The 68,229-nt window shown below is 56.7% G+C and overlaps 5 protein-coding genes across 5 annotated transcripts in view; 1 reads left to right on the top strand and 4 right to left on the bottom strand.

The window, feature by feature from the left end:
• Nucleotides 1-211, bottom strand: part of LOC136663245 (glycine receptor subunit alpha-4) — a 9,948-nt gene extending 9,737 nt beyond the window's left edge. Inside the window, exon 1 of the mRNA XM_066640236.1 lies at nucleotides 133-211. Coding sequence (XP_066496333.1) covers nucleotides 133-211 — 79 coding nt within the window. The remainder of the gene's footprint in view (nucleotides 1-132) is intronic.
• A 33,399-nt stretch (nucleotides 212-33,610) lies between these two features.
• Nucleotides 33,611-49,763, top strand: PLP1 (proteolipid protein 1). Its single transcript, XM_066640247.1, has 7 exons — nucleotides 33,611-33,685; nucleotides 41,069-41,255; nucleotides 42,033-42,189; nucleotides 44,497-44,665; nucleotides 45,249-45,322; nucleotides 47,317-47,382; nucleotides 47,980-49,763. The coding sequence occupies exons 1-7, from the start codon at nucleotides 33,682-33,684 to the stop codon at nucleotides 48,049-48,051; spliced, it is 729 nt and encodes a 242-aa protein (XP_066496344.1). The 5' UTR covers nucleotides 33,611-33,681; the 3' UTR covers nucleotides 48,052-49,763.
• Nucleotides 49,764-53,979: 4,216 nt separating this feature from the next.
• On the bottom strand, nucleotides 53,980-55,200 carry RAB9B (RAB9B, member RAS oncogene family). The gene has a single exon (XM_066640253.1). The coding sequence runs from the start codon at nucleotides 55,175-55,177 to the stop codon at nucleotides 54,572-54,574; it is 606 nt and encodes a 201-aa protein (XP_066496350.1). The 5' UTR covers nucleotides 55,178-55,200; the 3' UTR covers nucleotides 53,980-54,571.
• An 8,189-nt stretch (nucleotides 55,201-63,389) lies between these two features.
• LOC136663257 (thymosin beta-15A homolog) lies at nucleotides 63,390-64,517 on the bottom strand. Its single transcript, XM_066640256.1, has 2 exons — nucleotides 64,359-64,517; nucleotides 63,390-63,830 (listed from the first exon to the last, which is right to left on the bottom strand). The coding sequence occupies exons 1-2, from the start codon at nucleotides 64,456-64,458 to the stop codon at nucleotides 63,793-63,795; spliced, it is 138 nt and encodes a 45-aa protein (XP_066496353.1). The 5' UTR covers nucleotides 64,459-64,517; the 3' UTR covers nucleotides 63,390-63,792.
• Nucleotides 64,518-67,094: 2,577 nt separating this feature from the next.
• Nucleotides 67,095-67,958, bottom strand: SLC25A53 (solute carrier family 25 member 53). Its single transcript, XM_066640167.1, has one exon. It carries the CDS (start codon nucleotides 67,956-67,958, stop codon nucleotides 67,095-67,097), a length of 864 nt encoding a protein of 287 aa, XP_066496264.1.
• Nucleotides 67,959-68,229: the final 271 nt, after the last annotated feature.

Below are 68,229 nucleotides of genomic sequence, written 5' to 3'. Positions count from 1 at the left end.
GAAGGAACTGGGCCCCTCCCCAGTGGCCCCCTCATATGCTGCCACGCAAGTGACCAAGGCTCTGGGAGGAATCCAGCAGAGGGAGGTGCTGTGAGAGGACACAGAGGCTCTTCAGCAGCCCTGGCTTGTTACCTTTGAAATTGGGCCTGATGCGTGCATCGTACCCTGACGTCCGGCCCATGAGCTTGTCCAGGAAATCAGAGGGAGACATCAGCTGTGGGACATTCCGTGGGGCAGACCTGGCTTCTCCGGTCCCTGACGTCAGCCTGGAAAGGGGTGGGTGGAGGAGATTTCAGCAAACCTGCTGGCATCCCACCAACACACACAGCGCCTTCGCTACTGGAGTCGATCTTCTGCAGGGAAAGAAAGTAGCCCCACAGCAAGCAGGGAGCTGCCTGTTGGGCCAATCAGTGCTCGCTTCAAGTGTTGGGACATCCTGGGACAAGAAGCAAGACTCTCCTCCCCCACTTCCCCCCCCCTTGCAGAGGGACCCAAGAACCTTGGTGCAGAGGAGGCCCTGACACCCCCTCCTCCTCCTCCTCTCCAGGACATAAAACCATCTGATGGCCCACCACAGGGTGGGCAGCACAGAAAAAACACTCGCAGGGCTCCTGAGGGACAGAAGACTGGGAGGTTCATTCAAGGGAGATTCCCCACCCTGAGAAACCCGGAGTGGCTGCTGTAGGACATTCATCCAGGAAGGAGGAGCTGAGGACAGGCTGCGGGATTCGCCACCCCACCTGGCCTGCCCAGGTGACTCAGCCAGTGGTATCCTTCGCACATGCAGCCTTTCCCCTGACACTGGGTGCCTGCAGCAGCACCTCGCGCATGCTGCGTGTGTGCAGCACACTTTCAAGCGGGGCTGTCAGAAGCCTGAGCATTGCAGGGGTCCTGGAGCATCCTCTCCCCTCTTCACCAAGGGCCCAACATCGTCTGTGCAAGTGATCCCTGCAAGGCTTCAGAGGGAGGGGTGCCCACAGTGTTTCTGGCCCTCTTCTTCCTGCAGACAGGCTGTAATGCTCCCTGCTCTCCTCCTCCTCCTCACTTGTCTGTTTGTCTCTCAGGGGCTTGATATCAGCCCCCTGTGGGCCCCTCGAGCTGGAAGGGCAGCCTGATGGCTCCAGGCAGGCATCATCTCTTGGACTGCAGCAGCAGAGCTGTAGGGCAGGGGGTGCTGGGGTGGACCAAGCAGAAGCACTGCCCTCTGGGGACCCAGCTCCGTGGCACACTTGGTGCTTCAGGGGGGTGGGAAGCAGCTGAAGAAAGCTTCGCTGAGCTTCTGGGAGGGGACCATGGCCAGAGGAGCAGGCCGCAGTCTCCGTTCCTGCTGTGGGCCTGGAGGGGCCTCTGTTCTTGCAATGCAGGAGGAAAGGCTTCCCTGGAGCTCTGCTTGGAATTGGGGCTGTCAGCTCCTTCAGCCTCCCTGCTTCAGCCAAGCAGCCAATCAATAGGCAGATTAGAGAAATCAGAGCTGAAGACACCCCACAGCTGCAGGTGCTCTTTCCCTGGCCCCTGAGCTCTCTTCCTCTGCCAGGCCTCTTCCCCTCCCCAAGAGAGTTTACTCTTGCTCCAGAATTGGGGGGGGGTTGCTACTCTCTTGGCCCCCCCCCCACATCCTGCCAGCAAAAGAACAGCCAGAGAGTCTGTCTGCAGCCTGCCTGCTTTCATTCTGTTGTGCTGAGCCTTACTCTGAGATCCAGTGCAAGGCCCCACATGAAACACAGGGCTCTTCCTAGCAACACTGGGAAGGGGCACACAGGGGACCACCACCTTCCCATGCGGACTTGCCAACTCTGGGGAGTCCCAAAGCCAATCTGCCTCCACCTCTTGTAAAGTGACCCCCATATTTACATGGGTGACTCCATCCCAAGGGCTGCAAAGGATGTGATGCTGCAGTCACTGTGCACCTTCCAGACAAAGACCATGCCAATTATTACCACAACACTTGCAAGTCTTGCAGGTGTCACAAAACCACTTGCGAGACAAAAATCAAGCACTGAATCCTGACCAGGGATGAATGACAAGCTCTGCAAATCCAGAGAGTTCAAAGAAGTCCGCCAGCACAGCAGCTCTTTCGCAAGTGAGGCAAGACAAGCTTTGTAAGAGGCTGGCGGGGTTATATTCAGGTCTGAACTTACAGCGTCCCTCCCTGGCCTTGGGCAGGCACAAAGGAGCCCATCCCTGGTAGACTGTGTTTCACAGCATAAAGATCTGCTAGAACTGAAGGCCAAGCTGGTCCTCAGCCTTGAAGGACAATGACTGTAATGAGGAATGCACATATGCAGTAGCATAGCTAAAGGGGGTGCAAAGCACTAAGTTCTGCATGGTGCCTCGCCAGGCCGTGCAAATTCCCCATACCCTTCAGGGTCATTCCAGGCCCCTAGAGCAAAATGGAGGCATGTGCACCCCATCTAGCTACGCTGCTGCTTGTATGCCTGTTCCTTAAGCAAGTGTTTATAAATAATATCTGAATCAATGCAACAGATGAGATACCTGAGCTAGGAGACCCAAGCCAGGCGCAGGGGCTTCGCTTCCAGGCTGAAAAGAATGGGCAGCAGCAAGAACTGGGCAGCTGCAGTCAAGAAAGGGTCATGGCCCACTCACGTTCACCCTGACAGCTTCACTTCCATAGGTCTGCAACAGCCTTTGCTTTTCTCCCAGAAACCTGCCTCGGTTTCACCTTCCATGGGGCTGTAAGCAGAAAACCAGCTTCCTCCAGGAGACAGGCTGAGTTAACGCAGGTAAGGACTAAGCCCCTGCTGAAGGAGAGGGTGCCAGATTCCCACCAGGATGCTGAGATTTGCCAGCATTCAGGGATGTGGCTCCCACTCACATCTTCAGCCCCCAAAAGGTGTCTCTCCCCCCCCCAGACTGCACAGGAGGGTCTGTGCAAGAGAGAGAGAGAGAGAGAGAGAGAGAGAGAGAGAGAGAGAGAGGCTCACTGTGCTGTGCCGAGGCTGTGAGGTGCCACCAGGACAGCTTCGTGCTGCCTGACTGCACAGCCTGCCTCTGTAGCACAGAGCCCAGTGCCTCTGAGTCCTTCAGGGCATCCTGCCTGGACCCTCTCAGCCAGTCCCTCCCTCTGCCCCAGCCCTGGGATGGATGCCCCTTGCCCCCAGCTCAGGGCGTGGCTCCATCCTTCCTGGCCAAGGCACGGAGTACTGTCCTGGCACTCACAGGATATGGAGCAGGGTGTGGGCTCTGCTTCCCCATCCCAGCCATATCCTACCAAACTTCACCTAACCACTTGGACTGGCCCCAGAATAGCCATGGCAAAGAGAGGGCCTGAGCTGCCCAGAGAGGAGGGGGCTCTGTGGGAGCAGCAGAGGACGGGTGCAAGGAGATTGCTTCCTTCCCTGGAGGCGGGACCCTCAAGGACCTGATTCCTGGACTTGAAGCTTGGAGTCCATCCATGCAGCAAAGGGAGTGGATGCACCAAAGAGGAGGCCTCGCAAGTGGAAGGGGTTCCGGACCCCAGAAACTGCTTCTCTTGAATCTGCCTGCACAGGAGCTGGCAGGGACTAGGAGGCCACCTGAGTTTGCTGTCCCCTCTGGAGGCGGAGGCCGGATCTTTCACTCAACCCCACACGTCAATGAATGTGGCTGATGCATCATATAGTGCAATATTTCTTCCTCCACACTCACAGCTGTACAGACAACACTCAGGTCTGGAGAGTGTGAACACACAAGGCGTCTCCTGACATTGTGCTTTGCTAAAGCCCTCCAGATAGCTCAAACAAGTGAGCCCAGCCACGCTGAGTGAGGGGTGGCAAAAAAGAAACTGTAGCTGGAGTTCCCTTCCAGTTCTTTGCCTGCTGACAGCCAGACCCTGAAGGTACAACAAAGTCCTCCTCCTGGACCCTTTGCCCTACCAGCCCCCCTATCTTGGGAGAAGCCCCAGTCACTATCTGCACAGTACCCCCCACCCACTGCCTCTTGTGAGGCGTCAGAGACACTGCTGTGTGGCTGAGCAGGGGGTTCTGACCTCGAAGTGACCTGGTTGTGGGGAGTAGCCTCAGGGCACAACAGCAGACAGGAAGAGATGTCAGAATGGCAGAGGATGCCAGCACAAGGACAGCCCTGCCAGCTCAGGCCACAGGCCTGCCTGGCTGGCAGCCATCCACGCACAGGAGTTGAAGCAGGCTCTCTTCTCACAGTGTCTCCCCTGAAGCTGGTGTTCAGAGGTCCAGGGCCGTCAAGAGGCCTCTGGCCCCTGCCCTTTTCCAAGCCATCCAGGTGAGTGGCCATTCCCGCAACTTGTGCCACGAGTGCCACAGACTGCTGGTTGATTCTGGCACACGTGGTGGGGTGGAGGTGGACACAGGGCAGCTGCTGCCACTACAGCACACATTGCTGAACCCCTTCTGCTGAACCCTGAGAAGGAACTGCAGGATCCTCCAGTCCGCACCCCGGGCAAGTCAGCCATACCAGCCAGGCTGCAGAGGCCTGGTGCACCACAAAACAAGGCTCCTGCAGAGCACAGAGCCGGAGGTGCGTCACAGCAGAGCCCTGCCATGTACTGCAAGGGAAGGCCTCTGGAGCCCTTTCCCCACAGACCCACTGCTGGGTCTGTGCTGCTCAGCCAGGCTCTGGAGTGGGGGGGGGGACCAGGCTGACTGCTTGTTCTGCCACCAAGCAACACAGCTGACTGAGACCACTTCCTAGTGCTTGCCCCCCAGGCAGGGGGCCCCAGCCCAGGAGATCTGCAGGAGATGGGGGCTGCCTCCAGGCAGGGTCTGTTCTGAAGGCCCATGTTCCTGAAGTGCTCGGGGTGTGGGGCTGGGTGTGCACCTGTGCAGAACACTCAGCGGATCACTGCCCCAAGGTTGGCTGGAGGGCCTGGTGTGCCGCACAAGCCATGCATCAGTGGACCAGGCAGAGCCTCAGCACCTGGCAGGGCAGAGCCCCCCCCCCCCCCGCCTGGTCACCTCCAGGTCTGAGGCTGACTTGCAGCACGAAGGGCATCCAAAGCGCAATGGAATCTCTCCCCCCCCCCCACACACACACACACCATACCCTGAAGTTTTCCCCAGCTGGCCCACCCTGCTCTCTCCCACTGTCACCCTGTGGGGCAGTGGTGCAGCTGATGCATATGCTTCTGCACATAACTCCCACCCCCACACTCACATGTGGGTCTGGCAAGGGTGACTCTGGGGAGTTCCTTCCCACCCTTATTTCTGCCCCAGGAGACGCGCACCCAGCAGCCCACCTCCCCAGACCTCACCATGGCTCTGGACCCACCCCAGGCCTGTCAGCGGCGCCTCATTCTGCCGCCTCCCCCGCCCCCCCGGTGCCTGCTGGGAATGGCGAGCAGCTTCACCTTGCCGAAGGAAGCACCGCGGAGAGGCGGCGGGAGGGGCGAGCGCTGTGCGAGGCGACAATTTGGTGCACACTTTCCTGGGAACAAACCCCGTGGAACACAAAGGGACTTGCTTTTGAGTAGACCTCTGAGGATTCCTAGCCAGCCTCCCGTCTGGGCAGCCACGGGGGAGTTCAGCGCCAGGTGGGAGCGAGCCGCGGCCAGGCAGCCCTGGCACAAGATGCCCACACCTGGGGGGGGCAGATGACGCCCCGGACTGATTTGCCGGAAGCAGCCGCCCGCCCCCCCCCCCCCCGCATGCACCGGCAGCTCGGAGAAAAGCGGTCGCGGCTGAAGTTCTCCCCCCGGAAAGTGCAGGAGGCGAGGGGGGTCCGCTTCCTCCCCACGCCCACCCCCCCGCCCTCCGGACTCCTGGCAGGGCTTGGAGCGGACGGGTCCAGGCGGGCATCGAGTGGACCGGGAAGGGCTCGCAGAGCGGGGGGGCGTGGGCCGGAGTCCCCTTCCGGACTTCCCTCAAGGGGCTCCACTCCCCTCCCCTCCGGCGGCGGTGACTGAGGAGGCGCGGGAGGGGGGCGACTCGGGAGCACCGGCCGCTCCCTGCGCTCCACTGGAGTCCGCCCGCTCCGGGAAACCCCGCGTGCCTCTGAGCGCGTGCAGAGTGCCCCCGCCCCGCAGGTGCAGCTCACTCACCTGAGCAGGGCGCCGAGGAGCAGCAGGAGCGGGAGGTGCGCTCGCATCCCGCGGCCGCGCGGCGTCCCCCGCCGGCGAGGGGTGCGGAGGCGGGCGGACTGCGAGAGCAGCGGCGGCGGCGCCCCAGCCCGAGGAGGCGCGCAGGCATGACCCGCCGCTCCTCCCCGGCGCCGCCCGGCAGCAGCAGCGCCGCATGGAGGCGCCCCGACGGCCGAGCGGCGCTCCCCGAGTGGGCCCTGCCGCCCGCGCCTTCCCTCCGTCCGCTGCCCAGCCCGAGGCGGAGGCGCTCCCTCGGCTCTCCCGCGCGCTGCAACCCGCCCTCTGCCGCGTCAAGGACAGCCCCGACGGCGCGGCGCTCGGTTCTGCTCCGCCGCCGGCAGCCTCGAAGCGCAGCCGGGAGCGCCTCGCCGCCCCCCTTTCGGTCGCAGCCCCGCCGGCCCCGGCTCGGTCAAGGGACGGCGAAGGAAGAAAGGGGGGGCCGAGCGAGCGCCCAGGAAGCGCAGCCAGCCCCGCCCTCCAAGGTGGGCTTGGGGGAGCGTGTGCCCCCGCAAGAACGGAGCCTCTGCTCGGAAACTCAGCTGGCAGGATGTGGTCCGGGGGGTGCCTCGTCTTGTCCCGAGCTGGGGGGCGGCCCTTCCCCCACTGGGGGCACCGCGTCTCTCCCCTTCTCTGGCCCAGTCTTGGACGTCGGGCTGTTGCCCCCAGCGCCCAGTGGGGCGCGAGCAAGTGGTCCTCGCTCCCTCCCGGGACGGCCCGACCCCTCCCTGAGGCTTTCAATTGGTGACCAGCCAGCCACGGGGCTGCCCCCTCCTTTCGGCGTTCTGGGAGGGGGCAGAAGTTGGGGGGCGCTCACGGGCTGGCGCCGACCCGGGCATGGAGCTCCCGCTTAGCTCCGTGTCTGCCCCAGTTAGCACTCCTGCACCCCCCTTGCAGCAGAGCCGCGCCTCCACTGACTCCAGCGCACTGGAAGTCGCCACGCGCAAACATCGGGTCACGCGGGAGCTGCTGCAGGTTCAGGCCAAAGAGGGCCTACAAGACCAGCTTGCTGCGTCAGTAATCAGAGGTAGACTACTCCTGATCATGGAGGCTCCACTTTAGCCTCCTTGCCTGATGAGGAGTGTCCAGTACAACGCCTCCCCCCCCCCAATTCATTTCTAGCCCTTACTCCCTGACCTTTCATGGACTTAAAGGGATGAGAGAGCCTGCCAGCCTGACCCCCACTAGCAGAGGCGCCCCCCAGCCCACTCAGGTCCACTACGCGAGCCAGACCACAGCAAAGGGGGGGGGCACGGCCAGGTGGCTGCCGGAGCAGGGGCAGAGCGAATGGTGCATTCACACACACGCGCGCACACGTGTTCTTCAGTTGCAGTTCCAGTGGGGGAAGCAAGGACTGAGGAGAGGCCGGCCCCCCCTCCCCCCGCGCCTACTTCATGGCGAGGCGGGCGCTAGCCGGGCCGGGCGCTGTCCAGCTGCTGAACAGGGAGCGCGCCGGGGCGGGCCGGCCGGCAGGCAAGGCGCCTCCTTTCGCTGCCCGGAGCGAGGGCCTTCCCGGCTCCCCGGCGGCCTGCGAGGGCGAGGCTGCTGCTGGTTCGTCTTGGTCTTTTTCGTGCGCCTTCAGAGAGCGCCCTGCGAACCCAAGTGCTGCGGGGGGGGGGGATGTGCACCCCCTTCTTGCAGGGGGGGAGCGGCTCACGACAAGGAGAAGCGCTCGGTCTGATCTCCACCGAGGGTTAAAGAAAGACTCGCGAGGCCCCGACCGGCACAGTGCGCAGACCCTGCGGGGACGATCCCCATATAATGCGGGCAGAAACCCCTCCTGTAAAGCTAGCAGTGGCCTGGGAAGACTGGGGGGGGGGGGGACTGGCCTAAGGCCCCCTGAAGAGGACTGCCCAGTCGAGAGGCCTGCCTTGGGGAGGTCCTGGCCGCCTCCTGCACCAGCTCTTGAAAGGCGACCGTTCCACGAAGCTTCCCAGCTGCCCCTCTCTCTTCTTCAGCGAACTGCCCTGGAAAGGCGTCCTGCACATCAGTTCATGAAACACGCAACTGCCACCACCAACTCCATCCTGCAGATTCTTTCTGTGGCAAAGCTGGGCTTGCCAACCCTGACCAGCCAGGCAGAGCCACCCTCAAGGGGGGACAGCAACTGCCCCCTTCACCCCAAAGGAGCATTTTCCCACTGGCTGCTGGCGGATGTCTCTCTCCTCATTCTTTAGAGACTGTGAGCCCTTCAGGGACAGGGAGCCATTTTTCCTCTATGTGAATGTTTTATTGAAAAGCAGTCTAATTTTTTTCGGAGATATCTGTGCTGTGTCCCCCCACAAGCCCACCACCTGTGAAGTGCCAGCAACACTTTCAGAGCAGTGGCCAAGGTGGAGGGGGGGGAGGAATCAATTCTACTGCCCATAGACTGGGACCACTTAGGAAATGGGGCTGGTCAGAGTGAAACCCTTGGGCTGCCTGGCTCAATCTTGTCAACTGTGACTCATAGCAGCTCTCCAGGGTTTCAGGGGGGAGTTTCTTTGCTGTCCTGGTTGCCAGGGAGTGAACAGGGAGCCTTCTGCACGCAGTGTTGTGCTGGGGGCTCCCCTCCACAGGCAGGGCTGGCAATTGATGCACTCTGAACTGGTGAATAGGCCCTTAGAGAAAGGGGAAATGGACTCCTCTTTGAGAGGAGGGAAAAGAGCAGCACTTCTCTGTAGAGACAAGGCTGTTCTCTGTGCAGGAGCTGAAGGGCCAACGGAAGCCACAGAAGGTCTGCATGCATGTGCCAGATCAAGGAAGGCGTTTGCACACAGAAAGACCTCCCTGGCACTAATGGCCGTACAAAGGACATTCTTAAACAGACATTCTTGGCCTGCAGAAGGGAAGCCCCTCCCCCCACCAGCTGTCCTAAAAGTGAAGGTGGAAGATGGATTGTTTGCAGACATGACTGGACAGAGGCAAAGGAGTGACTGGAACAGGGTCAAACGTGTTGGAAGCGCCGCCTGCTTCAAGTGCCTCCCCCAGCTCGGCTTCCACTTGTTAGGTGTTTAATTGTTCGTTCCCTTTAAATTGTGTTTGATGAAAAATTTATCAGCTTGGTTTAAATATAGACACGTAGTAAGTACTCAGTGCCTCTGCCAGCAAGTGCACCGCAGTCCCAAATCCTGGTGTGTTTCCATGGCATTCCCAGCTCAGGCAAGGTGTGCCTTGGAGAGCCAAAGGCGGGCACGTGGCACCCAGGCAGGACCAGGTGGAGGGCCCTGGGGCCACCTAGCCTGCCTCCTGGGGTTCTCTGCTTTTATTCCAGCAGTCTGTCCAGAAAAGGAGAGGCAATTGTGGCTCAGAAATCCAGAAAAATGTAAGGGAGACAGAAAAAATCCTGGGAGTGTCATCAGGAGGGTCTTGACCTCTGGATCAGTTTTGGCCTTTCAGGTCAAGTTCTTCTGCCTGGACTCCTTGGCCAGAGGGCTGAGCCAATAACGTTTCTTACAGCACAATCCCAGGCATGTCTATTACGTCCCATTCAATTCAATGACACCCACTCCCAGATAAGCATGGATGGAGTTGCTTCTGCAAACTGCAAGCCTAAGCACATTTACTTGGGAGTAAAAGCCCAATCCTACGTGTGTCTGCTCAGAAGTCAGTCCCATTTGAGTCGATGGGGCTTACTCCCAGGAACGTGTGGATAGGATTGGGTTGTCAGTCTCTTTACATTCAGCAGACATACCTCTGAGTAGACACAGCAAGGATTGCACTGCTGGTTGCTCCTTTGGGATCTTTATGAGCAGATCATGAAAGTCTTGCTGTTTCCACCCCCAGGCTTTGGACTGGAACACTCAGCAACATTACTTGGGGATGATGCGGTGTGTGCTTCTCCCACCCCCTGGCTCTGGGAACTGAGGACACCTCCTGACTGGACACAATGGAGGCTCAAGCCACTCTGCCAGGTTGTGATCTGTGGCTGATGCCTCCCTTCGTGCAGCCGAGATTTCTGGGGAAAGATGATGAATATCTAATGCAGAGGAAAAGGAAGGAAAAAGTGATGCCTGTCGAGGATCCCTTCAGCAAAAGAAAGAGTGGAGCTGCCATGGATAGGATGACCTGCTGCATGGCTCCAGGACAGGATCCTGCTCAGCCCCAGGCTGGAGGAGCTCAGTTTACACCGCAGAAAAGATATGTGCTCAACAGCCCCCTTTGCTTTGGGATTAGATGTGAGAGCCCAGTCATGGAGAGGTGGGGGGAGGGTGGCACCCCAGCACTGCACATGGCCTTGCATTCCATGGCTCCCATGAGGCTGGTGAGTGGCAGGTCTGAGTCCTCAACTGTCAGGTCTGCTGTCTGCAGTGGAAATATCTTGGTCCACTTTTCTCCCACCACAGCAAGGGCTTCTCCCAGTGGGACCATCCCAGGGTCCCACACTGTGCTGGGACCAGGGGAGCTAGTCTTATTCTGGGAGCTGGTGGGCCTGTTTTTTTGACTTCTGCCTGGAAGAAAGACCTGGTATGCGGGAGCAGTGGTGTAGCTAGAGGGGGACAGGAGGCAGTCCATCCTGGGTGCCACCTTATGAGGTCCATGCCCAGGGTCAGTGTGGGGTGGCAGTCAACCTGCCCCAAAGAGAAAGAAGGTGCTGGTCCTGGAGATCAGTTTGCACAAACGGTTTTGCCTTGTGAGAATCCTGACATTCAGCAGGGCCTTGCTGCGCCACAAGGGCCCTGGTATACAGCCCTCAACAGGAGTTGCAGCTCCCTGCAGATGCAGGTAGGTTGAACAATTCAGAGCACCCCCTGCTGGTCAGTTGCCTGGCTGTTTGGTTGCCCTGAGGGTATGCTCCCTTCCAGGGGCTTGCTGGAAAGGTTGGGCAGGGCTGGTGACCAATAAGGTGACACCCTGGGGTGTGATACCAGGGTTGGATCCACTGTTTGTATTTGGGGGGAATGAGTACTACCTTAACTCCAGAGCCCAGGTCAACCAGGCAGGATTCAGAGGCAATGGGCTCCTGGTTGAATTTTGGCCTCTATGGCCAAGTTTTGCTGGGCAAGCAGACCTGGGCTCCCAACTGGACTTGGAGCTCAGGTCTACCTGAGAAAGCGAGAGGTGGCTGTTGGGTGCACAAATACGTATGTTCAGCATGTCTGTTGGGTGTCAAGTTGATGTTGTAGAAAAAAGAATGCTGGAAGCTCTTTGAAGCCCCTCCCTCCCTCCCTCCCTGCTTGTTCTAGTTGCTTTTTGAACGTGCTCAGCTCAGCCGCTGTGGTTTCCCTGGTATATTCTCCCAGCTGTTGAGAGCAAACAGGTCTCCAGCTCCTCTGGTGTAACCCAAGGCAGCTCATGACAATGTGTGAGGGCCATAAATAATCTGTGCTGGTGATGCAAATAAATAAGTCAGCACTTGGCAGGATCATGTACCTGCTCTGCTTTCCTTGGCACTCATACCCTGCTTTGCACGCATTAAAAAGTGATAGCGAAGCAGGCAGAGGTGCCCACCTGTGTCTCTTGAGCAGGCACCCACAGAGCCACCCCCAGAATCTGGCCCTGCAGGAGGCAGTGAGGCCCAGGCCTTCAGTGACCACATGGCCTGGCTCTTCCCCGCCTCTTCACCATCAGAGCCAGTCCCCTTTCCTCTTCTCGTTCCCTCAGGTGACTCTGACTAGCTGCCCCTCCAGCATGGAAAGGCATGAGAGTGCAAAGCCGTGTGATGCTCTCTTTCACACACACCCCCTTGGAATCCCAATCCACAGCCCACATTTGGCACATTCCCTTCCTCCACCCCCCCCCAGTATGAGAACTACCTGCCCAATCCTTTCCCCTGCCACAGCCATGCTGACAGAGCACAGGCTGCCTGATCGCTGAGTTTCCTTAGGCCTACAACAGTGGGGAAGCCTGGAAAGACAGGGTAGGGTCTGGCCTGTGTCAGTGCTGCTGCAATCCACCCTCTCCCTTCCCCTGCCCTTCCCCAATCTGCCCCGCCCTCCTCAGCACTGCCCATGAGATGCCTCTACTGCCAACTTAGGAAGCCAACGGAGGCTTCGGGAGCCAGTGCTGCCTGCTTTGTGCTGCTGCCCACTTGAGCCAGTGGCTGGAAGTGCACGATGGCAGCCTGGCTTTTGTGCTGCCATCAAGGGCATGACCAGATACAACAGAGGACAGCCTGCTTATACCTTTCTGGCAGGTGCGGCTTCTTAAACCCTTCCGTGTTGCACCTGCCAAAATTCCCTCTTCCACACAACATTTATTGGATTACAAGCTCCTTGGGGCACAACACCTTTGTACAACACCAGACATGCTATGGATGGGGCTGTAAAAACGACAGCAGCCGCTCAGAGTTCCCAAACCTTTTTGACTGGCGGCTCCCTTGACCTACTGGGCCGTTGGCCGCAGCTTCTCGTAGGGCTACAGTCCTATGCACTGTATAGGGGAGCGGGTTTTTTGCAAGGATTCCAAGGCTTCCCTAGCTGGTTTCCACAGCTCCCCAGCAAGCCACGGCTCACAGTTTGGGAACCACTTCCTTAACCCCATTAAATGACTGCTCTTTCTCAAGTGCAGTCCCACTTTCAATACCTGTCCTATCACTGTTACTGGGGCAGGGCAGCAGGGTGTGTGCCACCCTCAGATAGCTTCGATGAACCTGATTCGCCAGCCAGCAGCAATCTGAGGATGTGCCACAGGTCGACTGGGAGAGGAGAGGAGAGCGCAAGGTGAGAGGAGGCGATGATCCCGGCCAACATTCAGTTTCTCGCTCTGACTGAGTGGCTCTTCTCCAGGGCTAAAAATACCCAGCAGCTTAGTTGGGAGCTGGGCAGGAGCTGCCTGCAGGCTCCAGTGAGCCAGAAGCCTAGGAAGAGAACAGAGGCCAGTTGGGCTGGTGCAGAGCCAAGGGAGGGGTCACCAGCTGCACGTGGAGGGCTTGGATTCTGCCCACCTGCGGATGCTTCAGCGAAGCCCTTTCCTGGCTGCCCCTCCCCTGGGCTCTTCTGCTCCCCCCTCAGACTCCCTCCATGCAGGTGAAGAAGTCCTAGTGGCCTGGTGTGTGCCTTGACCCAGGCGCAGAAGGGCTTGGGGTGCTGAAAGGCCAGGCAGAGGACTCGGATCATGCCTGGAAGTGGGCTAGGACGGTCCTCCAACTGTGAATGCCTCCTCCCCTCCTCCCCTCCCTCCTCTGGAGGAGCTGGGCACAGTTTCTACTGGCAGTCCCTTTGGGGTCTGGGTGCTCCTTTCCTTTGGTTGGGGGCAGGTCAGAGAAGGCAGGCAGGAAACTTTCTCTCCAGGGTGTGCAGTGGGGCGAGGGAAGCCTTCACCCTGCAGTCTTTAGGTGTCTTCTCACTGGCCTTATGAACCAGCCCGTGCTCTCTGCCCCACCTCTGCTCAGGCCATGAGACCTGACCATGAGTGGACTCCCAGTTCTCCTATGATACAGATCAAGATGGCCACTCCACACCAGCAGACACTAAAAGTGCAAGAAGCCCCAAGTACTTGCCCATTTGCAAGCCACCCAGCACGCTAGTCCCTAAGAAGGGACACCTCCCATTTCTCTCCAGGGGCGCCATCAGCCCCTCCAGCCTTTCAGGGAGTGTCTCTCAGGGAGTTCCTTCCTTCTCTGCACTTGGGCACTGGCAGCTGTTCTGGACATACCATATATTCAAATGAAACCTCCCCCCCCCCGAGTCCCAGGCCCCAGTGGGTCTCCTCCACCTCTCCCTCTGCTGAAGCTCCAGCAGCCAACTTTTGTTCCTTACCGCCTCTCTCCCTCCCTGGCTTAGGATGTTCCCACCCCAAGTTTTAATGAGAGCAGTTTGTTAAGCCAGGCAGTGAGGATGAATAATTCAGAGTAATGGGAAGCCCACAGCTGAGAAAAGCCCACAGACTGTGGGGGCCGCACCTCATTAGGAGGAGGCAAAGGTGGGGTGCAGAGAGCTGAGCCCTCAGTCCTTGCTGGGACACAGGCAGCCTTTCCACCCAGCTGTGATGCCAGGAACCTTCCCACCCGCCACTGCAAATCCCCAGGAATCGGCCAGGGGTTGCTTTGTCAGGAGGATTGTGATGCCTGTTCTTCTGGATGACCTTGTTTTCATTCTCTGACTGCCAGAGAAGAGGGTTGTTGCTTTTTGGTTCTTACCAGAAATGTGGTGGACTTTTCAAAGTTTACGAGCCCCGGAGGAGAGAGAAGCAGGGCAGGCGGGCTTGGGCAGGGCACGGCCAGTCCATCCTTCTCTGCAACTCAGGGAACTGCCAATGGGGCTGTGGCTGGTGATGGAGCCTGCAGTCCCCAAGCAGTGCTGGAGCCTGGAGAGCTTACAGATCTGGTCCAGGCAGGCATAGATCTCTCCTTGGGGGAGCATGGAAATGCTGCTGGGGCCTCACTGGCCTTGGCATGCCATACGTGTACCTGAATCCACTGGGGGCATAGCAGGGGCCTGTTTAACAGCCAGCCTCCTCCGCAGGAGAGCCACAGACTCTCACACCCCATCGTGCCTGAGCCAGCCAATCAGTGATGCCAGGCAGGCAGGCAGGCTGCTATCCCAGCAGCTCTGCATCCTGCATTTGTATCCTGCGAAGGTGGCCTGTGGGGACACCAGCCTCCCCCCCCATTCATTTTAATCTTCCCAGTTCTGCAAACGATCTAGGCAGGAGCAGCTCAAGTGGCTGCTAGGATAACTGCTTGAGACTGTGGGTGCCTGAAGGCCTCCCAGTTGCCATGGCGATTGGTAGGTTCCCTCCCTCCCAAGGAGGAAGGGACTGGCATGATGGGGGTCCCTGCAGCTCAGTGCCAGTTTCCTTTTTGTTGGGCCTCCCACCAGACCCAGCTCTCCAGCAGTGTCAGGGGAGGCTCCCAGCTGCAGAAAGCGAAGCACTGCTGGGGCCTGGGGAGGCCCTCCTGGGGAGGCCAGTGCTGCAAAAGGAGGCCAGGAGCATATCTGCGGCATCCGCATGCAGGAGGAGGCAGCTGGCTGAGGCTTTTGACCAGCCCCATGCCTCAGGTCCCGGATTCTGCCTCCTGCTCCACTTCCCCCACCCCACTGCTCACCCCCCTGGGCAGTTTTCCTTATTAAAGCCATGGCAGTGATGGATTCCTTTAATTAAATGGCAAACATGTGCTCCCCCCTCCCACAGGGATGCACAGATGGAGGATGCAGGAGGCAGACAATGCTGCTGGGCAAGCCGGCTGTCTCCCCCCACAGCCGAAGAACTGCTTGTGCATACCCCACCCTTCAGGAAAAAAATGATCTTTAAACCGGGAGGGGGGCTTTCAGCATGTAGAACACAGTAATGATGCAGTCACACAAAGCAGGAAAGAGCAGCATAAAAACAGTCCTGTCTGTGTCCGGGAAAATGTCCAACTTTATTCCCGTGGGCCCAGCCCGCGATCCCAGGCCCAGGATGAAGGAGGCAGCAAACCTGCGGAACTCAAGGCAGGTAGACATCTAGCATCTGGTTGAACCATTTTGAAAGCTTCAGTGTGACGTTCAACATTCATCATATGCAATTCGTTATGGATCCCCACAGTAACACACAAACCCCGCACAGGTTCCACCCACACGAACACACCCATTCTAAACCGCAGAACGTTCCCAAGAAGCAGTTCCATTTAAACCCCTCCATTCAGGCTAGGAGTGCAACTCATTACTCCTGTAACCAGAGAACAACTTGATCCAGGGGTGGGGAGTCGGCATCGCTATGGAGAAGTCAAGACCTGCCGCACAAGGGGTTGGTCAGATCTTGCGATTTCACTGTCTGGGCATCCCCAGCAGCCCAAACTGTGCCAGGCGACACAGACACCAGGAGCCCCCCCCCCCCGGCCATCTAGCTGTGCTGTGGGAATGCACCAGACTTTGGATTTTTAAAAAATAATGCAGAGGAGGCCTGCAGAATAATCCAAAGGACCTGAGAAGCCCAGTCACCGCATAGAACTCAATTGGCTTAGGTACTGAACAATGGCTTCTGCATTCTCCAAGGGGGCACAGCCTTCACCACCCCAAGAGGAGGCACTGGAGCAGCAGTTCCCAAACTGTTGGTCCAGGACCCACCAGTAACTGTGAACCAATTTTTGGTGGGTTGTGAAACCGACAAGGCAGATTAGGCAATGTGCATAAAGGGTTAAACAAAGGCCAGGGGGAAGATTGCTGCCCAATCACCATTAGTCACACCCTACAATGCAGTGTTTCTCAAACTGTGGGTTGGGACCCACTACGTGGGTCGCGAGCCAATTTCAGGTGGGTCCCCATTCATTTTAATATTTTATTTTTAATATATTGAACGTAGATGCTGCCATGGCAAGTGACTGCATTTGGGGAAATATTACAGATCTGTACTTTTAACAGACTACTATGTATATGCTTTTAACAATGATAGTCAGTGGGACTTACTCCTGGGTAAGTGTGGGTAGGATTGTGAAAAATTTCCCTACTTGATGATGTCACTTCCGGTCATGACATCACTTTCAGTGGGTCCTGACAGATTCTCATTCTAAAAAAGAGGGTCCCTGTGCTAAAAGTGTGAGAACCACTACTATAATGTGTATAAATCACCCACACATTTATAAATCAGATAGCAGCCTTTGGGGCCCCTAAAAGGTTTGGGGACCTCTGCACTGGAGCAATTACACCAGCTGGAGATTCCCTTCCTGAGTCCACAAGGAACCCTAGTCGCCATCTTCAGACTGCCCCAACTGCAAGTGTGACCTTTCCCATCACTGGCACCAGGAGGAGATGGTTTTCTGCCCCACCCCATGATCTCTTTTCATGTCACGACTGAGGATGTAGTCTGTAGAAGGGGCAGATCCTCCTCAGGGGCTTTCCATGGATCCTGTTTGAGGTGCAAGGACCCCACTCCCCAGATGCAGGGCACACCTGGGAAGCACCACAGGAGGCCAGGAGGCCTGGGAAGGGATGGAGCTGTGTCTGCCTTTTGAATTTGATTGCTTTGAGAAGTTTTTTGTTCTCAGGTCAACTGCCACATTGTGAGGTTGTTGTGGGACATGTCCATTACCTGGAGGGGATTCCAGGTATGGCAGCTGCCCTATCCTGCTCACATCTCCCCCCTTTTGGGGTTTCACTCTGGTTGGAATAGTGCGCTGGTGCAACACTGCACCAACCTCCGCAACCGGTAGACAGGTTGGGGCTGGGCTATGCTAGCTGCACTGCAGTGCACTTCTGCAGTGCACACAGTGGTGGGCCGCTGTGAGATACAGGAAGCTGGACTAGATGGGCCTGTGGCCTGATCCAGTGGGGCTGTTCTTATGTTCTTAACTACAATTCCCAGGAAGCCTTGCAGGTCTCTTGTTATCTGGTGTGCTCCCTGGGGCATTTGGTGGGCCGCTGTGAGATACAGGAAGCTGGACTAGATGGGCCTGTGGCCTGATCCAGTGGGGCTGTTCTTATGTTCTTAACTACAATTCCCAGGAAGCCTTGCAGGTCTCTTGTTATCTGGTGTGCTCCCTGGGGCATTTGGTGGGCCGCTGTGAGATACAGGAAGCTGGACTAGATGGGCCTGTGGCCTGATCCAGTGGGGCTGTTCTTATGTTCTTAACTACAATTCCCAGGAGGCCTTGCAGGTCTCTTGTTACCTGGTGTGCTCCCTGGGCATTTGGTGGCCGCTGTGAGATACAGGAAGCTGGGCTAGATGGGCCTCTGGCCTGATCCAGTGGGGCTGTTCTTCTGCTCTTCTGCTCTCTGCCTGTATCCTACAGCACTCGGCCGATTGTTCCTGAAGTACAGGTTTGATCTCCTCACACTTGCTAACTGGTGCTCCTCTGTGTACAGGTAAACTGCGGGGCTGGTGGGAGAGCCAATGCCCGCCAGCGGAACCCCTCCTCAGTCAGAGACTGCCTGTGCTGCTGGAGCAATGGTCAGCCTGCAGACCCCTGGCCAGTGTGGAGGCAGGCAGGCTGGCTGTGCTTCTGGCTCTCACACCTTTTGGAATCTCTCCACGGCTGCCTTATGACTGGTGATCTGGAAGGAGGAAGGCAGGACACAGCTGGAGCCTGGAGTCCCCCGTGCAGAGCTGAGAGTGTGGAGGAGGAAGATGAAAGTCCTCCCCTGACTTTTAAGCAGAGTCAGTTGGACCTGGAATTGCTGAGAGAGCAGGCAGGAAAGGCCCCCTCCCAGCATGTTACCTTCACTGCCTCTTAAAACTGGCAGATAATTGCTCTTGAAGGGCATTTCTGGGTCACGCAGGTCCCTCTCCCACTGCAGGGCATGTGCTCCAGTCAAGCTATGGGCCTTGCCACTACCACCCCATCCATTCCAGGCCATCTGATGGCTCTGAGTCTGGATGGAGGAGCCTGCAGCCCCCCTGAATTCACTGTTGGTAATCAAACATTTTGATTTAAAATGTCATTTTGAAGGACATGGCTGTGACATTTCCTGGATAAAAAGATTACACATTTACATGTCAGATCCAAAACTTCACCCCTTGATGTTCCAGAGCCTCTATAACTAGGACTGATTTCTGTGGGGTGGGAGGTACAGTCCTGCTACTTTGCTTCTGTAGGAACAAGAAGGCCGCCACATTTGCTGGTCTTCCAGGTGTCACAAGACATTCAGTAGGCATGGCCCAAGTGTTTGGTTCTATGTTTTAAATCAGAGACTGCAGAGTGTTTTGTAGGTGGGTTAGAGTCCTGAGGGCTTGACAGGAGGATGTCCTTTTTCCCAGACTGGTTCTCAGGGGCCCAAGCTTGAGTGCCGCCATCAGTCCCTGTCAGAGTGGATGTGACATCAGCGCGTCACAGAGGAGCCTCAGCACAGCTCCTCAAAGCCCCTGAGTTGTGGCCTCCACCACGCCTCTGCCAGCCCTTGCCTGCTCTTCTGTCGAGGGCCAAAGTGCCCCAGAACTTCTTCATGTCTTCTTTTAGTGTCATGACCTTCATGCCGATTGTGTCAGACCTGGCAAAGCACCTCAACATTGCTCCCAGAACCCACCCTGTATGAAGTGATATGTTCTTGACCCGCAGAGGCAGGGCTTTCCTGCTGGACAAGAAGGGGGTGGCAAAGGAACACCTCAGTCTGAGGAAGAGAGGCCCCTTGGCCTTGTGGAGACCCTGTTCTGGGGGGCGGGGATCAGAGCATCCCACAGGCTCAACAATGTGTCCAAGGCAGCATCCTGCAGTGCAGGACCCAATCAGCCGGGATCCCCTGCTGCGGCCTGTTGGCTCTGCTTGCTGACCCCACAAAGAGAGCAAGGCTTCCTGGGAGATCTGGACCCCGGGCTCCCAAGACTGGTGCTAGCTTTGCTCCCAACGTGGCAGGTCCCAGCTGGAGGAGCGGCTGGCAGCCTGGCTTGGCTCCTGCTCCATGAGCCCTGCCCAGCTGAGCACACATTGCGGCTGTTACGTATGCAAGTTATGCAGGATCAAAATCCAGACTTATGGCTGGCCAATCAGGTGATGGATTGAAATCCTACCATCCGATTGGTCCTCTAGTTAATGTTTCAATTGCACCAATCATAGGGAGTCTGGGCAGAGCAAAAGGGTATAAAAGCCAGAGGTATTTGCCTTGTGTCAGATTCATTCAGATTCATTGCCAGGTCCTGTTCTGAAGATGGAATAAACGTATTGAGCTGTTATCTCCACGCCTCCCTTTATTCGCAAGGACCCACTAGATAACAGTGGCTGAAGAAGAAGGCCTCTCTCTTGGACCTCTGCCTCTCACTCTGCGCTCATGGCATGAACGTTTTGGGAGCCAAGATTGCAGCTTGGCAGCAGAGAAGGAAGTGCTTCCTCCCCATCCAGACTGGTTTGAGGCTAATGGCTTGTGGCACCTGCTTTATCCTGCCTGTGGCTCTGATACTGTGGGCTGGTTCTCAAGTGGCCTCCATATGAACCCCCCTCCATTTCTGCCTAGCGAGGTCAGCAAGAGATATTTGAGGGAAGCTCCAGGGGAAGAGGGGAGCTGACAGGCGGCTGGGGAGTGCATTTTGAGCTGAGCTGGTGCTGTGTAGTGGCCTGAATGTAAGTGGAGCTGATGTTGGCCAAGTCGAGTGTGACTGACTGGCTGTGCCCAGTGCTGGGAAGACCTGCAGCAGGGCTGGACTTCTGTGCAGAGAGGAAACAAGCCTCACCCCCTGCCTGGACTTGGTGTCCATGGAAACAGAGGCACAGCTGAGACCCAGAGGCCAGGCTAGTGGAATAGAAGAGGCTTTTCTCCCGGCATCTCCAGCCACTGAGATTAGGAAGCAGTGGCAGCAACAGCAGCTCTGGTTCACCCTGAACAGTCGCTTGGGCAGAGGACTGGGGCAGGACAGCTCTCTGCAGCAGGGGCTTCTCACACATTTAGCGCCAGGACCCACTTTTTAGAATGAGAACCAACCCTAGAAGAACTTCACGTGGCCCTGGACTCCCTTGCCTTTGGCAAGGCACCTGGAAAAGACAGCATCCCTGCTGAAGTCCTAAAATGCTGCAAAGAGATCATCGTCACTGAGCTGCATGAAATCCTCTGTCTCTGCTGGAGAGAAGGTGGAGTACCTCAAGACATGAGGGATGCAAACATCATCACGCTGTACAAGAACAAAGGTGACAGGGGTGACTGCAACAACTACCGCGGCATCTCTCTCCTTAGCGTTGTAGGAAAGCTGTTTGCCCGAGTTGTACTAAAGAGGCTCCAGGTACTTGCAGAGAGCGTCTATCCAGAATCGCAGTGTGGATTCCGAGCCAACAGGTCCACCACTGATATGGTATTCTCCCTTAGACAACTGCAGGAGAAATGCAGGGAACAACGACAGCCACTCTTTATAGCCTTCATAGATCTCACAAAGGCTTTCGACCTGGTCAGCAGAGACGGCCTCTTCAAGATTCTCCCCAAGATTGGATGTCCACCCAGGCTCCTCAGCATCATCAGATCCTTCCACAAGGACATGAAGGGCACTGTTGTCTTCGATGGCTCCACATCAGACCCTTTTGACATCCGAAGCGGAGTGAAGCAGGGCTGTGTTCTTGCACCAACCTTGTTTGGGATTTTCTTCGCTGTCCTGCTGAAGCAGGCCTTTGGAACTGCAACAGAAGGCATCTATCTCCGGACCAGATCAGACGGAAAGCTCTTCAACCTCTCCAGACTGAGAGCAAAATCTAAAGTCCAGCTGAAATGTCTGCGTGACTTCCTCTTTGCCGACGATGCAGCTGTCACTACCCACTCTGCCAAAGATCTCCAGCAGCTCATGGATCGTTTTAGCAAGGCCTGCCAAGATTTTGGACTGACAATCAGCCTGAAGAAAACACAGGTCATGGTTCAGGATGTGGACTCACCTCCCTGCATTACAATCTCTGAGCATGAACTGGAGGTTGTCCATGACTTTGTGTACCTTGGCTCAACGATCTCCGACACTCATTCTCTCGATGCCGAGCTAAACAGGCGCATCGGTAAAGCAGCTACCACATTTTCCAGACTCACAAAGAGAGTCTGGTCCAACAAGAAGCTGACGGAACATACCAAGATCCAGGTCTACAGAGCTTGCGTCCTGAGTACACTTCTGTACTGCAGCGAGTCATGGACTCTTCGCCCACAACAGGAGAGGAAACTGAGCGCTTTCCACATGCGCTGCCTCCGACGCATCCTCGGCATCACCTGGCAGGACAAAGTTCCAAACAACACAGTCCTGGAACGTGCTGGAATCCCTAGCATGTATTCACTGCTGAAACAGAGACGCCTGCGTTGGCTTGGTCATGTCGTGAGAATGGATGATGGCCGGATCCCAAAGGATCTCCTCTATGGAGAACTCGTGCAAGGAAAGCGCCCTACAGGTAGACCACAGCTGCGATACAAGGACATCTGCAAGAGGGATCTGAAGGCCTTAGGGATGGACCTCAACAAGTGGGAAACCCTGGCCTCTGAGCGGCCCGCTTGGAGGCAGGCTGTGCAGCATGGCCTTTCCCAGTTTGAAGAGACACTTTGCCAACAGTCTGAGGCTAAGAGGCAAAGAAGGAAGGCCCATAGCCAGGGAGACAGACCAGGGACAGACTGCACTTGCTCCCGGTGTGGAAGGGATTGTCACTCCCGGATTGGCCTTTTCAGCCACACTAGACGCTGTGCCAGAACCACCTTTCAGAGCGCGATACCATAGTCTTTCGAGACTGAAGGTTGCCAATATATATACAATATATAATCTGTCAGGACCCACCGGAAGTGATGTCATGACCGGAAGTGTCATCATCAAGCAGGAAAAAATTTTGACAATCCTAGGTTGCAATCCTACCCACACTTACCCGGGAGCAAGTCCCATTGACTATCGTTGTTAAAAGATTATACATAGTAGCTTGTTAAAAGTACAGGTCTGTCACATTTCCCCAAATGCAGCCACATGCCATGGTGGCATCAAGTCTAATAGTTTAAAAATAAAATATTGAAATGAAGGGGGACCCACCTGAAATTTGTTCGTGACCCACCTGGTGGGTCCTGACCCAGTTTGAGAAACACTGCTCTACAGGGAACAAGAGCCAGGCAAGGCTGGGGAGACCTGCCGCTGTCCAGGGGCTTCTGTCTGTCCCCTGAAGACACTCGCCACAACCTGCGAGGTGCAGACACTCCTTCTGGACGGCCCAGGTGCCAGTTGGCTCATGACAGGGGCAGGCTGGCTAATGCCCCATAAGCATTTATTCTCGACACCGGTCCATGCACAAAGCTTCCTTCTACCACACGCCTTCTCCTGTGTGTCCTGCGGGAGGCACTGGCACTGGAGAAGAGCAGGCAGATGAGTGGGGCATGCGCAGGATGTTTCTGTCCCATGCAATCAATGAAAGCCCTGACAGGAGCATGAGTGACAGGCTGCCTGGCCCAATTACCAGGGAGCTGATTCTGTGGCTGGAGACGGGGAGGGCGTTATTTGGCCGCACTTCACCCTCCAGGATTTGACCTGCAACTAATTGGCATGTGGGACACCAGTCACCCCCCCCCCCGCATCCTTCCCTATGTCTGATTCATAGGAAGGAAGGAAGGAAGGAAGGAAGGAAGGGGCATCCCAGGAAGGGACAGAGAAGCTGACCAAGGTGGGAACTGCAGAGCACTGCTGATTTGCAGCCCAGCAGCCAGAGTAGTTTTAGCACAGTCTACCTGCTCATTTACTTTAGGGGGGGTTGCCTCCCCTTTGCTTCCCCACTGGGCCCTCTTCCCTTGAAAGCTGCACCTTCCCAGGTGGAAGATGGAACAGCTGCTTGCAGTGATGTAGCTAACGGTGGGTGCCCCTTTCAGGAGTGGGCTGACACCATTAGTGGCCAAAATTGTGAAAATCATGGTTGTTAAGAATAATGCCATCAAATACCATTCAATGTGTGATCTACAGCAGAATGCAATGAAAACTGCATTCTGTGAAACCCTCAATTCTATTTAAAATTATGGTTTAAAAACCCCAGAAAAAAATACAACTGTCATGTAACAAAAAGTAGATTTCTTTAACTCAAAACAGGCTGATCATTCAAAAGAACCAATGAGATGTTCTTATGACACAGCATGGAACCAATAAGGTGTTAGTAAGGCGACCGCCTGTGGGGGAGCTGACATCGCTAGTGACCTAAATTATGGAAATTGTGGTTTTTAGGAACCATACCATCATGTTATGTATCATTCAACGTGTAATGCAGAATGTAATGAAACAAACTGCATTGAATTATCTGTTTCTATCAAAAGCGATAGCCAAATAACCAGAAAAAGAAAACACAAATGACTTATGTAACAAAGGGTGGAACCCTAACCAACTTCCCAGCACCAAGGAAAGGGCAATGCAAACAAACCGTTCTGGGGGGGATGCTATCTGGGCCTGGTGACTCACTGATTTTTAATTTGTCAGTTAGGTCTTCTCTTTGGACCTCTGTCTGACTCAGGGCACAGTTCAGAGGCAATCCCTTGTGCCAAGCCAGGAGGGTTGCAAATATGCTGGTGCCTCCTCAGGAGTCAACAAGGCCAGTGCACAAAGGCGTGCTGGCCTGCGGAGGCTACCACAAGCCTCCGTGCCGAGGGAGGCACCAAGCCTTGCGTCAGCCCAGCTGGGCCAACGCAAGGCTCTGGGCTGGGCAGGGAGGAGGCAGGAGGGAGGTGTTCCGGAGCAGGGGGAAGGTGGGCAGTGGGTGACCCCAAGGGTGGGCGGGTGGGGAGCAGGAGGCGGGACTGGGACCCAGCAGTTATGCCGGATCCCGACTCCCGTTCGCAGGGAGTTCAGAGCAACTGCAAGCTGCTCCACTCTCCTCGGACTTGTGCCACCTCAGGAAGTGCCACCTTTGAGCCACTTTGGGCTGCTAACCCACACTGGATACAGCACAAGCCTCTTGGCTTGCCTGTTTCAGTGCAGGATAGGATTACGCCCTTAATTCCTTAGTCAAGAGGGGCCGTTCAGGCAGCGGTATCTGCCCAAGGTCTTCTGCCATGAAGAGAGACGCAGTTTCGCCCAGCTGCAGTTTCTGTTGCTGGAGGAGGCTGAAGAGGGTTGTCAGAAGAGGAGGTGTCAGCTCCAGGGAGGGAGAGCCAGCCCTGGCATTCCTTGGAATGTTATGCAGGGTGCTCAGTGCCTGTGGGGTGTGTGTCCATTTACTGGGTGAACGTTTTTCTTAGCTGGTTTCTTCCTGAGTTGAATCTTTTCTGCTGGAAAGAGGTTTGTATCCATCCGGGAAGAGTGAGGCAAGAATGTGCCATTTCCCTGGGGGAGCCCAGAAGCCCCTCCCCGCCACATCAAGGTCTGCAGGATCCTTCCTATTAGCTTCTTCTAGTGACTGCCATTAAGGACAGCTGATTGAGAAGGCAGATGGCTCAGCAAGTCAGGGAGTCATCTCCCAACCCTGCCCTCCTTCTCTCCGATCTGAAGCAGAGACTCAGCCCCCTCCCCCTCCCCCCAAAAAATGAGACTTGGCCTTCGAAGAAGTGGCCCTGGAAGGGTTCAGACACACGGTCCCGCACTCTCTGGGTGCAGGATGATGGCACCCACAAGAGGCCAGATGACATCCCAGAGGGTGACTCTGGCCTGGGAACCACCACATTGCTGGCCCAGCAGTGGCCAAGGAGGGGCTACAGGGCCAGCAATGACTTGTGTGTCCAGGCCTGAGGAGAGGGAGGCAGTGGGGGCAAAGTCCCCTCCGAGTTCCCAGACAGAACAAACCAGCTGGTTCTGAAAAAAAAGGCCTTTGTTTCGTTTCAGTCTTGCTTGTGCCAAGTTAAAACTGTCAATTAAAAGCTTGTTTTAAAAACGTAGGAACACCTGCTTTGTGGGACACTTGAGGAAAGGGGCCCGATTAGGCATCTTGCCCCAGCCCTCAGCAGCCCTGTGTGTGTCCAGGCTTGCCCCTGTGACCCCTCCAGAAGCCCTTGGCTCTCTGGCCTGAATAAAAGGGCACTCTGCAAGTCCCAGAGGAAGCGCAGATGGGCCACTCTCTTGTCTGAGCTGCAAGAGGGATGAGCCACCTCCAGCCCACGAATTTTGAACAGAGACTGCCTCCTGCTGGCTGCGCTGGGGGCTGCATGGGAACAAAGTGAGATTCTCAGGCTCTGGGGAAGGAGGAGCTGGAGGAAGAGGAGGAGGAAGAGAGAGCCCAGACTCAGCAGTGCCAGGTGGCTTGTGGTGGCAGAAGCTTTCCAGGACTTTAGCGCTTTCTCAGCTGTCAGAAAGGATCACAAGAATGATCAGGGGCTGGAAGCCCTATGCAGAAAGCCCTTGGGGTGCTTCATGTATGGACAGCAACTGTGGAGGTGGGGCTGAGACAAGGCCGCATCCTCCAATGCTGCGCATGGCAGGGAAAGAGAATGTGCATCTCACAATCATGCTGGTAGTCCAGCATGACTGGTGACATCAACTGGTGGGAGGCCAGGAGAGGAACCGGAGGATGAGCCCAGTTCATGGAGAGGCTTGAACTTCTAAATGGCTGCTACTCCTGAAGGCTAGATGGAGCCTCCAGGCTCCAAGGCAGTCTGCTGCTGGACAGGAGCCCTTTGTGGGCTTCCCACCAGGACCACAGATTGACCACACAGGACACACTGCTGGACTGGGGGGCCTCCTGTGTTCTGTAGACTCCCGTGGGGCTTTTCTTCTGCCAACTGGGCTTTGCCTCTGGTGAAAGAGGAGGGGCTCAACCTGTGAAAGCATCTGCTGGTTGTGGGGCTGCAAGACATTTTCTGGCATGATCCCCCAGCACCTTTGGACAGCAGGTGCCTGTGGTAGCCTCCTGGGAACTGGGCAGTGGGCAGGTGACCCTTCCCTTCAGTGCCCCTACGGTGATGTCACTCACGCTAATTGCTCCCCACTGCCTCTTGGGCAGCTGCCACCTGGGGCCTGGCCCCAGCCTGCTCCTCAGATGATGGTGGGGTGCAGGGGCTGCCTCAGAGATAGGATGGGCAGGTTGCAGGTCCTCCTGTGAGCAGGGCCCCTTGGCACATGCCTCACCAGGCCACACCTGTAAAATCACCCTGATGAACAAATTGGAGACTGTGGTCCTTTGCACACAGGGGTGCAAGTGCAGTTCCAAACACACCCACATGAAAAGCACCTCCCACTGAATGCCAGACCAGGGGCTTCCTTCTTGGTCTCATGGGATTGGCCTCCATTTCCCTGAAGGAATCTGATGGAATCATTTTCTCATTGGGACATTTGCTGTTGTTGCTCCCCTTCCCCACAGCCGCCAGAGGCCCCTTTTGTTCCCTTCCAAGATCCAGGCAACCCACCTGACAGCACTGGGCATGGCAGCAGGGCATGGCAGCACTGGGCATGGCAGAGCTGCCTCAGGTGGCAGGAGGCCAAATCCCCTTAGGGATGGGAGCAAGAGAACCCTCAGTGGCCAGCCCCACCCCCATCTCAGTTGCCCTGCAAAACAAGGGAGGTTTGCTGGACCAGCAGCACTCCTGCAAAAGAGAAGATCCTCCACTGTTGGTGGGAGGCTGGGGGGAAAGTGGCTGCTCAGCCCTGCTCCTCACTCGCTCCTGCTGCCCTGCAGATACCACTGGGCAGATCACCTGAGGGCAATTCATCAGCAGTCCCCTCCATTCAGGAACAGCGCAAACAATCAGCATGCCCATGTGCGCGCATGCACGCACGCACACACACACACACACACACACACACACACACACACAGTTCTACCCCCTGTGTAGGTCAGGGTAATGATGAGAGCTCAGGAGAGGCCTCTCCAGGATGTTTTTGCTCATATGATCTCCAGGACAAGCTCATAAGAACATAAGAAGAGCCCCACTGGATCAGGCCAAAGACCCACCTAGTCCAGCTTCCTGTCTCTCACAGTGGCCCACCAGATGCCTCAGGGAGCACGCAAGAGACCTGCATCCTGGTGCCCTCCCTCGCACCTGGCATTCTGAGCCCAACCCCAAGAGAACCTCATTTGTCTCTCCTGCAGCTCCTGGGGAAAAAACCGCATCTTGCTCAAAGCCAACCTCATTACAGTACATTCATTTGCAGCAAGGGGGGCTCAGGCCTGCTTGTCACTCTCCACCTAGCATGAAACAAGAGAGAGAGAGAGAGAGAGAGAGAGAGAGAGAGAGAGAGAGAGAGAGGTCCCAGACAAGCTCACCTCCTTGTTCTGGCTGTAGAACTCTTTCCGGGCAGGACAAAGAGCAACTTTGCCACCCTTCCTCTCTTCCTTGCACCCAGCCAGTCACAGCTCAGGCTGCTCAGAGAAGGAAGGAGCTGGTTGTGGTCTACTCAGGACCCAGGACAGAGAGAGGCCCAAGTACAGGACAGAGGAAGCCTGGCTGGGCAGCAGCTTGTGGGTAGTCACAACCCCTGAAGGAGGGCGGAAGGTGAGCACCCACCTCCTGACTTGGCCCCACTCTTTCTGGGTCCCCTTTCTCAGGGACTCCATATCTCTAGTACAGAAAGAGAGGAGGCTCCCTGACCCTGAATGCCATAGGCTGAGGGAGGAGGTGCCAGGTGCAGACCAGCATGGCAAGACTCCTTTCTGCTGAAACCTTCTTTGGGCCACCCCCACCCCTTGTGTGATGAAAGCGATGCCTCGTGGGGCTCGGTGATGGGAGGACCTTGAGGCACCGCTTGTGAGAATGGCCACCCAGGCAGAACAAGGATCCGTCCGGACTAGCAGTTGTACTTGATTAAAATACCCGGGACTTGAGCAAACACACTGGGCTCAGGAATGAAGGCAGCCTAGTGGGCAAGAGTTCGGAGGAGAGCATGGAAAGTGAGTGCAGGCCTCTGGGACATTGCAGTGCTCGTGTTCCAAGACCAGGAGCAAGTGGGGGAGGGCAGAGAGCACACGGGCAAAAGGGTCTTGGGAGTGAGCGGGTGCTGCACTCCATGTGGCAGCTGTCCTCATACCAAGGCCTCATATCGCTCAGCCCCCAGGATCAGGTGCCCACCTGCTACTCCATGGCCTCCTAGCTTTGCCTGTGCAAAGGCTGCCACCACCCCCACCTCTCCCCCTCTCACGCCTCCTCCTGTGGCACATGGGAGGGGTGGGGGAGGGCCGAGTGGAGTGGCCCCCTTCCAGGAAAGGGCAGGCGCAGCCTTTGGAAGTAATTGCTGCACTTTAGAAATCTTGGAGGATTTCAAGGACCATCCAAGGAGCATGAAAACCCTTTTTGGAGACCCCTCGGGGGAATTCTCCCCAGTTTGCTTTATCTCGGGCTTTTGGCCTAATTGTGCTGAAGAAAAGAAACGGCCTCCGATGGCTGCAATGACCTCAGAATACCAAGAAGGGAGAGAGGGAGAGACAGGCGGCCTCTGCAGGAGATCGGAGGCACTCCTTGAGCTTCCTGGGGTTTCAGGAGCAGGCGGGAAGCAAGCAAGACCAGCCTGCCGCTGGGGAGGGGAACTGGGCAGGACGTCATGCCCATGGAGAAGTAGGCCACCTCAGAATGCCAGATGCAGGGGAGGGCACCAAGGCGCAGGTTGTGTCCTGTGTGCTCCCTGGGGCATTTGGTGGGCCACTGTGAGATACAGGAAGCTGGACTAGGTGGGTCTTCCGTCTGAGCCAGTGGGGCTGTTCTTATGAGAGGGGAGGAATTCACCTCCTGACCTGGCCCTGCTCTCTCTGGGCGCCCCCCCCCCCCACACACACACTCAGGTGGCACCACCTTGATCCAGTTTCTGCTGAGTGGCAGGAACTGTTTCTGTGGCCCGGATCCAGCCTGGCCACCACTACAGAGCTCAGCCAAGTTGGGCATCATCTGCATGGCCCCAAAGGCCCCTCTCCTGCATGCTTCCCCTTCAGAATGTGCCACCCTCATATCCCCCCCCCCCAAAGCTGGAGAAGGGGCACTGGGCACAGGCGGCACCTGGATGTCACTGAGGGCAGGAGAGCAGCTGCTAGTGCCGGGGCTCCTCAGAGCCTCTCCTGGAGATGGGGGGCGTGTGGGCTGGTGGCATTTCCTGTCCTCCTCTGCATCCTGGGGGACCAGTGCCTCTGGGGGAGGGACAGCAAGAGGAGGGGTGTGGCCACGCATGGCCCTGTGCCTGCAGGGTGGGAGCGTCCCCTCCTGCCACCCTCCAGCTCCCGCTTGGCCCATTGTTCCCCTGGCCTGCTTCTGTGGGCACCATTGTTGCCTACATAAAGGGGCTGTGTTTGCCTGCCTCTCCGGCACTGCTCTGCCAGCCTGCCCCCTGCAGTGCAAGGCCTCTGGGGACACCTGGGACATAAAGGGGTCCATAGAAAGCCCCAGGGTGTGCTCAAAGCAGCGCTGCAGCACCTGGTGCCAAGAGGCGGGTCAGTGCATTGCCCCCAGCCCACCCCCCTTGCAATCCCTGCAAGATCACCCCTCCCCCCTTTCTGTGGGGCATTTCAGGGAATTCAATCTAGGGCTTTGTGTGGGGGCTCAGGACCTCCCAGCCTCTCCTTCCTGGTGAAAGGTTTTCTGCCTGCAGCCCCTGCCTCCACAGTGCTTTCAGTGGCACTGTAAGGAGACTTCAGGGCTGGGGACCGACAGACAAGGTCTCTCCAGCCAGGGTCTGGACTCCTTTTCCGCCCAGCTCCTTCAGCATGTGGAGACATCCAGATGTTTCAAACTCTGGGAACTAGGAAGGAAGGAAGGAGGATTCTCTGGAGTCTTGTCTACAACTTGGGCTGAGGGAAAGAGCGCACCTGGAAAGGCAGTTCCAGGGCCTCTGTCAGATTTTGTCTCCAACAGTGGGAGTAGAAATGCAGAGTGCAGATTGGTCCAGACACAGACTCTCTTCAGCTGGGAACAGCTTCCAGAGTGGGTGCAGCAGCCCTGCTTGTCCCCTGCAGAAAAACAACAAAGGCTCTTCTTGTGTCTCTAAAGAGACATGTGGTATTGATGAAGAAGCCGGCCTCTGAAGGTGTGACTTACACCCACAAGATGCATTGAAAGAGACAATAACCTGGAAGAAGCCTTGCAGACTTTGCTTGTGGAGGAGCTAAACCCTCTTCTGCTCTGGAGCCTGCATGAGGGATGTTCACGCTGTCACCGCACCGAAAGGCACCTTTTGGTGTTCAGGGCTGTGTGCAGGGTGTCAGCATCAGCCTTCTCACCAGCCTCCCTGGCTCCAGGGTGCCCTCTCCTCCTGCAAACTCTCTTCAGCCAAAGGGTCATGATGCAGAAACTTATCGTTGACCCTGAAGTGTGCAGCGCAGCCCATGCTCTGAAGCTTGTGCGCCCCCCACCCACACCCAGCCCTCACATACACCCCATAGCAGCAGCACTGCTGTTCCCCCATTGCCACTCCCCTGAACAAAATTATTCTGGCATCACTCCTGCCTTAACCGCACAGATAAACAAGATCTCTTCAACCCGCCTGGCATCAGATAAGCGGTGATATGTAACTGCAGGAGACAATACAGGCCCTTGTTCTCTGCCTCTCTCCAACTGGAAGGGACACACCGCCCCCTGGAGGCTGCCTTAAGAGCAGGCTGGCAGAGAAAAGCTGATGGGGGCCAGGGGCTTGGGGTGTGGGGGGAGAGGTGGAGAAAGGTGGGGTGGCCTTTCTGTGTTACGCAGCAGCCCCGTTCCTTGAAGGGCCACTGACACAGCACGAAAAGCATTCGACAGAGTTGGCCAAGAGCAGCACAGACACTGGCCCAGCAAGCGGCTGCTGGCCAATCTCCTCTGCCTGGGACGTCCCATTTCTCCACCGGGACATGGTCAGGCCTGGGCCCTTCGCTGCATCCTCTGCGTCTTCTTTTCTTCCTGCTGGTTTGATTAACATTCCGAGGCTGACCCGGGCAGTGTGACTGGGAGCAGGACTTCTTACCTGCTTCTGGGGCCAGGTGCAGGTGCAGAAGCCCAGGAGTCTGGGATACAGAGGGCTCTCGCTGGCATAGCTAGAGGGGGGATGGAGCAATACGTTTTGCAGGGAGCCTCCCCGCAGCGTGCAAGCACCCTCTCCCCCTCCCCTTGGGAGCCATTCGCCTCTGTTTTGCCCCATCCAATGGTTCCAAATGGAAAGAGAGGAGCTGCTTGCACACTGCAGGGAGGCTCCCTGCAAAACTTAGTGTCCTGCCCCCCTCTAGCTATGCCAATGCTCCCCTTTTCATGCACGTAGCAAGTTTCATGTTCCAAGAGGAGTCAAGTCAGAAGCCCACAACCACCCAAGTGAGCTTGGGCCATGGGGCTGCTTTCCGAAAACCTTTAGAGGTGGCCCGTCTCTGAGTGCCAGAGGCGAGGGGTGGCAACAGGGTGCAGGTCTCTTGTCCTCTTGAGTGCTCCATGGGGCTTCTGGTGAGAGATCCAGGAAGCTGGACCAGATGGGCCCGGGGCCTACCAGATGGGCAGGCTCTTCTCAAAATGGCCACAGTGCAAGAGGATTGGAGGATAGCAAATGTCACATTGATTTTTAAAAAGGGAAGGAGGGGAAACCCGGGAAACTATAGGCCAGTCAGCCTAACATCTATACCGGGTAAGATGGTGGAATGCCTCATCAAAGATAGGATCTCAAAACACATAGACGAACAGGCCTTGCTGAGGGAGAATTAGCATGGCTTCTGTAAGGGTAAGTCTTGCCTCATGAACCTTATAGAATTCTTTGAAAAGGTCAACAGGCATGTGGATGCGGGAGAACCCGTGGACAATATACGTATATCTGGACTTTCAGAAGGCATTCGACACGGTCCCTCACCAAAGGCTACTAAAAAAACTCCACAGTCAGTGAATTAGAGGACAGGTCCTCTCGTGGATTGAGAACTGGTTGAAGACCAGGAAACAGAGAGTGGGTGTCAATGGGCAATTTTCACAATGGAGAGAGATGAAAAGTGGTGTGCCCCAAGGATCTGTCCTGGGACCGGTGCTTTTCAACCTCTTTATAAATGACCTGGAGACAGGGGTGAGCAGTGAGGTGGCTAAGTTTACAGATGACACCAAACTTTTCCGATTGGTGAAGACCAGAAGTGATTGTGAGGAGTTCCAGAAGGATCTCTCCAGACTGGCAGAATGGGCAGCAGATGCGCTTCAATGTCAGTAAGTGTAAAGTCATGCACACTGGGGCAAAAAATCAAAACTTCACATATAGGCTGATGGGTTCTGAGCTGTCTGTGACAGATCAGGAGAGAGATCTTGGGGTGGTGGTGGACAAGTCGATGAAAGTGTCAACCCAATGTGCGGCAGCAGTAAAGAAGGCCAATTCTATACTTGGGATCATTAGAAAAGGTATTGAGAACAAAACGGCTAATGTTATAATGCCGTAGTACAAATCGATGGTAAGGCCACACCTGGAGTATTGTGTCCAGTTCTGGTCGCTGCATCTCAAAAAAGACATAGTGGAAATGGAAAAGGTGCAAAAGAGAGCGACTAAGATTATTACTGGGCTGGGGCACCTTCCTTATGAGGAAAGGCTTTGGCGTTTGGGCCTCTTCAGCCTAGAAAAGAGACGCCTGAGGGGGGACATGATTGAGACATACAAAATTATGCAGGGGAAGGATAAAGTGGATAGAAGGATGCTCTTTACACTCTCACATAACACCAGAACCAGGGGACATCCACTAAAATTGAGTGTTGGGTGGGTTAGGACAGACAAAAGAAAATATTTCTTTACTCAGCGTGTTGTTGGTCTGTGGAACTCCTTGCCACAGGATGTGGTGAGGGCATCTGGCCTGGATGCCTTTAAAAGGGGATTGGACAAGTTTCTGGAGGAAAAATCCATTATGGGGTACAAGCCATGATGTGTATGCGCAACCTCCTGATTTTAGAAATGGGCTATGTCAGAATGCCAATGCAAGGGAGGGCACCAGGATGAGGTCTCTTGTTATCTGGTGTGCTCCCTGGGCATTTGGTGGGCCGCTGTGAGATACAGGAAGCTGGACTAGATGGGCCTCTGGCCTGATCCAGTGGGGCTGTTCTTATGTTCTGAGGTTCTGGGGGAGAGAGCAGGAGCAAGTAGGGCGGGAGGCCAAGGAGCTGCGGCCCCAAAGAGCTGACCCATAAGTGAACCAGGCTACACCCTCCTTCCTCACCTCCGTGCCTTGGGAAGAGGTTCCGAGAGGCGCTGAGCCTGTGAAGAGTCACCTGCAGGCGCCCGAACTCTGGAGGGAGACGAAGGAGGGCAAGAGGGGCCAGGAGCGGAGCGGAGCAGGCAAGGAGCGCCCCCCCCCGCAGTCCAGAGGAGGGTTAAAAGGGCCTGGACGGGGCGAGGAGGAGGAGCGGGAGGCAGGGAGGCTGCTCCTTTAAGGGCCGGCTGTCCACCCGAGAGCCCTTTTCTTTGCCGGAGGGCAGGGCAGGGCAGGGCAGAGATACCCAGAGGGAGGCAGCGCAAGGCAGAGAGGCGGCCGCAGCAGCAGCAGCAGCAGCGCGAGGTCCCCGTCGCCGCCGTCCGGAGCAATGGGTGAGTGTCCAGGACAACTTTCCCGGGAGCGGGAGCCGCGCCAGCAGCCCGCGCGCTTCCTGGGGCGACGTCTCGAGGGGGCGAGACGGCCCCGGCGCTTGGGGGGGGGGGACGGACGGACCTGCGGGGCGCCCGTCGGCCAAGCGGGCCGCGGCGAGTCTGGCGTCGCTGGAGAGCCGGGGGCGGAGGCTGCAGCCGCGTCGAGAAGCCCCCGGCCGCGGGGGAGCTCTCCAAGGCCGGCTGCGCAGCGGGATCGCGGGGGCGTCGGTACCTGGAGGAGGCAGCTCCGGAGTCACGTGCCCGGCGACTGCCCCTCAGCGGAGGCTCGGCCGGACGCGCCCTCGGCGTCGGGGAAGGGGCTGCCTCCCGGCCAAGGCAGGCTGCGCTAGTCGGGACGGGACGGGCGCGCCTTCTTCCGTGCGGACGCGCGTGGCCGCTTCGCAGCCGGCGTCTGGCAGGCGCTGAGAGGGGACCCTCCTGGCCTGGCGGAGCCCGCGTCCCGACTCCCCGTCCGGGGCCTGGGCCGAGCGGCTGCGTGGCGCGGCAGAAGGTCCCGCAGATCCCGCCGCGGTGCCGCCTGCGACCGCGGGGCTGCAGCCCGGGCTCGGCGGGGCGTCGGGAGCCGAGGAGGGGTGGGGGCGGCTCTGGAGGCAGCTTCGGGGCCTGGCGAGAGTGCCGGCGAGGGCGAGGGCTGGTAGGGGCGCGAGGGGGGCTTGCCTGCAGGTCCGGCCTGGCAGCGTCCTCGGGCAGGGCGGGCGACGGGCACACGCGATCCAAGGGGCCCTCCCCGGCCTGGCCTGGCCTGGCCCGGAGGCGTCTCTTGCCCCGGCAGCTCCTGGCTCCGGAGAGAGAGGGCTCCATGCCCTAGTAAGCCCCCCTCCCGCTCAGTTTGCCGACACTGCCTGGCAGCTGCTTTCCAGGGACTCGGGCAGTGGCTGAGGCGGCTCTTCTGCCTGCCCTGCGCAGCAGGGGGCGCTCTCTCTGCCTCTGAGCCGCGCGCCCCCCTCGCCCCTCCCGCTCTGGCTGTTTCCTGCTCTTGGAAGCGAAGCGGGCGGAGAGCGGAGGGAGCAGAGGGGCTCCCGGCTGGCTCAGATCAAAGTCAGGGTAGTGACCAGGTCGTGTGGGGGGTGGATCCCAAAGAAGCTCCACGGGTGCCCTTCCCCCGGGGCCCCCGGGGTCCTGGTCCATTGGCAGCAATGTCTGGGGTCAGCCCAGGCCGAGCTCTTAGAGGCACTCCCTCTGCAGCCCCACTCATGCTCCAAACGGGGTCCGCACGTGCACGTGGCTCTGGAAAGACGCGGCCTTCCTACTCCTGGCCAGGTGGGGGCTCGAGGCCAGTGATGGTCCTGCCTCCTCCCCAGCGGGCCCATCTGCCCCTTTCCAGACACAAAGCTCCATCCTTCCTGCACACGAGCGATTTCCAGCCTTTTTTGTTTTATGTCAAGGCACACCACCAGGTTTTTGACAACGGACAAGGCACACCATGCTGCTAGTGGGGCTCACATCCCCCACTGGCCCCACTAATAAATGACCTTCCCCCAAATTCCTGTGGCACACCTGTGGACCACTCACGGCACACCAATGTGCCATGACACAGTGCTTGAAAATGGCTGCTGTAGGTGTTCCAGGCACGGTTTCTGGAAGAGGAGAAGCACCCTCCAGCTGCCTCCTCTCTCTCACATGCCCTGCCCGGCACACCCTCCGAGCCCTGGCCGTTCCTTGTCCTCCTCCAAGCTTTTCTCTGGAACCACAAAAGTGACCCAAAATGCCTTATTTTCAAATTGCAAATGGAAGAGGCCGTATTTTGCTGCGCCCTCGAAAAGCAGCCAGCTCTGAGGAACATCTCAGCGGCCGGCAGGCAGGCAGGCAGGCAGGCAAGGAATTGCGGGGCAGGTGGGGCCAGAAAGAAATCTCCCTTCCAGATGGAGCAAAGGCCTGTCTATTTATTCACTCCCCCCCCCCCACCTTCCCACTGGTGGAAGTTAAGTCCAGTCTGAGCAGGACAGCAATAGCGGTTTCCTTGGTAACCAGACATGGACCCTCCATCTATCTTGGGGTTTAGAGAAATATGGTCAGTGAGTAGGCTGTATGCGGGGCGGGGGGGGGGGCGGAGAGGCATATGTGCGCACCTGGCCTGGGCAACACCAACAAGCTGACTTGGAGTGTCTGGGGAGAGGCTTCGGATTCCAGGTAGCCGGAACCATTGCATGAACCCCAGCTACACCAGGGGTGGAACTGAAGGCAGACCTCTGGGGTGATTCCCCAGTAGTGGGGGGGGCGGAGCCTGTGGCAGGGAATTCCTGCCGGCTGTTCCTTCTGCTCCTCAGGGAGGGACTGCAGACAGCTCTGAGGAAGGGGTGACAGGCTGGGCTTCCTGACTGACGGACCTATTTATTATGATCACCAAGTTGAGTTTGACCATTAGATGGCCTGCCTCAGCAGTGGAGCAATCCAGCTGCCCCAGCTGGGGGGGGGGGGTTGGAGGTGAGCCAAGGTCAGCTGGAGAGTCGCAGTGCAGAATTTGCCAGAATTTGCCAGGCTTCTGGGGTGGTCTGCAGTTCAGGCGCTTGTACTCCTACCTGCTCCTTCCCTACAGAGATGGTCGACCAGGGAAGGCTGCAGCTCTGAGGCTGCTTGGGGGGGGACAGAGGGGAGCTCAGCCCCTGTGCCCGGAGGCTCCACCCCCACGGCAGCTCCCATCATCCTGACACGGCCCTTCCCAGGGTGTCCCTACTTGTGCCTCACTGGAGGAGCAGCAGGTGTTTCTGCCGCCACATCCCACACGGCCCAGCACCTCACAGTGGAGGTCGTGGAGCCCTGCCCTCTGCCAGGCAGCATCCTGCTCCCAGATACCCCCCTTCTGGGGCACCCAACTGGCACAGGACCCCTCGGGCCTCCATAGCCTCCCTTGAGGGTCACTTCATTGCGCACCTCACAGGAAGGTTCTGAGCAGATGTGGCTCCCGTTCAGAGAACCACAGGGGGGGGAGTTGGTGGCCTGCCAGGAAGATGCCACTGTTGCCAGTTCCAGCAGGCAGGCAGGAAGGCAGGGGCCTGAATCTGGGCCACCTCGGAGGTTACCCCTGCAGGGAAAGGCCCCATGTGCAGTCTCCGTGCCTCAAAAGAAAGGCCCTTGGGGCTCTTCCCCCCCCCCCCCCGCCTGCTGTTAGCCTGGGAGCTCTCAGCTCCCACAAGCCTCCTCAAGGCAAGTACTGTTTCTGTGGGAGAGAGGCAGAGCCAGCAGGGTTTGGGTGGGAGGGCCGGGCTCGAGCCTTGGGGGGAAGGGAGCGAGGCCTGCGGGCTCATCCTGTTGTCTCGTGCCCATTGTCCCATCTCGGCACACAAGGCCAGGGATTGTGCTCAGACAAGGGGCTCTTTCTCGCCTCTCCTTGGCCAAGGATCCTCCCCCTCCCCTCCTCCCCCTGCACCCCGGCTCTTTGTGGACGTGTGTGGAATGTGCATGCGGCCTGAGGCTCAGTGCCAGGTCCTGGTGGCATCAGTAGGGAAGGAGATGCCAAGGCCAGGAGGATCAGGCCTTGTCGGGGGGGGGGGGGAAGGCAGACTTGTATCAAGGTAGATTCCAGGTGTGTGCTCCGAACTGCAGTAACACCCCCTCTGTGCTGGCACCTGCAGTGGAGCTCACACAGCAGGGTCCTTCATGTTTGAGGGGGGGCTCAGCAAGGGCTCCGAAGGCACTGGAGTCCCTCAGGCTGTACCGAGGTGCCAACAGCTTCCTTAGTGGATAGCAGGCTTGTCAACTCTGGAGATGTCAGAGAGACTCAGAGACCTCTTGAGGCTGTGGGAATAGAATTGGCAGGCAGGCAAGGAGGCCAGTGCAAGAGCAAGGAACGGAGGAACAGGACACTGGACAGATGCACTTCCCAAGCGCGGAGAAGACTCCGCCTGGTACTGACAAGTTCCTGTTCTGAAAACCAGATTCAGGTCTGGATCCGAGAACAGGAGACTGGAGAGAAGGGGCCGTGAGGGTGACCAGGAGCCCAAGGGGCAGCTCACCTGAGCTGAGGCTGAAGGAATGGAGCATGGGCAAGTGGACCAAGGGGCCATTCGGCTATGGACAGCAGGCAAAGAAGAACTGATCCTCTGAGAGGCTGGCGGAGAGGAGAGGAGAGGCTGCCAGCCACCGCCTGTGGCATTCAGATGGCACATCCCAGGTGCCTGGGAGACCAGCCTGTCTGAACGGGGAGCAGGAAGCTGCTCACGGGGAGACAGGCCACTGCCTCGTTCCCTGTGGCTGACCACTACCGCATTCTCTCACTCGTCCAGTGTTTAGTGTGGAGGTGGGCTCCCCTCGGAGGAATGCGTCCAGCGGTGGGCAGAGGGTGTGCTGGGGAGGAGACTCGGAGGGCAGCCGGGAGACAAAGCAGAGGGAGGGAGCTGCAGGTGTTGGGCTGAGGAATAAGAAAGACTAGTGTATGAGCCGATTCCCCCCCCCCCAGTGTTTAAAGGGTGTCCAAGGAAGGAGGAGAACTGGGCCTGAGCCAGGGAACCCCGCCAAGTGCTGCCCGTAACAGAGCACCGGGTGGCTCCACAAGCAGAGGGCCCCTGGCCCTTTCCTCAGCATCTCTGGCTCCCAAGATGAGAAGGGGTCCTGGCAACACACTGCCAGTCAGGGGGGTGAGGGGCTGTGACTTGCCTGGGCAGCTTCCTTGGCTCAGAGGCAGCATGTCATGCAGGCCCTCGCAGCACCCTGGAAGGGGAGCTGGGGGTGTTCCCCCACCCACACTGAGGTTGGGGGGCAGAGGTCAAGTTGGGCCTAGCCAGCACAAGGATGACCAAGGAGCCCCCCCCCCGGTCAGGGGCTGCACATGTGCAGGGGAGGGGCAAGAAAACAGCCTCCACTCAGGCCTGTGGCAGCGAGTTTCAGACCCTGCTTGTGGGGCTGGGGCAGAGGGGGTGGAGATGGCTGAGGGAATAGACCTCCCTTTGTTCTCTGTTTGTCTTCTCTTGCCCCGTTCCAGCCCTCCCCAGAGCAGAGAGAATACTGATGAGCTTATCCAAGCCTGGTGGGGAAGAACAAGCCCTCTGTTGTCCTTTGTGTCACTGAGAGATCAGTACAAACCGTGCCCTTGGCCCCCAATTCCTTCAGCCTCTGCTGGGCTCATTCTTTGGGGCCAGAGCAACACCCTGGGGGTGAGGAGGGAAGGAGCAGAGAGGAGGCTCCTGAGAGGGCCAGGCACGGGTGCCAAAGGCAGTGCTCAGGCCATGCCTCAGTGGCCCTGCCAGCCCCAGTCAAGTGGCACCCCCAGCACTCCTGGAAGACCCAACGAGGGCTGGGCCAGGACCGAGGGGACCCCCCCCAGGAGGCCAGCAGTGGAGGGGGAGCCTGGGCTTTCCATGCAGTGCTGAGCATTCTCAGGCTTACTCTTGTGTATCTCTCATAATATAGATAATGTTAGTGATGAGCCTCAACCAAAACCCCAGAGCCAAACAGCTCCACAAACTTCGGGTCCTCAGAATCCAGACCTGGAGCCAGTTCCACAAGCGAGTCTTCCAGGTAGTCCTTATCTCACTCTGAACCTTGCACCCCCAGGGCCAAAGCTCTCGCCTCCCTGGCAGGGTCTGTGGACAAGTCAGGGCAGCTAAGCTCCCTCGCTCCTCACCCCCCCCCCCAGTAAAGCTCCTTGTAGAGAAAAGGACCCTGCTTTGTGGGGGTGGGGGAGCTCAGCCCTCCAAGAATGGGTCTTTGTGTTCCAGGCAGCCTCAATGCCCTCTTTCCCTGGATGCTGAGCAATTCATGAAACTCACCTGGGTGTGCAGACAGCAGCTCTTGGGACGGGAGCGGCCATTTCACAGGGCCTCTTCCTCCAAGGCACAGAAGTGGGTTGCTGTGCTTTGACTCCAGCATGCCAAGTGATTGGGGTAGGGGGGCTTTGCAACCTTGCTACTGAAAAGCATGCATACTTTCTTTGGTCTTTGGTCCCACGAGATGCCAGGGAAGGCCACACCCCGGGCCTCACAGAGCAGCGAGGACAGTGCATTGCCAATCCGCTGGGTATAAAATGTGGTTCAAAAGTGTGGGGCTGGCTGAGGAGGGAGGGGGCTTAGAATGCCACCTGTGTCTTGCCCGCAGTGCTGAGCCCTTTCACCAGCAGTTCCTCTAACACACGAGCAATGCCTGCAAGACTCCTGTACTTGACTGAGGGCACGCTATTCACCAACTTCCAGCACCAAGGTGGGGGCAATGCAACAAACATTCCCTTACCTGGAGGAGGCCTCCGTGACTGCCACCCAACTGCAAGGGTGCAGCACACGCCCCACTGGTACAGCTGCATCCGTGTGGGAAAGTAGGCTAGGGGTTGGGTCTTAGGGCCCTAGCCTGTCCAGCACTGATGCAGCCACGGCAATGGGGCATGCCCTGCATCCTGCAGTGGGGAAGCACTCGCAGAAGCCAGGTCAAAGGACGTTTGTTTCCTCACTTCAGGGCTGCACTGCTGTTGCATCAGCACTGGAAAGTTGGTAAGGATTGGGCCCTGAGTGAGACAGTCATCGGGTATCCACACTTGCAATCTGCACAGACAGAAGAAGTCTTCTGGGTGGCCACACCACACCCCAGTGGCTGCTGCAGGCCTTCTGCTTTTACATTGCTCTAGTTGGGTGGGCGTGAGAGACATTTTGTCTTTTCTGGTTGATTCAAACCCTGCCAAACCACCCTGGAGCCCACTGGGTACCATCCTGTAGCAGCCAGAGTGACTGTTCTGCTTTAAGACTAGGTCTTCTCCCCCCCCCCATCTGTGGCACTTCATCCCCCTCCCCTTCCCCATTTGCTCTAAGACAGACTGGTTTCATCTTCACAAAAGCCTTGAGGTTTAAGCCCAGCTGCCTAGAGACCCTCAGACCCAGTGGCCTAGTAGTCCCAGCCTGGATTTCTGTTAAGATCAGTCCTAAGCAGCCAGGGACAATCATCTTGGACCAGGGCTCTGAGGCCCAGGAGCAACTGCAAAGACACAAGTCTGCCCTCTTCCTCTGGAGTCCAAGGCTGAGAACCTGTCTGTGGTTTCCTTTGCCACTGGGAGTTTGGCTGCCTCCTTTCTCTTCCTTGAAAGGAAAGCCGAGTTCTCCTGGAGGCTCTCATCTCATCACCCTATACCCGCAGATCCAGGGGTCAGCCTTCTCCGTAGGACCTGGGCGCTTCCCTTCGGGTGGGTGGCTAGACGGTGGCTCTGTTTGCTTACCCATTTGGCTTTTTGACATGCCGCTGCTAGTCAGGGCATCAGTGAACACTGTGGGCGGCTGGTGCTTCTCCCCACCGGGTTCCAGTCCTGGCTGTGCCTGTCACACGCCCTTCGAACTGCACCCTGCCCTTGTCTCTGTCCTGACGTGCTGGTTCTCAGCTGTTTACGAACGCCGTTCTCTCCTCCCCCAGGTTTGTTAGAGTGCTGTGCGAGATGTCTGGTTGGGGCCCCCTTTGCTTCCCTTGTGGCCACTGGGCTGTGCTTCTTGGGGGTTGCTCTCTTTTGTGGCTGCGGACACGAGGCGCTTACTGGCACAGAGCACCTGATTGAGACCTACTTCTCCAAAAACTACCAGGATTATGAGTTTCTGATCGATGTGTGAGTATCAACGCTAATAGCCCCAGCCCCTCCCTTTCTGCTCAGCCTCCTTACCCACACATGACACTGCCCAAAGTCTTCACTTCACAGGCTGCTGTGCCCACTGGGAAGCCAGGTCAGATCTGAGTGGCTCCCAGTGGCAGCCCTGCAGAGTTTCTGGCAAAACAAGGCCAGACTGAACCCTGGGGATCAGGACCTTGGCCAGCTACCAGTGGGAGAGTGCAGCAGCCGCAGATGTGGTGGCTTCTGCATGTGTCTGGAGGCCACAGAAAATTCTTGCAGCCCCAGAGGTCTCCTAGCTCTGCTCCCCCCAGCCCAGCAAAGTTGCTGCAACTTAAGAAAAGAGGACACGATCTATTCTTGTGGCACTGGTGGGGAGCAGCTGGGGAGCCTCCACGGAGGCGGACAAGAGGGATCAGTCCCTGGAGGAGGGCATCCTTGGGCAGAGCAGATGCTGGTGGCGCTCGCACCTCCAAATCCCTCCTTATGCGAGTGGCTTCCATAGGCACAGCTGCTGCTCTCCACCTTTCCCAACATCCAAGCCCACAAGGTACACGCCCACAGCAGGACTCTTTTTGTGTCCCCCCGCAAATGATTTTGCTGAGACCCCAAACGGTCCAGGCAAGGCTGGCCAGAGGGCGCAGGCAGCTTTCTGCCTTGCTTTTGCCTCCCCCTCCAGAGTATTCGGCGTGCTCTCTCACCCCTCCCCCGCAGCGAGTTAGGGTGCCCAGGTGTGCCTGAATGGCAGCCTCCTCCTCACTCTGTGTCCTTCCGCAGGATCCACGATTTCCAGTACGCCATTTACGGGATTGCCGGCTTCTTCTTCCTCTTTGGAGCCCTCCTGCTGGCCGAAGGTTTTTACACCACTGGCGCTGTCAGGCAGATCTTTGGCGACTACAAGACCACCATCTGTGGCAAGGGCCTCAGCGCTACGGTAACAGGGGGCCACAAGGGGAGGGGTTCCAGAGGACACCGTCAAGCTCACTCTTTGGAGCTGGTGTGTCACTGTTTGGGAAAATGGCTGGGACATCCCGACAAGGTGATCTATCCGGAGTTTGCTTCTCCTTTGCGCGACTGACGTAGCCATTGACCAAAGGGCATGAGAAGGCGCCAGGCGCTGGCCGGAGCAACTGCACTGAACTGATGGCATCTTGGAGAGAAAGCGGCACCGTGACTGCTCCCCCCACGCGCCCCCTGCACTCCCCGCACACCCCTGCCTTGATGGCAGCTTCTCCCTGTGCTAACTTGCCCCTTTCCTCCCCCTCCACACACACTCCTTTCCTTCCAAATTATACCTGCCAGCCTCCTCCCCCCACTGCTTTGCTGTACCTCTACCTGCTTCTTAATAGAAATGTTTAGGGGAAGAGGGACTGGTAGCCAAGTGCGCCATGCCTGTGGCATGTGTTGTGTTGTGCAAGAGGCCTTTGTGGCCACAGGGGCCTCCTGCTACAGGGTCAAGCCAGCCCCTGCGAGATACAGGAGTCCAGGATTCCATGACCTGGATGCTTTTGGCCTCTCCAGTGGGAAAGTCACTATCGCCTGAGTGGCACATGCAGGATACGGATGTGGCTTTGGGTTGGGCTGGAAGATGCTTGAGGCTAATTCACAATCAGGCTGGTGGGAAGGGACAATGCGGTTGACAAGCGAGTGACTGTGCAGCTGGAAAAGGGAATTTCATATTGTTTGAATGAATATTTCTGAGCCGCTTGCCCCGCTGCACACGGCTGATGCCGACTGAATAATGCCCCAGCAGCCTGGAAGGCGGATTGTTGAATTGACACACTCAGGAACTTTCCATCTCTCAGCAAACCTCTTTCTTGAGGACTGTGCAGTCTGTGGTGGAACAGGGCTGAGTAGCCATCCATGGGGAGCAAATACAAAACTTTCTGCTCAAAGTGGTTGGGGGGGAGAAACCTTATTGGCCTCTCTGCATCTCCTTGCTGAGATGTCTCAGCAGGTGTGGGAAGCAATGGGGAGAGGCAGGTCCCGGCCTGTCCTTGCAAAGACCAAGTTGCCTCAGAAATGCTTGTTTTAGTATGAATACCAAGGTGTGGCTTCCAAACCCAGATAGACACCAAGCAGGGGGGCCAAGCAGAGCAAGTGCTGTTTTCTTTCAAGATCTGTTCCTTTCTGCACCTGTGGGCCAGATGTTCAGCATCCCACGCACAGTTTGTGACCTCATGCACCTAAAGGACACTCACCATTCAGCTCTGGGACCCAGCTCTCCCAGTGACACAAAACACTGGGTGCACGTCGGACACTAAACAGCATACCCTTTGCGGTGGGGGAGGGGGGCTGTGAGTGGATGCCCAACTCCAAAGTGGCATAAAAATGGTCCCCGACACATTTAATGTGCATGCACAACTGAGTGCGTCTCTGCTTGACCATCTGACCCATTCGGAAACTGTCAGGCTTCTGAGGCCTTTCTGCACAACCAGAATGCTCCCCCTTGCAGTTTAGACTTTGCATAATATTCTCACCAACAGCCAAATGTAGTTCTGCTCATGATGGTAAGATAACCCTTGTGGGGGAGGGGGAGAGTCATGCTTTGCTGCTGACCACATTTCCCTCTTTAGAAAGCAAAAGGCCAGACGGATGTGCACATGAGCCCAGGAGGAGACGCATGCCCTGAACATGGCCATGTTCTCTAATGGGAGGCATTGCAGCAGTAAGGCGGGAAGGGCTGGGTGCACACGTCTAGCTAGATTTGTACTCCTGCACCCGGGACACAGTGTAGGACTGCACAGCCTCCAGAGGACTGAGACAGGCTTACAGGACAACAAAAGAGTCAGAGAGAGAGAGAGAGAGAGAGAGCCTCATGTGGAGACTTTATGACCTGGCATCATAGCCCATTCCCATACTCAGCAGCCACACTCCATTCGACAAAATGCAACTGGGCTGTTCCTGACTGTTTCCTCAGGAACAGCATGTGGCCCTTTGAGCCAAGTCACACTACAAGCAATAGTGCACCACTGAGGAAAGATACGTGGAGTAATCTCCTCACTCACTCACTCACTCACAGAGATTTCACAATAAGCTGATTGTGCAGAAAAGCCGCCATTGTGTGTGTTCTTACAAGCTGTATGCACACACCAGGATGGCCAGAGGTGCTGCCCTCCCCTTCCCAGGGGAAGAGGCCTTCATCGGTCATTTCAGTTGGCAGACCTCCATTCTCATGCTCTTGTGTCTGGAGGCTCCTGGCTGCCCACTAAACAGCGCTGGCTTGTCTCCATCGTTTCAGTTTGTGGGCATCACTTATGTCTTGGCCATCATCTGGCTCCTGGTCCTGGCCTGCTCTGCAGTCCCTGTCTACATCTACTTCAACACCTGGACCACATGCAACTCCATTGCTGTTCCCAGCAAGACCTCAGCCAGCATTGGCAACCTGTGCACAGATGCCCGGATGTACGGTGAGTGACTCTTGCCTGCTTCCCAGCAGCTGGAAGTCCTTCCTGAGAGGCCCCAGGAGATGCAGTATCCAGGCCCCCCTCTCCAAGCAGCAGGCTGCACCTCTCCTTGCTGAAAGGGGGGCCATGGGTCCCATCCAAGCAAAATACAAGTGGCTGGGGCAATGGCTGACCCGGCCCACTCAGTACCTGGGAACAAGCCTCTGCTCTTCCCTTCCTGGTGCTGATATCATGATGCCTCCAAGGGAGCAGTGTGTGTGCACCCAAGGAATGGGCTGAGGGCTGTACTGGAAGTGCAATACTGTGGTGGCTTCCTTGCCTCTCCTGACCTATGCATGTGGCTTCCTTGCCCCATGTGGGGCTCTATGCACCTGTGGGCATAGAGCCCCACAGCCCCAGAGCAGCAGCAAATGATCCACCCAATACTCAACATCAGTTTCTCTGTGGACAAAGGGCTCCTTTTGCAGGTGAGGGGCTCACTCATCCTTCCACTGCCTGCCTGTGTATGTTCTAGAGCAGTGCAGCCTCCTGTCCACTTGCAGCCACCTGTGCACTTGCAGTGGGTTAACCCTTGTGCCCCCCACAGGTGTCCTGCCCTGGAATGCCTCTCCGGGAAGGGTGTGTGGACAGAGCCTTCTCTCCATCTGCAAAACAGCTGAGGTGAGTTTCCAGCAAGGCAGGGAAGATGCTGCTTCACATTTCAGGATCACTATGGGGGGCACCGAAACACAGTGGATGGGGGCTGGTAGATAGCCCTACTGTAGGCTAACCTGGCTTAGCATGATTCTGCAATGGAAAACAGAAGCCTGCACAGCTTGGGACTGACAGACTTGAAGGGTCGTCTCTCCTCAGACGTCCCCCCCCCCCGAAACATTGAGGAAACTTATGTTGTGGATCCGTCACCCTTGAAGGGGGGCTGACAGCAACTGCATCCAGCTTGCAGAACTCACTCCTCAGCAGAGCTGCACAGGCCCCACCCTGTTCAGCTGCATCTCTAGGGTTTGTGTCACCCAGTGCAGGAGGCCGGAGGTCACCCCCATGATGGAACGCCTCCCATGCAGTGGGTGGGGAACAACCCAGGTGGTGGGCATGGTGATGTACCAGCACCTCACCCCACTGTTTTTTTGGTCATACTTTTTGATAGAATAGAGATATTTCAAAGTGGTTTCTTTCACTGCATTCTGCTGTAAATTACACATCGAATGCTATAGGACATGGTGGTATTATTCCCCAAAACCGCAATTTTAGTGATTCTTAGTCACTAGTGTTGTCACCCCCACCCGTATCACCCAACTAACACCTTTTTAGTTCCATGCTGTGTCATGATAACATCTCATTGGCTTTATGAACAATCTGTCTCATTGGTCCGTTTTGAATTAAGGAAATGTACTTTTTAGTTACATAAGACAGTTGCATTCTCTGTTTTTTTGGCCATAACTTTTGATAGAATGGAGCTATTTCACTCTGACTTTTTTCATTGCATTCTGCTGTAAATTACACATCAAATGATATATAAAATGATGGTGTTATTCCTACAAACCGCAATTTTAGCATGTCACCCCCCCAGTGCACGTCACCCTCCCAATGCGCATCACCTGGCTCAGGTTGCACCTCCCACACCTCCCTAGTGCCGCCACTGTCCTTGTGGATGTTTTACAAATGTTGTTCTCATTCAGCTTTCATGAGTTTGCTGCTAGATTTATTTATTTATTTACCCTTTTTATTGTAAGTTGCCTTGAATTTTCTCACAAGCACAGGAAAAGCAGGACAGAAGTTGTCAAAATAGTAGGCTTGCATGAGGTGGTCTCTCCTTGCTGGGATTCTCATTCCCACCTGCACCCCCACCTTCTCAGGTCGTTAATTAATCTGGCCAGCCACCAGTTCTCAGTTCAGTCATCTCCTGTCTGTGGGCTGGTGGATGTACATCCTTGTAAGGTCTGTCGCTAAATGAAAGGCACCCTGAGGCTCAAGCCTACTGGGACTGTGCTGACTGCACCCAAATGCCAGTGTGATGCCATCATATCCTAAGTCTGGCAACATCATGCTGTCAGTGCTCCAGTGCCAGCCCAACCACCCCACCCAGTGGTGGCAAGAGATCTGCCCAAGGTTTTCCTCAGCCCTCTCTGGAGGTGCTTCCGTGGCCTGAACATGAAACCTTCCATATGCAACGCAGGGGTGGCTCTACCACCAGGCCACAGCCCCACCCCCAATATCCAGTCATATTCTTTTTAAAAATCTGCTGTTCAGTTAATTGGGGCATCTCCGGCCAATCAACATTTAATCCATTCATCTGATTAACTGATTAAATGCTGTAGCCCTTAAGGTTTGTTGAACCAGCCCTATTCCGCCATCCACCTCTGTTGGCACTCCTTGTCTGGAAGCAAGCAGGACTCTCCGGAGTCCGAGCCCAGCCTCCCCTACTGGGCAGAAGCCCCTGTGGCTGCCCTGTTTTGGCCTCTTGGGCTAAGGCACAGCCTTCCCCAGGGGCCCGGCCAGCTGCTTTGAGCAGAGTGGACACGGCCTCTCCACTGGCACTGGCCAGCTCTGCAGTTGCCAGATGCAGCCCAGCTCATTCCTGACATCTCCAGGAAAAGTCAGAGCCCACCTTCCGAGAAGTCCCAGAACTGATACCTGCTTATGTCACTTCTTTGCAGTTCCAGATGACTTTCCACCTGTTTATTGCTGCATTTGTTGGCGCCGCAATCACGTTAGTGGCACTGGTAAGGTCAGCCTTCCCTCCTCTGTGTTCATCAGGCTGGTATCCAAAGCCTGGCAGCTGCTCTCCAGGGTCCTGGAAGGGGGAGGGGGCTTTCTTGTCACCTGCTGCTCCCTTTTGTACTGGAGATGCTGGCAGGGATTGAAGCTGGGGCAGGACCATCTCCAAGCCGCGGGGGGGGGGGTGCTCTGCAGCCCCTCCCCTCAGTTCATGGAGGATAGTGCTGATGCGTTGCAGGCATCTACGTGTTTACTCAGAGGTAGACCCCACTACGTTACACCCAGGCAAGCGAGCAAACAGTGACATGGACAGGCTTTTTCTCACTTAGAGACCAGGGGAGGGGGGCAGACACTCCAACAAAGAGTCTCCAAGAGGGGGAGGGGCAGAAGCTAAAAGTCCCCAAAGAACAGGCCGAGGAGGAGGAGCTTGCAGGCTGTGGGGTCTGCATATTTGTTGTGCATCTCATTGGCGTCACCACCTCAAGGCTCCAGGTGTCAAGCTACACAAAGAAGAGTGGGGGGGAGGGGTAATCACACCTCCCTTGCTTATCACTCCTCCTGGTCTCGGGCTGCAGCCTTCTCCCCACTCTCTCCCCCTTCAGCTCACGTTCATCATCGCGGCCACCTACAACTTTGCAGTCCTGAAGCTGATGGGCCGAGGGACCAAGTTCTAAGCGGCGCCCCGGGAGAGGCACCTGCGCGCACACGACGCCTTTTCTCCTCTAACCGCAAGGCTCTAACCCACCGCAGCCACCGCACGCCAGGCCTCATTCTTTAACTCTGCCCGACTGCCTGCCTGCTGCTCCCCTTCCTCCTGCCCCAGTGCTAGCTGAAGGAAGGAGAGGCCCCCTGCAGCAGGCAGCTCTTCCTCGCGCCCTGGTCTCAGCTGGGCTCCCCGCCTTGGGCTCACCACGAGAACGTGGGCAGCTGTGGCTCCACCCTTCCTGCTCCAGAGAACGAAGAGTGGCAACACCGTGATGCTTCTAGTGACCAAGGTGGCCAAGACCATCCCTGCTGCACCAAGATAGAGAGAGAGAAGAGAGCTCCTACCAATTGCCGGAGACACTCCTGGCCACCAAGGAGATGGAGACCCTTTTCTCAGTGGACAAGAGAAACATTCTGTGAAAACCTGTCACTGCCCAAGCAAAGAGGGGTTAGAGCAAGGATCTCCCCAAGGTGGGAAGAGAGCACTAACCCCCTGCTGATGACTCTCCCCTTCCCATAAATCCTACTGCAAACATCTGGGGGCCTGGTGCCCCTGTTGTGAAGCGGCCTCTTGTCCTCATTCTTGGACAGAGAAGCACCAGGCCAAATGCCTTCGCACCCCCTCCATGCCTCTAACCTGTTGGGCAGGCATCACTGGCACTAGTCTCCCAAGGGCATCTGTCCGTAACCAGCAGCTTGAGTGCGTAACAGTGGGGGCTGCTCTGCTTCTCGTGGGGCTCTTCATCAGTGCCTGCACCCACGTGCCTTGTGCCTTCTGCCACTAGCTGTGGAGCTGGACTGTCTCCACCCTTCACAATGGTGCTTCCCTCTCCCAGTGACATTAGCTCCCCCCCCCCCCCACATAGCCCGTCCCTGGCAGTCCTGTTTGCAGACCGACTCCGCTGGTGCTCTTCTGGGTTTCTGTTGCTCCCGGCTCTCCTGCAGGCTGCAGGCACTGGCCACCAACCAATAGTGTTCATGGTCCCAGCAGCCTAGATGATCCAGAAGGCATTTAGATGGAGCACTCTGGGCCACTTCTGCCTCCAGGGCGTTTCAAGGGGAAAGGAGGGCCCTGTCCAGCCAGGCCAGGTCTCCTGCAAGTATACACCCAGTAATTGGAACTTGGCTGGAAGGACCAGTGCTGGGCTGGAACTTTAGGATTCAAGAAGCTCAGAGAACCAGTCAGGAAAAACTCCCTCTGGGAGCCCCCAGCCACAACTGCAGGAACATTCCCTGACTGCTGGAGCTTCCTAGTTCCAGCCTTAACCTCCCCCTCCTGAACACATGCAGAGAAATTAGAGGGTTTGGTGTTTCTTTACTGGAGGAAGCATGGCAGAGGGGTGGGTTGCCAGGGCACCTTCATGCTGGCCTGATCAGAAGGCAGGGGCCAGGCTGCAGGACTGGCCCAGGCAGCTGCGACCAAGCAGTTCCGCTGTCAGCACAGCTGGGGCTGGGGAGGAGGGTGGATGAGCCAGGCTGGAGGGGCCAGAAAATAAGAAACCTGTTGAAGCCGGGACAAGTGAAGTCAGCCTTATATATCTCTTTGATTTAAATAACACATAACAGCTCCCCCACCCACCCACCCACCCCTGGAAAGGAATATAGGAAAAACCATTGTTAATAAGCTGAATGTGTCTTCTTCATACCTGATCTCGAATTTCAACTTTTTAACCAAGCATAAAGGACCGTGTTTTTAGAGACTTACTTTCCAAGGTGTATTTTATAAAATTAAAGAAAATAAAGATTCTGAACAAACCTCTTTCATGTGGCTGTTTATCCTGGACTTCCACCAGCTGACACATGGGACAGAATTACCCCTGCTAATTGGGCAAGAGGCACTTTTTCAAGTGGGTGCTCCTCTTTTTAACAGGGGGAGAGTAACTGGCCCATCTCACCCCAGCAGTGTCTGTTCTAGTGGCTGTCTGCTGGTGTTCTTTTTGCATCTTTTTAGATTGTGAGCCCTTTTGGGACAGGGAGCCATTAGTTATTTGATTTTTCTCTGTCAACCACTTTGTGAACTTCTAGTTGAAAAGCGGTATATAAATACTGTTAATAATAATAATAATTGCTTGGGGCGAGGGGGCTTAAAGGTTTGGGAACTCAATGCTGAACAGACTGAGCCAGCAAGAGGCAGAAATGGAGTATGGAGAGGAAAGATCACTCCACAAGGCACAGATCTTCAGGTGCCTTCAAGGAACAAGCATTATTTTTTTCTCTGAAAATGTTACACAATGGCAGGGGACAGATCTGCTGGTGATTTAAAGGGCTCCAGAAGCACTCCAACACTACACAGCAGGAATATTCAGGCTCCAGAGATGTAGGGAAAGGCAATGAAAGCACACCAAATGGCACAGAGACTGACATGGGACCAGAATGAATTGCTGCTCATCAGCCAGGCCACAGGCACAAGCCAATCGGTGCTTATTCAACAAAGCACTCAAAGTAGTAATGCGCCGTAAAGCTTGAGAGGAAGCATCCAAGTTTCCTTTCAACAAAAAAGTTGCTGCCTGCACACCAGGGAAAGGAGTTGGCCTGTCTGCTGAACTTTGCAAGTTCCCTCAAAGCTGTTATGTGAGAAACACTGTCATTCTGACCCCCTCCCCACAGGTAGCCTATCACCACATGACTGCAGGGTCTGAAGGCCCTCTCTCCAAGGGAAAAGGTTTGACCTCCGTCTGTCCCAGTTCCTCTCCCAGCCCGCCTTGCAAGCCATACTTTGCACCCACACGCAGAGGCACACAAGTGGGTCTTCCTCCACAGCATATCAATGGAGGGCATTGTCCAGGGCTCTCCCACGCGCCACAACCATCTTTTGCAGCACTGAAAGGGCCCTGTGGGTGTTCGGCTCAGCCGAGAGTCAGCCATGAGCTCGTAAACAAGGCGAGCCCTCTTACGCCCCTCCTCCGAAGCAGGCTGCCTTCTTCCTCATTCAGTGGCAGTGCCAAGGGACTGTGTGGAGGGGGGAGAGCATTCCACAGCCAAGACTGGCTCCTGGACTTCAGCAGGAGAAGAGGCTGGTGTAGGCCTGAGGAGAAGGGAGAAGAGGGGCAAAATCCTCAGGGTCTCACACTCAAAACACACTGCACAGTACAAAACAAACTTACCACAAAATAAACGTGGGTATTTCAATCCATCTCAGCCTGTGCAGGGCCATGTTTCCACTACAGCTTTAGTCCACCTTCTAATGCAGTTCTATTCCTCCAACGCGTTCTGGAGACTGCAGTTTGTCAAGAGTGGCTCTAACAGCTTTCCAACTCCTTAACAACCGCAGTCCCCCCATATTGCACAGGAGGAACAGAAATGCACTGAAAGTGGATTAAAGCTGTAGTAGAAATGCAGTCTGGATCTTGTCCATAAGCACCATAAGCTGGCAGAGGGCGGAATGAGGCAGCGCGACAAGGCCCTTCAGCTCATATGCTTCAGGCCCCACCCCTGCTGAATCTGTCCTGGGAATGCGGGCTCCCGGCCCAGGGCAGCAAGAAGAACCCTGTTGCCAGGCGGGCAGCGGGGCCTGTGGGCTGCTGCTCAGCAGCTGGGGCACTGGAGCCTGCAGGGCGCTCCACAGGGCTCCTTCTCTCCAGCCTTTAGAAGGGCACTTGAGATGCCCCCCCACAGCCCATTACTAGCCGTGGCAGCCTTTGGACTTCCCAGTGGTGCAGTCTCCAGGGGCCCTGAAGCGTGTTCCCCACGGAGGCTTCCGCTGTCCCGCTGCATCGATTTTGCTGCTGGGGTTCTGGGACGGGAGTTGCAACCAGGCCGCTGACTAGCTCTGCACACAGCGTACAGGCAGCAGAAATTGGGACGTAGAAGACATCAGCAAAGCAGGGCTGGTCTCTGCTTAGAGAATAAGAACAGAAATGAGAAGCTCAGAGGGGAGTTCAGCATCTTTCTTTCACTGCCACCGCTTCCTTCCCCCTCTGCTCAAAGGAAAGAGTGGCAGTGACAGAAAGACGCTGAACTCCCCTCTCTGAGCTTCTCATTTCTGTCAAAAAACAAAACCCCAGAATCTCCCCCCCCCCAAAAAAAAATTATTTGGTTTTTTAAATATTGTTTAATGGGGGTGCCTGGGTAATGACCATGGCTGCATCTGCTGACTCCATTCCACCTCTATCACCCACCTACCACAGTTCCAAAGCTATTATAATTTATAATTATAATTTAGATCTTGAATAAAAACACATAATCCCATTTTCTGAACTTCTCACTTTGGAAAACTTTGGAAAAACACAGAAATCTGTGAAAAAATAAAACTGTTTTTTCCCACTTCCATCTGTAAGCAAAGGCAGACCAAGGCCGGAGATCTGGGAGGCAGGCATCACTTCTGGCGGCTCCCCCACCTGCTGGGTCTTACTGGGGAAGACAGCTGAGCTGGGCCTCCTGCCTTCCTTGCCACTCAAGCACCCCTCCCCTCAGCCACGCCTGCTCCAGCCCTGCATCACCTGTTGCTTTCCGTAGAAACAGAATACCACAGACAGACATCTGTCATCCTTGATCCACATTCACATTTTTATTGGCTTCGATAAATGCCAGTTTGCCTCTGCACCTCTGGCCCCTTTGGGTTGCAGGAACATTAGCAGCAAGGAGAGACTAGTGGGACAGGCAAGGCATGCAATGCTGCAGAGCACTGGAAGGCCAAAGCACATGCCAGAATTCTCCTGTGGGCACTGCTTGCACTTTGAAACCAGTTATTCAACCCATCTAGAGGGTTATTCTTTTGGAAAAGAAAGACTGCAAAGTCCCACAGGCCCAATAAAGCAGCAGCTTGCAGCAGACACATCAGCCTCTCATCACTCAACGGCGTCCCTGCTCCAGCCTGTACAAGAGATTCCTGTGCACAGTTCAGTTCACTGGTCAGCTTATGGACATTTCTCTACTGCTCTCAGACACACTCCAGACCAGTCCCGGCACCCAGGACCAGAGTAAAGGTTTTATGCAGCAGGAAATGACACAGGCCAGGTGAAGCGGGGGAGGGGGGGCTGCAGGTGTCCTGCATGCATAACATGAAAAACATGTGATGGTCCCTCTGGAAACCAGCTCTGTGGGCTTCCAACAGCAATGAGGGGAGGGGATTCCAAGCCATGGGCTTGCAAGGACAGACAGCTCATGACTGCCATGAACAAAGGAAATGGAGGAAGGGAGGAAGCAGACTTGCCCAGAACCAACACCCTGCTCTACCGCTTGCTACTGGTGCCTGTAACCAGCCTACCCCCCCCCCGCCCCCAACAGCTTTGCACTGGGAAACACAGAGCAACAATTGCTCTGAGTCCCTGCAGAGGGCACCCACTTACTGCTCCATATTCTTCTCACAGCCGGGGGCAGTTCGCTGTATAGGTTCTAGCTGCAGACAGCAAAAGAGGAGAGCCAGCCTGCAGGCTCCTGACAGCAGGAGCAGCTGCTACCTAGCGGGGGGGGGGGGCTAGAGCAAGGCCCACAGTGGGTGCAGGCTGAGTGCGGCCTTGGAGCAACACCCCACCCCTGGAGAGGCACAAGGAATAGACAGGCAAGAGCCCTAAGGCAGGAGGCACCTTCTGGGTCTGTGGGAAAAGGGAGCTAACCTGAGCACCTCTTCACCCAGCTGCCAGAGAGCAAAGCCGGCCAGTTTCTTGTACAGAAACCCTTGAGCTTAAGGCCACTCTCAACCCTCCCTGCTGGGTGGAAGGTATACAGTGGTGACTGCTGGGAACGCTCCACTCCTGCCACCACCTGGCCAAGAGGCAGCAGTGCAGGGCCGGCCTGGCCCCTCCCCTCCCCTCCCCACCTTTTTCCCTTTGGGGAAAAAAACAGGCAGTCTGGAAGCCACTCACCCCCCAGGACAAACAAACAAACAAACAAACAGGAAGCCACTCACCCCCCCCCAGGAGATGCCAAGCTACAAGCAGCTGCAGCCACAGCCCCCCCCAACACCTCAAAGGCCCACTCCTTCCAATCTCAGTTCTCTCCTTCCCTGGCCTCCAACTCTCCACATATCTCCCCCTTCGGATACTTGTTCCCATAAAGGCCCAGGAAATCTCCACGGAACATCAACATGGGCAGGGAGTCCAGCAAGAGAGAACAGCTGTGGGGGCAGTGAGGCTGGCGCAGCCCCATGCCTGGGAAAAACAGCATCTCTCCGTCCAGGGAAGAGCACCACCTGTGCGGCCCTCCCCCAGGGCAACCAAGTCACAGGCCTGGTGAAGCCCCTGTGCAGAGAACTTTGCAGCTCCCCCCCCCCACTGCTGGACCTAGCTCCCCCAGAATGCAGAGCAGGGCGCAGGGTGTCCCCCACTCACTCAGTCCCCTTTTTGCTCTCCTGTAGGGCTGGAGCACCCTGAAGACCAGAAAAGCACTGCAGGCTCTGAAGTGTCTGGTCTGGGGTGGCAAGTCAATGGCAAGCCTGCCCGCTCACAGGTGTCCACCTCAAGCTGCCCGGAGTGCCACAAGGGCAGTGCCCTGGGCCAGTCCCTCTCAAGCCCCCAAGAGCCTCCCGCCCCTGCTCTGGGGCAGCCACGCTCAGCAGCAGGAGGCCTCTGCCTTGGAGCTGGCCTGGAGGCTGATGGTGTGGCCGAGCACGCAGCGCTCCGGCTGCTCCTCCAGGGCCAGCGCCTGCCGCACGGCCTCCTCGAAGGCCAGGGCCACGTTGGTGTCGTCCTTGGCGCTGGTCTCCAGGTAGGGGTAGCCGCCATGCTGGGCGCACCAGGCCCGGGCCTCCTCGGAGGCCACCTGCCGCTCGGGCTTGTCCACCTTGTTGCCCAGCACCACGAAGGGGAAGCGCTGCGGGTCGCGCACGCCGGCGTAGCGGACGAACTCCCGCTGCCAGTGCGGCAGGCTCTCGAAGCTGCGCCGCTCGTCCACGCTGAAGGTCAGCAGGCAGCAGTCGGCGCCGCGGTAGAAGGGCGTGCGCAGGCTGCGGAAGCGCTCCTGCCCGGCCGTGTCCCAGACCTGCAGCGTGACCAGGCGCCCGTCCACCTCCAGCTCGCGCGTCAGGAACTCCACGCCGATGGTGTGGAAGGCCTGCGAGTCGAAGCGGTCCGTCACGAAGCGGCTCATCAGCGAGCTCTTGCCCACGCCGCCGTCGCCCAGCAGGATCGCCTTCAGCAGCAGCGCCTTCCCGCTCATGGCGCGCCTGCGCCGGGCCGCGCCGCCCCCCGGAGCCCCTGCGGCAGCGACGCCCCGGCGCGCCTTCTCAGCGGAGCATCGCGGCTGCCGGGGCCGGGCCGGGTCTCGCTGGCGCAGCCCGCCGGCCTCGGCGCTCCGGCTCTGCCGCGGGAGGAGCCGCGGGCCCGGCGCGCGTGCGCCCCTCGCAGGCGGAGAGCCAATGGGAAGGGGAGGGAGGCAGCGCCTGAGCGGTCCTCGAGGGCGCCGGGCGGGGCTTCTGCGGGAGCCTCTGCAGCGCCGCGCCTGGCGGAGCCCGGGAGTCCCGCCCGCGGCTCCCTTTGGCGCGCAGGCGGGGCTGCTGCCCGGGGAGAGGAGCAGCAGGAAGGCGGGGGAACCTCTCGGCCCCCCCTTGCACGGCCGAACTCCCGCAGTGCGCAGCAGCCCGAGGCGGCTGGACGGAGCGGCCGCGTGGCCTGCAGCAGATCCTGCTCCTTGAAGCAGCCCGGAGCTGCAGGCGCTTGGCTCCTGCCTGAGGGGCGGCGCCTGCCGTTCTTCCGCCCGGCGGGGGGGGGGGAGGCAGGTGGTGCGGGGAAGAATCGAAGCAGTGTTTGGCGAGCAGCACACGCCCGCAGAACAAACACCTTCCCTCCTGGCTGGCCCAGCACTGACCTCGCACCTGGCGCCGAGGCACGCCCGAGACAGGGCTCCTTCTGGCCCTCCTCCCCTGGCAGTCTGCAGGGCTGCGAGTGCCGCATGGCTGCTGCCGGCACTGATTGGCCAGGGTCTGTGCTGTCACTGGGACCAGTGATGCAACGGCTCTCTCCTCAGATCTGTGTCGTTTTCAAAATGCTTCGTGTGTTCAAACTGACTCTCCTCCGAAGACCTTAGGAGCAACATGCTCCCCTGCACAGTATGTGCTCAGCCCCCTTTCAACAAAAGATGGGGCTGATCACAAAGAAATCTAGCCCCCCCCCCCCCCCGCAACTGAGTGTCACACCAGCTTCTTGCTTTTGTGTTTTAGGTTTGTGAGTTGGCATTTCCACTGTACAAAGAACACCCTCCCAAGTGTTCCCTTGCTGCTGGATCAGGGCTGGTGCAAATACCCTCCTAAGGGGGACTTAGGAGGAAATCTGGAAATCCCCCAAGACTTTGTCTAAACCCTGGAAGTCCCACAGACAGATATACAACAGGACCCTCTTAGACCATAAGAACAGCCCCACTGGATCAGGCCAGAGGCCCATCTAGTCCAGCTTCCTGTATCTCACAGCGGCCCACCAAATGCCCCAGGGGGCACACCAGATGCAAGAGACCTCATTCTGGCTTCCTCCCTTGCAACTGGCATTCTGACATAGCCCATTTCTAAAATCAGGAGGTTGCACATTCACATCATGGCTTGTAACCCGTAATGGATTTTTCCTCCAGAAACTTGTCCAATCCCCTCTTAAAGGCATCCAGGCCAGACGCCATCACCACATCCTGTGGCAAGGAGTTCCACAGGCCAGCCAGTAAATATTTTCTTTTGTCTGTAACTCTCCCAACACTCAATTTTAGTGGATGTCCCCTGGTTCTGGTGTTATGTGAGAGTGTAAAGAGCATCTCTCTCTCCACTCTGTCTATCCCCTGCATAATTTTGTATGTCTCAATCATGTCCCCCCCCAGGCGCCTCTTTTCTAGGCTGAAGAGGCCCAAACGCCAAAGCCTTTCCTCATAAGGAAGGTGCCCCAGCCCAGTAATCATCCCAGTAATCATCTCTTTTGCACCTTTTCCATTTCCACTATGTCTTTTTTGAGATGCGGCGACCAGAACTGGACACAATACTCCAGGTGTGGCCTTACCATCGATTTGTACATTGTATTGGCAACCTTCAGTCTCGAAAGACTATGGTATCGCGCTCTGAAAGGTGGTTCTGGAACAGCGTCTAGTGTGGCTGAAAAGGCCAATCCGGGAGTGACAATCCCTTCCACACCAGGAGCAAGTGCAGTCTGTCCCTGGTCTGTCTCTCTGGCTATGGGCCTTCCTTCTTTGCCTCTTAGCCTCAGACTGTTGGCCAAGTGTCTCTTCAAACTGGGAAAGGCCATGCTGCAGAGCCTGCCTCCAAGCGGGCCGCTCAGAGGCCAGGGTTTCCCACTTGTTGAGGTCCATCCCTAAGGCCTTCAGATCCCTCTTGCAGATGTCCTTGTATCGCAGCTGTGGTCTACCTGTAGGGCGCTTTCCTTGCACGAGTTCTCCATAGAGGAGATCCTTTGGGATCCAGCCATCATCCATTCTCACGACATGACCAAGCCAACGCAGGCGTCTCTGTTTCAGCAGTGAATACATGCTAGGGATTCCAGCACGTTCCAGGACTGTGTTGTTTGGAATTTTGTCCTGCCAGGTGATGCCGAGGATGCGTCGGAGGCAGCGCATGTGGAAAGCGCTCAGTTTCCTCTCCTGTTGTGAGCGAAGAGTCCATGACTCGCTGCAGTACAGAAGTGTGGAATGTTCTTCGGTGACTACATTTCCTCTGGAATATACATTCCTCTGGAATGTCTACATTCCTCTGGAATGTCGACGCACGCAAAACAGCTGTCATCGACATGGAGCTGAGCAGACTGCAGATGGACATCGTCGCCCTTCAAGAGACTAGGCTGCCAGATTCCGGATCTGTCAAGGAGAGAAATTTCTCATTTTTCTGGCAGGGAAAACCACCAAACGAAACCAGGGAACATGGCGTTGGCTTTGCGGTCAGAAATACCCTGCTGAAATCCATCATCCCACCTACTGTGGGAAGTGAAAGAATTTTGTCCCTGCAGCTCCAGTCATCAGCAGGACCTGTCACTCTCATCAGTGCTTATGCACCGACTCTGTCGTCTCCAGCAGAAGCCAAAGACAAATTCTATGATGACCTGGCCACCACTGTCAAGAAAATCCCTGTAAAAGAGCCATTGTTCATCCTCGGCGATTTCAGTGCTAGAGTTGGTGCTGATAACAGTTCATGGCCCACTTGCTTAGGTCAGTTTGGCACTGGGAGGATGAACGAAAATGGCCAACGCCTGCTAGAGTTTTGCTGTCATCACGGTCTCTGTGTCAGCAACATGTTCTTCAACACAAAGTCTCTTGGAGACATCCAAGATCAAAGCACTGGCACCAGCTCGACCTGATCCTCACCAGACGCTCCAGCCTTCCCAGCATCAAGATCACACGCAGTTATCATGGTGCTGCCTGCGACACTGACCACTCCCTGGTGTGCAGCAGAGTGAAACTGCAAAGAAAGCGACTGTATCACACGAAAAAGGAAGGAAGACCTCGCATTGATACCAGCAAGACCCGGGATCAGAGAAAAGTGGAGGAATTTGCACAAGCGCTTGAGGAATCTCTTCCAGGCCCGGCCGACGCAAACGCATCCAACAGATGGGAACATTTCAAGAATACCGTTTACAACACCGCCTTGTCCATATTCGGCAAGAAGACCAACAAGGCGGCAGACTGGTTTGAAGCCCACTCTGAGGAGTTGACACCAGTCATTGAGGAAAAGAGGAGAGCTCAAGCAGCATACAAGGCCTGTCCCAGTGAGCGCAACCTGCAGGTCCTCCGAACTGCTCGCAGCAAAGTCCAACAGACTGCCAGGAGATGTGCTAACGACTACTGGCTCCAGCTCTGTTCTGAGATACAGATAGCAGCTGACACGGGCAACATCAAGGGGATGTATGACGGTATCAAGCAGGCCCTAGGTCCAACACAGAGGAAAATTGTCCCTCTGAAGTCTGCCACAGGCGAGGTCATCCAGGATCGGGCGCAGCAGATGGAACGCTGGGTGCAGTACTACTCTGAGCTATATTCCAGAGGAAATGTAGTTACCGATTTGTACAACGGCATTATAATATTAGCCGTTTTGTTCTCAATACCTTTTCTAATGATCCCAAGCATAGAATTGGCCTTCTTCACTGCCACCGCACATTGAGTCGACACTTTCATCGACCTGTCCGAAACCACTCCAAGATCTCTCTCCTGATCTGTCACAGACAACACATCAGCCTGTTTGTAAAGTTTTGATGTTTTGCCCCAATGTGCATGACTTTACACTTACTGACATTGAAGCACATCTGCCATTTTGCTGCCCATTCTGCCAGTCTGGAGAGATCCTTCTGGAGCTCCTCACAATCACGTCTGGTCTTCACCACACGGAAAAGTTGGTGTCATCTGCAAACTTAGCCACCTCACTGCTCACCCCTGTCTCCAGGTCATTTATGAAGAGGTTGAAAAGCACCAGTCCCAGGACGGATCCTTGGGGCACACCACTTTTCACTTCTCTCCATTGTGAAAATTGCCCATTGACACCCACTCTCTGTTTCCTGGCCTTCAACCAGTTGTCAATCCAGCTGTCCTCTAATTCCCTGACTGTGGAGTTTTTTCAGCAGCCTTTGGTGAGGGACTGTGTTGAATGCCTTCTGAAAGTCCAGATATATAATGTCTACGGGTTCTCCTGTATCCACATGCCTCTTCTGAAAGAAACCCTCTACAGATCCCATGGACTGCCAGGGTGCCTCTCACCCCTGCCTAAGCCCAGCTGCTTCATCCCACCCCCCTTCCTAGCAGAAGTACACTCCCCAGAGGAGCCTTGGACAAAGAATGCATCCTTGTTGCAGGTCTCCATTTGTCATTGAAGGATCCTGGAATCCCCAGAATGCACAAAATGGGAACAGTTGCTGAGATAAAGCTGAGTTGACACACCCCAGCAGCAAGGTGGATAAGCTTCAGTTTGCACACACACACACCCCACACCTGGTATAAGGATAGAGGCGGGGGGGGGGGAAGCAAGAGAGAGCCTTCAGAGGTGGAGAATGGCCCGGTCCAAATGGTGGTGGAGAAACCACTGAAAAGGGTGGTCTGTCCAGCTTGTCCCCTGGCACCCTGGTATGTTCAGCTCAAGGGCTGAGAGAGGCCTGGCTGATTTCCAAGGGGGGCCCTTATGGGTCAGCATGTTCCTGGGCTTGGAGTGTATCATTCATCGCTGGTGGACTGTGCTGGGGGGTGTGTGTGTCACATTTGTAGTCAGGGCTTTTTCACTTGTAGCACCAATCCTCTGAGTTATCTGCCCCAGAAAGCCCATCTGGCTCCATCATTCAGTGTGCTCTACCACCACTTGGTCAATACATGGCTTTTCCAAGGAGCTTATGTGGAACAAGGAGCACACAGAGGTCTTCCTTTTGAGGGGCGCCATAGAGCAGAGCAGGGCAGAGCTTCCCCACCCCCATCCTGATGCTTTCAGGAGATCCCAGCAGGTCCTGTTGCTGGCAGCATCTCCTGGTGGGGGTGGGAAGTCCGCCCCCACCTCAGGCCCCGGGAGAGACCCTGCTGAGCTGGGGAGACTGGGGGGCTTGGCTGCCTGGCCCAAGGCTGCTTTCTGGCTGCACCCTCTCCCTTGCCCTGCTACTGCTGCTCTGCTTCCCATTCATGTCTTGACTTTCTTCAGCCTTTTCAGCAACTTCAACGTCTGGTGGTGTCATTTGTGGCAGCCTAATTCCTGGCGCAGGGGACAGCTTGGCCTTCCCTGCCTCCCTGCTCAAATACATTTCATTGTTGGCTCAGCAGCACCGCCCTGTTTCAGTCCAATGAGCACAAGAAACACTGACTGCTTGGGGGAAACTCCAGATAAGTGCCAGAAGCCTGTTAGCTGCACCTCGCCCGAGCTGAGCCGTGTGGGGCACAGGCTTCCTTCTCCTCTGCCATGCCAGCTGCATGGTTTGGGCCTCACTTCTGCTCTCACAGGTGCTCAAAGACAGTTACAAGCAGGTAACAAGAAAAGCAGCATTAAGCCCATTTAAACCCCATTTGCAAAAGCACCAAGACAGAAATGGCAGGGCAGCACTATGCTTAATATTAGTATTAAAATATTTGTTACTGCTTTTCAACCAGAAATACTGCACAAAAGTTTACATGCCAAACACACAGTCGAGCAAATGCACAAGGTACTCCTAGGCACATTTGGGCAGAAGGTCAGTCCCACTGGCACCAGTGATTTTACTCTCAGGCAAGGGTGCCTCGGAGCTGCACCTGCACAGCCTCCTCTTCAAAAGGTCCGTTAAAGCCAGTGCACTGCCCCCAGCTCCCCGCACAGCATGAGCAGTCTCCCAAGGGTGGACCTGGGGCTTGGGAGGCTACTTGCTTGATGCTCAGCAGCCAGGATGCGCCAGGCTGCCTTGGCTGTGTCAGCCACCCACTCCCTCAGCCTTTGCTCACAGGTTAGGAGAGCAGAGCAACAGGTGAAGCAACACAGCAACTTCAAGTGTGTAGCTTGAAGTATGTGCTGAGCAGGTGCCCCTGTTTAGCAACCACTGCCCACCCTGCTCTTTTGCAACCTCTTATCTGCAAGCTGGGGGTGATGATTCTGGCCTGCCTAACAGATCGTTGTAAGAACGACTGAGTAGATCTATGAGGGAGCTTGGAGGAGCCCAGAGGACGTGCTCTGCCTGACAGGGTCCATCCTGGGGCCCCAGTTTTCCTTCCTTCTGCACAAGAGGTGACAGCAGCTACGCTGGTGTGCACCAGGTGGGCACATCCAGTCAGTAGCACTGATCATGTGCAAGAGAAAGGTGGCAGGCTGGCTGGGGCATAGGGTTAGAGCGCCCCCCCCCAGGTTCCCCATGGCTGTGGGGAGCAGCATTCCCCAGCCTCTGCGCTCTGGCTGTCTTGCATCATCCTTCCAGTTCAAACAGGCCTTGAGGAATCCAGCAACTCCCTTCCCAACAAGAGTTCACCTTTGGGCTGCCTTGTTTCCGCACCCACACAAGAGGCACCAATTTTCCAAGCCTTCGGAAATGGAACCTGCGGCAGCCTGCCCAGAGCCTGGGGCAGGCCAAGCGTCACATCATGCTTGCTGTGCTGCCAGTGTGGTAGTGGGGGGGCCACCGGAAGATCTGCAGCCACGCAGCTGCTGGGCCTGGTGGCTCATACACTTAGTCAGTGGTCCGGGGCTCTTCAGGCCTGCCTGTGTGTAGGCAGGACAGGCAAGACACTGAGGCTGACTTCTGGTAAGGCACGGGGGCCAAACCTGTCCACCTGCTGCGTAGGGCGATGCCAGGCTCACCTTGCCTGTGGCTGCTGGGCTGTCGTGTCACTGTTTGCCTGCTGAACTATGGACACTGGTCCCTTGTTCTTCCTCCAGAACACAGAAGCAGCTCCTCTGCCCACCTCTGGCATGCATGCCTACTTTCAGGGGACCCTGACTGTGGAAAGGGCTTCTCCTGCTGAGGTGCTCTCTCAGGCAGTGGTGGGCACAGCTGTTACAACAGGAAGGTAACATACTTGCACAGTACAGGCCAAGGGGAAGTCACGGCCCGCAGCAGTTGTTGCTCCTCCACTTGCTTCCCCTTTCGTGCATTTTTAGGTGCCTGTGGAGAACCACCACCATTGGCAAAGCAGGTTTGTGCATCAGACAGCACAACTGTCATTAGTGACAGCAGCGACAGGAAGGGGGCTGGGCTGCTCACCAGACAGCCTTGGCCAAGCACTGTTGCTACTCCTCCCCACACCTACGGACTTGCAAACTGCTGTATGGACAAGCTGCTGATCTGTGCACGTCCCACACAGGTCCTGGGCACCTCTCCCAAGGAGCAGTGGCCACTTCTGCTAGCTGGAACGGACCGGAGGAAGAAAGGGAAGCAGAGCGGGAGGGGCTCTCAAAGCCATTGCGGGGACAAGTCACACACAGGAGACCACCCCGGCTAGGATGAAGGAGTGCAGTGGCCCACAGAAGGAAGCTGCTGCTGACATGCACAGCAGCATCCCAGCACATGGCAGAAGGATCATCAACTGATGATCCAGTATTCTTGCTTTTGTGTAAGGAGGGAGGAGAAATGCATTAAATGAACAGGCAACGAGAGCTCTCAGGCAAGATCATCTTCTTGTTCAAGTTGGGAACACGCCCAGGCTTTTCCAGCTTACGTCACATTACTCTCTTCAGAGGTCCAGCACTTACCCCCGTTGCACTGCAAAGTTATCATCCCACCCACAAAAGAGAGGCTGAAGCCTGCCCCACAACTGCCAGACCCCAAGCACCAGCAAACACTTGGGGCCTGCTGCAAGATGACACACAGTATAACTTCCACACCCCCATCCCACAGCACCAGCCTCACTTGCTAAGGACAGGCACACAACTAGTCCCTTCCCGCTCTGCATTCAGACGAATCCAGACAAGATGGCTGCAGGCTCAGGCCTCTTGCAGCAGCACTTTCACAGACAGGCCAGACCAAGAAGTGGTTCACAAGCTTTATTTAGACAGATTTTTCTCTGTTCCAGCTCAGGAAGTCAAAATCAAGGACAGCTGCAGAAATAGTTAAGGGAGCAAATGCACCAGCAGGAGCCCATTTGGCACAAGGGGAAAGGAGGGAGACGCCCTGCTGGGCCCCATCTGGGCTCTTGCTCGCTTCACCCCTGGCCTCCACCATCATGTTGGGCAGCAGCACTCAACACCAGACAGGGCTGAGCGAAGGAGGGGGCTGTTCTCAAGGGGCACTGGGGGACCACAAGCACGTGAGCGGGGGGGGGGCCTCCGAGGGCAGTTGCAGCATCTCTCATTACACAACAGACATTGTAAAAAAGTTAAATTCCAAAATGAAGGCGAGAAAGGCCAGGATGTTCCAGACAGACGGACACCTCTATGACGGCTTGCTGCACTCCTTCTCCTGTTCGATGGCTGGAAAAGAAAGGGGACTGGCTGAGAACCAGCAGTGGCAGGCTCCAGAGAGTGCTACTAGCCTGCCAGAAGGAGGCCAGGGGACTGCTCCTGCCACCTCCTGGAGGCCCCTTTATCAGGGCCCAACAGGCCAGGCAGCCTGTGAGGGCTCCTCCACAGCCTCAACCGGGGAAGATCACGGCTACCACCTGAAACTCCTGCTGAATCAGAACTGAACCAGAACAAGAAGGGCGCAAGAAAGCCTGGCTGTACAACCACATCTTCTGCCTGCGAAGCAGCTTTCTTGCAGCACCCTGGCTGGTTCCCCTTTCTCCACTGTGGGAGAGCACCTGGCTGGGATCTGGGCCAGAACGGGCAGCATGAAGCAACACCAGCCCCAAACCAGGGCGAGTGGCCAACAGCCCTCTCCCTGAGCACACTTCCTGCCCGCGCACAATCCCCAAGCGGTCAGGAGCCAGAGAACAGGGCGCGCCAGAAATGCTGCGCACAGCCAGAGGGCCCCGCCCCCAAAGTCCTGCTCGCACTCACTCTCCTTGGAGGGCAGCGTGTTCTTCTCTTCCGTGTTGGTCTTCTTCAGCTTCTTCTTATCGAACTTCTCCACTTCGGAGAGATCCGGCTTGTCGCACATCTCGGCCACGGGAAGACTGGGCGCCACGAAGACTGCGGGGAGGCACCGGGCCGGGCGTTAGCGGGGCACTGCCCACCCAGGTGCCCCGCTCAGGCAGAGAAAGCCCCCCCGGACGCGGCCCCCACGCGCCTCCCGAGCACTCTGGCGCACTCTCTGCCGCCCCCCGTCAGGCCGGCCAGCCCGGTCTCCGACGACCCATCCGTCGGGGCGCTGCCCGTCCCGGCCAGCCGCGCGCCTTCCCTCCAGCGGCGCCACGCCCTTCCCGCGGCAGAGGCGTGGAGGGAGGCCCGCCGAGGACAAAGGGGGCCCGCGGGCTGCTCCTCCGCAGCCGAGAAGCGGACAAGCCCGTGCCGGGACGCGGCCCCAGGCCAGGGCGCGCACGCCGGCCCGGCCCGGCCCACCAAAGCACGAGGCGCGCCGCCCCACGCAGTAGCCGCACTCACACCTGCCTGCACAACTCGACGGCTCGCTGGCTGCGCGCGTTCTCCAGGACGGCGCTCCGAGGCGTCCTCTTATAGCCTGCCGTCTGCCGCGCGGCACGCCGGGAAGTGTAGTCCGCCTGTAGCTCCGGGCTGCGGGCGTCGCGTCAGAGGAAACTACGCGCCCCGACAGACTGCGGCTGCTGGACGGGGCGCGGCGCTCGCTGCTTTCCGACGGGGTCCGTGCGCGGCGCCGGACCGAGGCGAGGAGGCGCAGTGGCGCCTGCTCTCGAGGATAGGCGGGCGGGCGGGCCGCAGGGCGTCTGCAGAGCCACTCCCCGGAGGCGGCGCGGGAGGGCCGCAGAGGGCGCCAGGACTGCTCGTGGCGAGCGGGCTCTGCTCGCGTCCCGGCGTCGGCCGCGCCCCCTCCGCCCGCACCGCTGTCCAGCACAGTCGCTCACGAAGCAGCGCCGCCCCGCAAGAAGAGCCCTGCTGGGACGGCTGCTCGCCCTTGCCCGCCCCCCTCGGAAGGCGCTCTCCGCCTGGTGCGCAGGGCACGAGGGGTTCTGGCTGCCCGAAGGAAGCCCCAGTCGCGGACGGGCTTCTTCCTTCGTTCAGCCAGTCCAGTTGCTCCTACCGCCACCGTTCGTGGCGCAATGGCGGCAGCAGACCTTCAGACGGCTGCAGCCAGCACTCAGCCCACAGAGGCAGCCGCCTCACATGAGTGGGGCGGGGCCCCCATCCGCCCCTCACTGAGCTGGAAAAGGAGGGGGGAGCATCGCCACTGCTCTCCCCCTCCTCCACACTTCCTCTTCAGCTCTGCCCCCTTCTTTTGCAGTCCAGGGAGTGGAAGGGGCAGAAGCTGCCAGACCACCAGGTGTGTGTATGTGGGAGGGGCTGACAGCATTTGGCAGGCTGCCTCACAGCCCAATCCTATGCATGTCTACTGTGATGTCCCATTATAGTCAATGGGGCTTACTTAATAATAATAATAATAATAATAATAATACAGGTATTTATATACCGCCTTTCTTGGTCTTTATTCAAGACTTTATTCAAGGCGCTTTACATAGGCAGGCTTATTTAAATCCCCGTAGGGATTTTTACAATTGAAAGAAGGTTCTTTCTTTCAAGAACCACAGCATTCAGGTGTTTCTTTCTGATCTGGTTTCACATTCTGGCCTCCATCCGCCCACGCTCGTAGCAGATGGAATAGCTCAGCTTCAGCTTGTCAGCTGCTTCAAGGTCGCACCGTGCCTGTGAACTGGCGACCTTGTGGATGTTATCTTCAGGCAAATGGAGTCTCTACCCTCTAGACCAGACCTCCTGCCCTTACTTACTTCCAGGTAAGTGTGGATAGGATTGGGCTATCAGGCACCAGCAGTTCTTGGGCCAGCTCTGCCCTACTAATTTAGGGCCCAATCCTATGCCTGTCTACTCAGAAGTCCCATTGTAGTCAATGGAAGCTTACTCACAGGAAAGTGTGGATAGGATTGCAACCTCAAGCTGCTATTGATCACTGAATCCAGCCCACCCACCTTTTGGGATCATGACTTGACACTGAGAGAGGTTTCCATGCAGCTGGCGTGGGTTATGCATCCCCAGGTTGGTGGACAGGAGAGTGCATTGGACTTACAGGGGAGGCACATCAGTTGTGAAGAAACAGACAATCCCCCAGGCCGGAAGGAGAGGGGACAGAAACCTCACTGCCTGCCCTCTGCTCAGGTCTACCTCCCCCCCCCCATTTAGGTCTTCCAGGCAACTTGCAACAATGCCTGGGAGCTGGGAATGGTCTTTGTGGCATCCCAAGCCTCTTGCTGGCTCCCCTTCTGGAAGCTCCCTCCCCCATTCCTTCCTTGATAGTTTGTCTTAGGCCTGCAGCCAGAGACACCCTTGGAGAGGGTGGCCAACCTGGGTGTGGTTGCCTCTGTGGTTTTCTGAGCAGTCGAGCGTTTTGGAGAGGCACTTATCACACCCTGTTCTTTGGGATGCTGGCTCTAATAAATTGTTTGTGAAAAAGATTCTGCTACTTAAGTGCATTTCTCCCTCCTGTGCCCCAATTTTGTTTATATTTGACTGTGGCTCCAGCAGGAAGGAAGCCCCCCTTTTAGGTGGCAAGCGTTCACCTCCAGCCCAGACTGCAAGTAGCTCCACTTCCCCACGCCCAGACTTGTGGTTCCAGCCAGCAGGCCTTGAGATGGGGGGGGGATGTGTCTTCTAGCCCCTGCCCTCTTGCAGGAAGTCGTATATGGCTGTGGTGAGGCCCCACGTGAGACATGACCTGAGGATGAGGAGGGACCCTCCCCTGTAGAGGCGTGTCACTTTCTTGCCATGGCTCCCCCAGACAGCCGCCACTGAGGCCTGCAAGCCAAGGGTTTCCTGTTTCCCAACCTGCGCTTGTACATTGGCAATGAGGACACTGAGGGGATAGAGCAGCAGAGAGATGAGAGTGCCGCTCATACTGCCCGCCAGCAAGGCCTGGAGCCAGTGGGACAGGCCTCCCTGGGAGAGGCAGGCACAAAGGGGGTCCTTAACAGAGAAGTAGAGGGCGCTCCCCAGGCCATTGCGGACCAGGACAAGGCCCAGGCCGCGGTAGTAGCCCAGCGTGAGTTTTGCCATTGCAGCATATGAATTGAACTCCCGCAGAATGCCTGGAGTGGTAGGAAACCTCTGGACCTTCCGGCCGTCCTGGAGAATGTTCTGAACTCTTTCAAAGGGGCTGAGGACAAAGGCTTCAAGAAAGCCAGAGAGGAGTCCTGCTGTGGCTTGGTTCCCCACGGAGTAAGGCCCAGAGGCCTGGTCTGTCAGGAGGCAAAGGAAGCTGTCATAGGAGCCAAACATCACAGTTCCCTGCAGTGTCCTGGACAGCAGTGGTGGGAAGATGCCACGGTAGAAGCGGCGAAGTCCCTCTTGGCTGAGCTGGCGCAGGGCCTCCCCAATGGAAGAGCCATGCAGCTGCTGGCGGAAGACCGTCTTGTAGATGGGGAAGGTAACTAGTGTGGAGAGGAAGCTGGATGTGGCCCCCACACTGTAGCTCCTGGAGTTCCATCGCCTCATGCAGTTCTCCTTGTCCTCCATCATTGTTGCGGAGCTCTGGGGACAATCCCTTCCAAAGGCGCCTGGACCACTAGACTTGGGGGCACACAGAAAACCTGTCACGAGCCTGGGCAGTCCGTGCAGCAGGGGGCAGAAGGGTGTGCTGCTCTCAGTCAGCGCAATGCAGGAGTTGCACTTTCTGGGCGCCTGACCATCTGGTGGAAAAGGAAACAGATAACTCTGGGCACTTTGGATGCTCTTAAGCAGGGGTCTCCAACCCCCGGTCTGGGGGCCAGATGCGGCCCGCAGCCAACCT

This window comes from Tiliqua scincoides, chromosome 12 (assembly GCF_035046505.1).
Source record: "Tiliqua scincoides isolate rTilSci1 chromosome 12, rTilSci1.hap2, whole genome shotgun sequence".
Lineage (NCBI taxonomy): Eukaryota > Metazoa > Chordata > Lepidosauria > Squamata > Scincidae > Tiliqua > Tiliqua scincoides.
This window is presented reverse-complemented; position numbering and strand designations above follow the sequence as displayed.

Bases quoted from the DNA above. Each gene is read 5' to 3' on its own strand.
- PLP1 (XM_066640247.1), top strand. The intron at 44,666-45,248 runs GTGAGTGACTCT...TGCCCCCCACAG, and splicing joins CACAGATGCCCGGATGTACG to GTGTCCTGCCCTGGAATGCC. The intron at 47,383-47,979 runs GTAAGGTCAGCC...CTCCCCCTTCAG, and splicing joins CAATCACGTTAGTGGCACTG to CTCACGTTCATCATCGCGGC.
- RAB9B (XM_066640253.1), bottom strand. From the start codon at position 55,177: ATGAGCGGGAAGGCGCTGCTGCTGAAGGCGATCCTGCTGGGCGACGGC.
- LOC136663257 (XM_066640256.1), bottom strand. From the start codon at position 64,458: ATGTGCGACAAGCCGGATCTCTCCGAAGTGGAGAAGTTCGATAAGAAG. The intron at 63,831-64,358 runs GTGAGTGCGAGC...TTTCTTTTCCAG, and splicing joins CACGCTGCCCTCCAAGGAGA to CCATCGAACAGGAGAAGGAG.
- SLC25A53 (XM_066640167.1), bottom strand. From the start codon at position 67,958: ATGATGGAGGACAAGGAGAACTGCATGAGGCGATGGAACTCCAGGAGC.